Consider the following 72,089-nt stretch of genomic DNA (forward strand, 5'->3'; position numbering starts at 1 on the left):
CGTCTTTATTTGCTTCTTTCGTTGGTGCGTGGATTGGGAGCAGGGTTAGGTTAAATCATTTTCCTTTGAATCTTAGAGAGCACATGCGCTTGTTAATTGGTTTGAAATCAATTATGACAGACTTGAGTTTTCCGTTAACTACAAACCCACATCCAAATTTGTGCTTTTCTTCTTCTCCTGACCAGAAAATTAGGGAATTTTTCATTTGCAGGCTTCCCAATCATGTCTATCTCATTTACTGAATCGCTGTTACGTCCATCTTATATTTTTGAAGCTGTTTTATGGCATGTGTTGCAATTCCGGGCCTGAACCAGCTTAACACGTTCTATGTGCCTAAGAGAATGTCCTTATTTCGTAGCTTGGGTCTAATGGTCTAATGATTAATTAAATGTATAGTTTTAATACTATGTAATAAAATTTTATCTTTAGATTTCCTTCACAGACACCAAAAGTAAATTCTAAAGCAATTAATGAGGGGTTAGATAAACAGCTACCCTCAAATTTTGCTAATGCTAACGAGCCTAAACAACATGATATTTTAGAGATATCAAGTTTTCCACAGTACACACCATCAACTTCTAATATTTCTGATGACTTTTTAAAAAAACTTCTAGTTCTATTAAGGTACGCGTACCAAAAAACAAGCGGAATAAATCACACCTTGTTGATTACGATGTGTCCTTAGATGAATGTTACAATTCAGATGCAGATGCAATAGATTATCGTTTTAAATATACTCACCATTTTTCGAATGAGGACCGTATCTTTATTTGCACAGCTTACTGGGTACTAGCAGATTTCAAAAGGCAAAAGAATTAAATTATTCAATGTGTTAAATCAGAAATACCAAAATGAGTCTAAAAAACTCAAGTAAGACGCAATTATTATCAAAACCATATTATTTTGAAAAAATATCAAAGGGAGCAATCAATACTGCTTTAACAAATACCGGAACATTTAGGGGATACGACCAAGGAGAGCACAAAACTCCCGGCAACACAACTAGTAAAGAAAATATTGAACATGTTAAAGAACATATATGACACAGATGACAACATATTATGATACATCTGTTCGTTGTCCTATTTACAGAAAAGATTTGTACTCAATAAAACCTACCCTTTTTTACCCCTAAAAAGGACCAGTGTTTGATTTGTCAGATATACAAGTCCATCAAAGACGATCAATTATTGAATAAAAATTATTATTGTCATATTAAAAGAAAAGAAAAAAAACACAAGAGAAAGATGCTGATAAAAGGAAAGCGAAATAAATTGAATTCTTTTTGATAATCATGGTTTACAGAGTGTCCTTCAGCTATCAACTTTAAATGTACTATAGCCAAAAATTATGCGTATAAAACCTCTCAATATACAAAGGAGGTAAAGGAAACAAAGGATTTTGTTTCTGCTGGAATGAAAGATACGGCAGAGAGGCACAAATAAAATAGAAACCATTTTTCTTGAATATCTCGAGGTTATTGACAACTTTATAACGCACGTAACTATGCTCTCCGATACCTGTGGTAGACAAAACCGCAATAAACACGTAGCTGTAGCCCTTTTACGTTGTGTTAAAAATCATCCAACTTTTGAGATTATTGAGCAAACATTTTTTAAATCCGGTCATTTATTTATGGAATGCGATTCAATGCATTCAACCATTGAGAGGGCTAAAAACTCTTTTCATGAATAATTAGAAAGAAGTGTTCAAAAGTACAAGATCTCAAAGAACTACTAAAAAAGATTCTTATGAAGTGATGAATTTAAAATAAACCAATTTTTTTATCTTCATGATTTGTAAAAGGAAATAATAAATAACAGAAATATAGACGAAGATAATAGAATAGTAAAGTGGTTTTAAGTAAAATGTTTTAAGTATGAGAAAAAAAAAGCCAGACGGCATTTGTGATAAATATAGTCCTCAATTAGATTTATTCGTTAACTACTAAAGTCAAAAATAATTACATAAGTATTATAAGTGGTTCTATATGACCCATTTTTTTATATAAAGAAAACAATTTTTTTTTGATAATTTTTTTATTTATAAACTAAGATTACACAATGAAGTGCCATAAATGGTTTAAACATAAACTAAAGTTATTCTTTGCATTTTTTCTATACTTCAACACAACATTATAAACATACATGCATTTTACACTCTGCGCAAACATAATTCATTTTTTTGTTTTTCTTTGCTGGACAAAGATGACATCTCTTTTTTTTTTAATTCTTATTGGCTCGAGGAGACTCAGAAACACTTAAACATTTAGTGCCAAGAATATCTAATCCAATAGCTCGAATCTGTGGGGGCACATTAAAGTTTGGAGTTATATAATCTTCTTTTCATGTGTGTAATGTAAAACTTTGGGCTTATTGTTTTAGGAATTTTTCTCGAGGGATATAATTTCCTTATCTATAATAATGTGAGGAGTATTAGCGCGAATGACACCTTTTAAACCAGGCAGAACTGTCACAATATTCTCTTTGAGAGCTTTAGTTCTGTTTGGAGGAATTTTTATCCATTTTGTTTTGTCTTTTTCGTAATCGTAATTTCTTTGCTTTTTTTCTTCCATTGCATCTTTATTTTCAGATTGTTCGGTCTCTTCACTAGAAGTTTGAATTTGGTCTTCATCTGATGGATCCCAGTCGATATAACTGACCGAATCATGACCACTAAAAGTTTCATGGTCGCTATCGCTTTGATCAGTGCCATCGGCCATTTGGATGATTTTGGCTTCTGCGGATATCTCCTCAGCACCCACTAAAACATTTGTTGAAGACCACTCCGACGTTGACGCAACATTTTACGGATTTTCAACCCAAAAATACTCACTTTAAAATAAGGCAGCAATATCTCCGACGGTAAGAGGTTTATTTCGAACAATTTTAAACTAAAAGGAAGAAAATAGATATTATGTTACTTAAAAAAACGACAAAAAACAATTTCGAATAAAATAAATTAGGATATACTAAATTACTAATATAAAATAATATTTACCTTAAACACAATAATTATGTAAAAATTACGTAATTGCTATAAGTAGGTCTAATACACCCAGCTACGTCTATAAAACTCGCTAGTTCCAAATAACATTTATGCACTCTCCACTATCGTATTTCAGACTAAATAAGCTGAGAATAGCCGGAGCCCCAGCCAAAAATTACTTAAGTTGAGGAGAGTGCGTGGTTGTCGAAAGCTCTGTGGGTCTGACATACCCAGATTATAGTAGCTGAGGGTTAAAACAAAATTAGGTTAAAAGTAATAGTGACATTATAACACGTCTATTATTATGAAACAAGCTTTTACTACTTGTAGACTTCTTGTTACTTAATGGAAAAAAAACTAGTTATTTTAAAACTATGTGACACATGTATAATTCCTGAAGAATTAATAGAAAGGTATCGAAATCTCCCTTCTGTAATTCTGTATGGAAAGAAACAGATCCCGAGTCGACTCTGTGTCTGTATCAACAAGAATCTGAAGAAAGTAAGAGTGACTAAACTTTGACTATGATGACAATATTTTATGTTAATTTTTTATATGGTTTTAGTGTTTTATTTATCTTTTAAATAAAAGTTTAGTACTTTTTCTTATTATTAAATTTCATTCACCCATTAGTGCCTGAATTTAATTTATATCAAGTTTTCATGAAAGATAATGATCTGTTATATGATTTGTATAATAAAAAACTTCATTGAATTAAAGTCAAAAAACGGTGTTACATATATGTAACGCTAGGTAGTACTGTGAACAAACTTGACATAATACACATTACAGTCCAAGCATAAGCCTGCATCACATTTTGCACAAATTGTTATGTCACATATCTAAGATGATCTGAAATTCTGTTATTGGAGTTACTAAATTTTGACGAAGCTGGTCTTCCGGTTCCTTTTGGGGGGATTTGAAATTTTTGGAGATAATACTGGGATATATTAAGTCGGAAAGCTGGCTGTGGTAATTGATTATCGTAACTTTTTTTATATAATATTCAGGCATTATTAATTGCTGCATCTAAGAGAAAGCTAAATATACACCACCATCATTTTCGGGATCGGATACCAATTCTATAACATGATATGTTTTAGTCCATTAAATCTGTTCCTTGTATGGAATTATTATACTTCCCAATTAAGTCTCGTCTGGATATGCTGATGTATTTTTGTTCCTTTTTACTATATCTCTTTACCTTACCAAGCGCATTAACACGACAACTTGTAGATGCTATAGTTACTACATTGTTCTCTTTCCATTTTACAAAAATAACCCCATGGTCTTTATCAATAGCTGACACTTTTAAAAAAGACAAGGGGCGTGTAATTGAAATGTGATCTTCACTAAATGTACTTGTGATGTGATATCCTTCTTCACATAAAAATTAAACAAGGTAATACTTGTAAACAGGTTGTCAACAAAAATGTTAGGAATATTCGGGATGAGATATATCTTTAATATTCATGGATGTGAATACTAGTGGAGCAGTGACTTTACCAAATAAATGTTTATACTGCTCATTAGAAGATGGTCCTTTCCCTTGGTAAAGGTCAATATTTACTAAATATCCATCTTTACTATTAAGGGGCCACATCTTGAAGCCGAATGTAATAGGCTTGTCTCTTGAAGCCGAATTTAATAGGCTTGTCTCTAATAATCTGTTTACAACCATGTTTTCCGAATTACTTAATTATTAATTCGTCATAATCGAGATTAGAGACAGGAACAAAATTTCCTATAAATTTTGACTGTAATAGATTTATAAAAGGTCCCACTTTGTATAGCTAGTCACGTTTGTCTAATTTTGTGTTGTCAGCACCGTGGATAAATTAAAAGATTTGTTTGAATCTATCTGGTCTCATGGCATTAAAGATGTATTCCTTAAATCTGCTTCAAAGTCCCAAAAATACTTTAAATCTTTGACTAGTAACCACTTACAATCAGTATTGCTATGAAGCATCTAATATAATCAGCTGATATAGGATCTAGCTGATTTTTGAACAAGGAATAATTTATTGTCTCATTTTCCAATAGTTCAACAATCTCTGAAGCAATAAATTTTTCAAACATGTTGATACAAGTATTTTTTTTAAGCATTCATTACCAAATTTAGGAAACATTCACGACTCCGAAATAACGAGATCTCTATTTACCCAAGTAATATTTTCTCTCAAATTAATTATCTTGGTCCACTTCGTGTACATCTAATGTTAGTATTTCTGTATTCACTAGCCTAACCTTTACATTTAAACAAAGTTAAGACCCAGTCAAGTTATCGATAATACCACCGTCTTGATCCCCAGAATCCTCGTCAGTCAGTTCGGCTGCCTCTGGACGTTCTATGAAAATTTCCTCTATGTCATCAACAAATGCCAGGTCAACGGCCTCTTGTAAAGAAAATCCTCGCTTATAAAGAAGTAAAACTTTAGATTGGTTAAAAAAATTAAACAATAAATACAAAGTTTATTTATAAATAAATTAATGAAAATAAATGGGCAATTACGTGCACATAAAAGCCTAGCTTTACATATATGTAACACCCAACTTTTGATCGGTATAAATCACCCAATATTTAAAAGTATGAGATTGTTTCTAAATTACATCAATATATAAATAAATTACTAACCAAATATAAAAAAAATTGTTATAGTAATTATTCTAAATACAATTTTAATGTACTTAGTTGAATTAAATAACAGGTTCCATTTTATAAAAAAGAATAGTATAAATTTGACACCTTGTTAGCACCAACTACGTTAACTGTACGTGTTAGTAGTTCTACAAAAAAATTCACAATAAATTAAATCTTGCACTAGATATATGTAACTCTAGGCACTAATAGGTTTATGGTCAAAACTTTAGGTACATAAGGGATAACACTTATTAAGTGCAAAAATTTTTTTAAGTTATACTTATATATGCGCGCTCGACGTTGGAAATTTGCATGGGACTGAATCGATGAAATCATTACATATGTAAGATATGAGTAAGAGAGAGACAGAAGATATATTTTCTCTCTCTTTCTCTATCGGGAATAAAAATGTTCCTTTTGTACAAATATTTAATATTATATATTATATATATATACATATATATATATATATATATATATATATATATATATATATATATATATATATATATATATATATATATATATATATATTATATAATATATAATATAATAAATATAATATATATTAATGTTATTATTTACGTGATATGATTTGTATTATTTATTAAATGTTCATACTTATTTTAGGCTTTTGTATTTCAAATAATAATTACAATAAATCACTGTATGACCGAGAACTGTCAATTTTGAAATAGGTTAGTGCCATGTCTAATTGGCAAATTTCTTGCGTGTTTGGTTTATACGCTGGTATATGTGAGTTCGAATCCCAATATGAATTTCCTTTTTTATTTTTGAAATATTTAAAAACCCCACGTTAGTCTTATTAAATATATACAATATACGCAAAAATGCTAAATTTTAAAATAAAATGAAAATTTACAACATAATTCAAGTTGTTGGTTTATTATTTTTATCTTCCACAAACATTTTTTGAAGTTATACTTCTATACGCGCGTTCGACGTTGGAAGTTTTGTGTGTATTCGTATATATTAAGTGAATCGGGAAAATCATTTCATATGTAAGATATAGGTAAGAGAGAGACAGAAGATATATTCTCTCTCTCTTTCTCTCTCTTCTTCTTCATGTGCCTTGTCCGTTCCGAGCGTTGGCAATCAACATGGCTATTCTGACTTTGTTTACGGCAGATCTGAATAGTTCAGCAGATGACAATCTGAACCATTGCCGCAAGTTTTGGAGCCACGAGTGTCTTCTCCTCCCTGGACCCCTTCTGCTGTCTATTTTCCCTTGAACGATCAGCTGTAGTACTCTATATTTATTATGTCTCATAACGTGACCCAAGTATTCCAACTTTCTTTTCTTTATACTTATTCCTACCTCGCTCTCTTTAATTATCCGGCATAGTACCTCTTCGTTGGTCACGTGCTCAGTACAGGATATACGTAATATACGTCGGTAAGCCCACATTTCGAAGGCCTCTACTTTTTTCATCAATGTTGCGGTCATTGTCCACGCCTCCATTCTATATAACAAAACCAGGAATACATAACATTTCAAAAGTCGAATTTTGAGAGGTAGGGTGAGGCTTTTAGAGGTGAAAATTTGCTTCATGCTAGTGAACGATGCTCTTGCCTTTTCTACTCTTATACGTATTTCCTTCGCTTGATCCCAATTTGAGTTAACTGTTGTTCCCAAGTAGATGTACGAATCCACGTGTTCAATTCTTTCATTGTCTAATATCAGTTGCTGTGGTGGTTGTTGGGTTTTGCTTACTAACATCCATTTGGATTTTGTGATATTTAGTCTGAGTCCGTATTTATCTTTCTCTCTCGAGAATAAAAATGTTCCTTTTGTAAACATATTTAATATTTATTAATATTATTTTTTTTTATTAATATTATTATAATGATAAATTAAACATATGCGTAAGTTATGTATATTGTCATTTTTAAATACTTATGAATGTTGCATTTTAATTTGTATTGTATTATAATATTGAATTATGTGGCAGTGTATTCGCTCCGTGCGTGACTGATGTGACATCTACCGCCTTCATCTGACAATTTTGGACCTCCCAATTTGAGGTTAAATATATGTTAAATAGATACGAAATTGAAGTATTTGACAAATAGTTTTTTAATTATAGAAATTGAGAAATTTTTTTGTAATTTTATGTATATATATTAATTATATTTTTTCAGTTTATGTACAAAATAAGTTTAGTATTAAAAACTGGGTTTCTAAAAATTCATGAACTTTATTTTTTCAACCCCAAACGGAAAAGAAAGAGAAAAATCTAGTACTGCCAAACCTAGTTTTTGCATGTGGAGGAGCATGTAATTAAAAACAATAATAGTAAAAATTATGATATAAAAGCTAAAGTCATCTGGCAGGCTGCAGTTAGCTTGAAGCCTTATGAAATATCATTTAAATTTTTCCTATTTGAATTGTATAACAATGAAATTATGTGATATTTACTTTTTCATATTAATAGCACGAATCCATATTTTTCTTTTCTCTAATTTATATGTAATCTTTGGAAACCTATAAAAGCTACATTCACTATTTTTGCTATTATTAGCACAAATAAATACGCATCATGTATTTGCACCCAATTTTGATAAAATTTATACGTAAAAAGATCGCAAAGGTCCAATTTTGTCATATTTCGCCGCTACGCACGCTGGCATCGTTTCAAGCTACCCCTACCATGGTCACGCACGGAGCGAATTGTATTGTATTTTTATATTAATAACAAAATTTACAATTAATTTTAATGCAGAGTATGTGTAAAAAATTTTTTTTTCAACTCCTTTTATACATATATGAAAATAAAAATATATATTTTCATTAAAATATTGATTCAATCCTTTATTTACTTACTATACTCCTATTACAGGTAAAATGTTTATTAGCAAACGATACACCATAATACCTGTATACCTAATTCTTTTTCTCTTTCTGCTATCTCTTACCTATAGCATTACATACGTAATGATTATGCAGATTGACTCCCATATAAATTTGCAACTACGAACGCGTGTATAGAATTATAACTTTTACCGGCAGTCCCACTGGACTGCCACACCCGTTTTTTTTCTGATCGAATATAATATTTATAGCCTATCACTTAGATAGATGACAATAGTTTAAGATGTTATGACCTATTTAAAATACTTAAACTGTTTCTGTTTTTTATAAAATAAAAAAATAATAAATAAATTAATTAATAATAAATTAATTTAAATGCTTAAAATCTCGAAACTACAAAATGTCACATAGTGAGTTTTACCTTTAAAACGACGATATATCCTCAAAATGTCTGTCATTATTTTAGTGATATATCCAAAAATAAAATTACCTTTAAAAATTAACAAAAAACTAATTTTAATAACTATTTAATGATTAATAAGCAGCATCTACAGAAACAGTATCATCATCAAGAAGCACTCCTCCAGCTGGTGGCCCATCTCCTTGTGGTACAGCTGGCAAATTTGAAATTGGTGGTTGAATTGGAATTTGTCCTTGAATAGGTACCGTCTCGTAGATTGGATATTGAAAAATAACTCCCGGATACTGTCCCAAAATAGGACTACCAATCCCTGGGTAGTAACTTCCCCCTATTATGGTTGGATAATTTAACGAACTAGAATAAATCGGTTGATAGTTGTATCTTAAACGAGAATTTCTAAGTAAAGACTGACTTGGAGTACTAATATAGTAAGTCAGTGGGGATCTCTGCTGTCTTCCTGGAGATGATATTGGTTTGCAAATGACTGTTTGCAATGAAGCAATTGCAACGACAAATAAGACCTAAAACAAAAAATAGGTTAATAAGCGACCAAGTTAGGATAGAATATACTAGAAGAACATTTATTACTATGAACTAACTGTTTGGTAATAAAACTTTGTTAAGATGGCTCTAAAATTTTTTTCTTCGTCATTTTACATTATTACATCTATGTTTTGGGATAATATTCGAAAGACAGGGACACATTTTTAATTTTTAACTTTTTGAATTTCAGAATGGAAAATCTTTTAAAATAGATTTTAAGCAATTTTTGGGTTCTTTAAATAATAAACACTTCTAATAATTTCTGATACTATCAACGCCACTTAAGTTGGCGAGGCGCACAAACCCAAAATTGAAGTCCGCTTGGGGTGGATTAGGTGGTTGTCATCAGTCTCCTCCCAGTAGTCAGGTGCGTAACACAAAAGTGAAGTGCGGCTGTTATTTTTCAGATTTCTTATTATTTTGGATAGTTAAGTGTGTTTGTGGCAGTTTCTTTAAATTATGGCGTTAGAAAGTAATAGAAAGACTAATTCTGTTATTAATGGACAATCTCGTGAGATCATATATAATGTGTTATTATTTCAAAAATTTTAAGCTTGAAGCAGATTCCTTGAAAACTGTGAAAGAAACAACAGCTAAAGCAACAGGTAAGTTTGTACAATAAATTAATTTTAATTCGCTATCAAATGAACTGAAAATAATCGAGAGTTTTTAACTTTGCCTTTATATTTTATTAGTCATATCTGCCTAATTCATTTTTTTTAGTTGTATAACGTACTTTTGTGGTTGTATCATATGGCATTCTTCTTTTTCATGTGCCGTGCCGAAAGACATTTTTTAACATACTTAAATTATTACACCTATTAGCACATGAATATATTGTGTACTGTCTTATGGTATGGCAGTAAATATAGACTTTTTTATACTTACATACTTGATAAAATAAATCACTGTAGTTACTTTTACAGGAATTTCCATCAGAACAATCGAAAGGATAACAAGAGAGGCAAAATGTTCTTTGAAAAATACCGACAGAGTCCAATTTGCCAGTCCAGGCAAAAAACGAGTAAGGAGATCAATCATAGATTTGACGGAATACCAAACAAGAGACATTCGCAGAATAATCTACGATTTTTATAAAACAGACAAATGTCGGGTTACGGTAAAAAAATTAAAACAAAAAATTCATAACGATTTGGATATAACAATTTCACAGACATCTCTAAGTCGACTTCTACGCAAAATGCAATTTCGTTGGAGGAGAACCAAAAACAACCGAAAATTACTTATAGAAAAAAGTTAAATACGAGCTTTGAGTATAAAATATCTCAAGCAAATCAAATATTTTCGTACTCAAAATAGGCCAATTGTGTATGTTGACGAAATTTACTTATACAGCGGTCATACTTTTACGAAGAACTGGACTGGCGAATCAACAAAGGGATTATTTTCTATAATTTCTAAAGGTCAACGAATAATAATAGTGCATGCCAGTGGAGACATGGGATTCATTAAGGATGGATTATTAATCTTCAAGTCAGGTACAAAATCAGGGGATTTCCACTCTGAAATGAATGCACATAATTATGGAAAGTGGTTACAAAAACGTTTAATACCTAATTTACCTAACTCGGTACTAGTTTTTGATAACGCATCTTATCATAGTATTCAGTTAGAGCGGGCGCCTACATCAAACTCAAAAAAAATTAAATGATAGAATGTTTAATACACAACAATATTCCATTTATACCCACCGCTTTAAAACCGGAATTATATGAAACCATTAAATATCATAAACCCCGTCATGTAAAATACAAGTTCGACGAAATTTTACGTGAGCATGGCCATATTCCTTTGCGTTTACCTCCGTACCATCCTGACCTAAACCCGATTGAACTTATATGAGCTACAGTCAAATAATGTAAGCCAGAAAAACGTTACATTTAAATTAGCTGACTTACAAGAACTATCTGAGGAAGAGTTCAATAAAATTGATGCAAATGAGTGGAGAAAATGATGTGACCATGTCATTAAGAAGGAAGATGAATACATAGATAGCGAAATAGTGGTTGATAACGCCATGGAAATAGCTCCTAATATTATAAATATTAACAGCGAATCTTCCAGTACAGAGTTTTCTTTTGATGATAAAGATGAAGAAAATTAACCATTAGAAAATTATTTTCAATTACTATTTTTCTACACTTGATACTCGTTTTAGTGTTATAATCAAACCAAAATATCAAAATTAAATAATTACTGTGTTACATTTATTTATACAATACCCTCCATTTAATATGAAAGACAATATCAACGTAATTTTATTTGTTAATTAAATACAGTCATAATTATTATTGTGTTTGTATGTTAAATTAAAGAGATATTATAAACCAGTGGCTTTCTATTTAAATTGACTAAAAAAATAATAACAATTTCATCTTTCTAATGATATATTAAAGCTTGCGAAAAAATATTACTATTTTTTTAATTGTCTAATAATTATTTGAACTATACCGTTACGCCACTGAAACTACTTATCAGAAATAGTAAACCAATAGGAGAATCATGGGGCGTAAACATAATCTATTTCTCAGAGAAGTTCTGCGTAATCCGTCGCCAAGTTAACTGGTGTTTGCTGTACACACATATTGACAATTCAGATATAATACAGTTATAAATTTTAAAATAGAGTTTAAAAGACCATTTACAAAGTTCTTAAATGAATATAAACCCAGTTTAAAAAAATATATCAACTCTTATTAATAGAATCTGATTTTATTTTTTTAGTTTCACGGTTTAAACATTTGGAATACCATACAGTTTAAAGTTTTTGGCAGTTGCCACACATTATCTTATTACAGTAGTAGTGCCACCGCGACAACAAGCGGTAGTTGGAGGTATGATTTTCTTTACAAAATATTTGAAATTTTTTTTCGCTTTTGGATAGTAACAGTGGTAGTTGTTAGTAAAACCGGTGATGCTGGGTGTAGTACCAGATTTACTACACCCTAGTATAGTGTGTGTAGTACTGAGTCTATTTCCAGTTACTTCTTTATATTCCATGTATTTATTACTTCTAAGCCCAGAATGTTATTAAACAACTGCATAGGCATCTTGAAGCAACGTTTGAAGTATAAAGCCGCGCCATTTGGTTCACTACATTAACCCCATATTTGGTTTTATTATAAAAACTTACTGGTTCAATATGTTTTTTTTTTCATCGACAGCAACATCCACTAATTGATGTAACGAACAAAAGCACACGTTTGTACTCTTTCCTTGGTATGTAGTAAGTGATATTTTTTAGTCGCTCTGAAATATATAGGTAACATAAAATTCTATATTTTCACGCTTTACGCTTAGAGGAACTTCCTTTCTGTTGCGGTTTAAAGTACCTACAAGACTTGTTGATTACTTTTGCAATGCCTTGGCCAATTTAATCGAGTTGAAGTATTTATTTGTCGTAAATTTTTGCCCTGTCCTAACAACATGTTCACTAACAAAGTATCTTTATTGCGTAGATAAGTAGTACCACTCTGAGGGTAACCACCCTGAGGTAAGTAAAACACAGTTCGGTTTTAGATGCGGTTTTGGAACTCGAGAGCCGCTCTTTGCAATACAAGTCTTGATTCAAAAATGTCTGGATCAACAGAAAGATGTCTACGCCTGTTTTATCGACTATGAGAAAGCATTCGATACTATCAAATATGACAAACTCATAGAACTATTATATCTTACTGGACTTGACACCCAGAAGGACATCCAGATTATAAAAAATCTATACTGGAATCAAACAGCTCACATAAAGAGTAGACATATGGTGAGTGAAAACGTAACTATTTCGAGAGGGGTTAGACAGGGCTGTATTCTTTCTCCACTGCTTTTCAACCTGTACACGCAACAAATACTTCTAGAAGCGCTGGAAGAGTACAACCAGGGCATTAAGATTAATGGCGTACCAATAAGTAATTTTCGATATGCAGATAATACTGTTATACTGGCCGATAACATCGAAGATTTACAGATGATGCTAAATAGAGTAAATACAACTGGCAACCGATTTGGACTGAAGATCAATAGAAAGAAAACTAAATTTATGGTGATCAGTAAAAAGAACATTCAACATATAGACCTGAATATTGAAGACGAACGTATTGAAAAAGTACTTCTTCTTCTTCAGCCTTAAGTAATTCAACTTTGGACATAGGCCTCCCCCAAATCAATTCAGTGTCTTCTATTTTCCGCCACTTACTTTCAGTTGTGTCCTTCGATCTTCTTAATGTCATTTAAAGAGTACACTGATTTAAATATCTGGGATATACAGTAAATGAATAGTGGGACCCAGACGTAGAGATTAAGATCCGAATTGAAATAGCAAGCTCCAAATTTATCAAAATGAGAAAGCTCTTAAGTAACCGCCACCTAAGCGTTAACCTCCGATGGCACGTACTCTCTACGCTACTTTACGGAGTTGAAGGGTGGACGTTAACAGCAGTAACTATAAAAAAGTTAGCGGCTCTAGAAATGTGACTGTATCGACGCGTACTGAGAATACCTTGGACAGACAGAGTGACCAACACAGGTATTAAGACGAATGGGTAAAGAGGTGGAATTGTTAACAACTGTTAAAAGGAGAAAAGCATCATACCTGGGCCATGTGTTCCGTAATGATAAGTACAGTCTGCTACAGCTTATCGTGGAAGGCAAGATTGAAGGTAGAAGAGGTTTGGCAGAAAGAAGAAATCCTGGCTGAGAAACTTGAGAGAATGGTTTCAAATACCAGAAGCTGCGAACATAATACATGCGGCACAAAACAGATAAACCTATCGTTTGATGGTCGCCAACCTTCAGTAGAAGATGGCACATAAAGAAGAGGGTAACCATTTACAATATATTTTAATTTTACTCAAGCCAGATGCCCAAATTTCATAGCCTTTTCCATCTTATTTGATAATATGTACTCTGCAAACAGACACCTGGATTTAGAAGGTAGAAGCATGGACCCTAATAAAAGAATTAGTAAAAACTCTCTGCCTTAAAAATGTGGATACATAGAAGAATTCTTCAAATACCCTAGCAGTCCATATAACAGGAGTATACTGGAAATCTTTATAAACAACAGGTTATGATGTTTACAGGGAAAAAAACGTAATTACTTCGGTAATGTGATAAGACACAGTAAATATTGCCTCGAGCAAGTTATTCTCTAGGGAAAAGTGGATCCGAACAAGAGAGAGCTGGATAGGAGAAGAAAACTTTGGATGCAAAACCTCGAATTATTCTTCTCTAATTTTGTTACGCATTCATCTTTCTTTTCGTCTCGTTCTATAATGGTAGTAACTAAATTGCCTCGCGAAATATGACTATCGGTTTTGTCTTCTAAAGTAGAAGCAAATGCTTTATCTAACAGTTTGGTCTTGGTAATCGTAATGTTCTGTATACTTTATCTTACGGTATCTAACTTATTAAGATGTCTACGGCTAAGTTCTCTAAAACTTTACCAGTAAGCTAATGGTACAAAACGAGTAACATTTGCTACAAATTTCTGAAGTTTCTTAGTTAACCTCTAGATTGTACCTAACATTTAAGGTTTGTGTACTTTATTTGGAGAGGCATCTCCATAGCGTTTTTCCCATAGACTGAATAAAGTTTGATACCAGGTTCTAGGGTTTTAATAATTGGGTAGTGATACATCTCAAATTGCCCCTCCTACTCAACAGTCAACCTCACCTTTACGTTGGTGAACCCTGTTATCAGAAACGAGGCTCTGATAACCGAGTATCAGCGGAATAACTGTAACAGCTGGAAGTAACTTATTGTAATTCCATTAGAAGTGAGTGATACCGACCCGTCTTCCCAAGGGGTATTAACTGAACTGAGTAATCCGCTTAACCTTGGTTGCTATGGTCAACATCATACATTCTTCTACCCCACCACCTATCTGGCTAGCTTGGTAAGATATGGCCGTAAACTCTAAAAAAAATGAAAAATGTCGATTTTAACAGAGACATGGAAGGTACCCCAGGTAAGTAGGAATTTTATTCTCCAATCCCACACCGAAGCAACGGTCTACCTTAAGGAATCTGGGAAAAGGAAAGGCGATATTGAAGAAGCAGAAGAACAACAAACAACTCCATACAGCAACATGCAGCTTACGTTCCATGGCAAAAGATAAAAAAGACTGCAAACTAGAAGAAGAATTGAGGAAGATGAACTGGTACGTAATGGGACTATCAGAAGTTAAAAGAAAAGGTGAAGGGTATGTGGACTTTGGATTTAGGCAACAAGCTCTATAGACTATAAGCCCATGGGAGATTAGACCAAGCATGAATTACATATAAATTAATACTTAAATATGTAATAACAACTTTTGAAAATATGCCGCCAGTTCTAATCCGTACACAAACTTGGAAGTTTAAATTAAGGATTACGCCTTAGATTTCTCACGGAGTGATTTTCTACGGAGTTGCAAAATAAATATTTTATATACAGATTCAAAACTTTGTGCATGAATGCCACACTATGTCAAGTTACCGAAAATGGGGAAAAAAGTTTTCCGAAAATAAAAAATTGTTCCTGCTCCTGGTACGAATATTTTGTATGGTATTAAGTCGCAGGTAATTATTTTTGTATTACCTACCCAAGTTATTAATACCATACAAAAGTAATTTGCCAAATAAACTTTTACCCCCTTAAGTGAAAAGAATGATATAGATACGGTGAAGTAGGTTTCTTAATCAACAAAAAAAATAACAAACTCAAATAATTCATAGCATGTTTTTAACCCAACACGTATCTTAACAGGACGCATTAAATCTTTGGCAGTTATTTTGACAGCGTTCCAAAGAATATACTAATATTCAAGGAGAAACTATAGCTTTATGATAATATGAATTGAAATGTAAAATGAAAAAGACAGAAAAGATTTGATTTCACGTTCAAAGCGTCTATGTATCTATTGATACGTATTTCGACTTAATAAGTCTCATCAGAATAGTTATTCATAGCCGTTCTTAACGTGAAAAATAATCTTCTCTGTCTTATAAGGAAGCAATAATAACATGGCTTCGTTATGGACGCAATAGCGACATCTGATAGAAAAATCGGTAAGATAGTTTCGAAACAAATTCAGATTTCTGCTTTAATCTGGAGCCTTCTAAAAATTGCAAGGCATGGCCAGACGATGATAAAGATGTTAATAGAGACATGGGGAATCTAAAATTTGCATTCCACGACATGTCTATTTATCTAAGCAGAAATCCTTAACGAATTTTTTTCTCGTACTCATACAGAGTAGATCCGAATAAAATGAAAACGACAGAAAAGATTTGATTTCACGTTCAAAGCGTCTATGTATCTATTGATACGTATTTCGACTTAATAAGTCTCATCAGAATAGTTATTCATAGCCGTTCTTAACGTGAAAAATAATCTTCTTTGTCTTATAAGGAAGCAACAATAACATGGCTTCGTTATGGACGCAATAGCGACATCTGATAGAAAAATCGGTAAGATAGTTTCGAAACAAATTCAGATTTCTGCTTTAATCTGAAGCTTTCTAAAAATTGCAAGGCATGGCCAGACGATGATAAAGATGTTAATAGAGACATGGGGAATCTAAAATTTGCATTCCGCGACATGTCTATTCATCTAAGCAGAAATCCTTAACGAACTTGTTTCTCGTACTCATACAGAGTAGATCCGAATAAAATGAAAAAGACAGAAAAGATTTGATTTCACGTTCAAAGCGTCTATGTATCTATTGATACGTATTTCGACTTAATAAGTCTCATCAGAATAGTTATTCATAGCCGTTCTTAACGTGAAAAATAATCTTCTCTGTCTTATAAGGAAGCAACAATAACATGGCTTCGTTATCGACGCAATAGCGACATCTGATAGAAAAATCGGTAAGATAGTTTCGAAACAAATTCAGATTTCTGCTTTAATCTGGAGCCTTCTAAAAATTGCAAGGCATGGCCAGACGATGATAAAGATGTTAATAGAGACATGGGGAATCTAAAATTTGCATTCCACGACATGTCTATTCATCTAAGCAGAAGTCCTTAACGAATTTGTTTCTCGTACTCATACAGAGTAGATCCGATTAAAATGAAAAAGACAGAAAAGATTTTATTTCACGTTCAAAGCGTCTATGTATCTATTGATACGTATTTCGACTTAATAAGTCTCATCAGAATAGTTATTCATAGCCGTTCTTAATGTGAAAAATAATCTTCTCTGTCTTATAAGGAAGCAACAATAACATGGCTTCGTTATGGACGCAATAGCGACATCTGATAGAAAAATCGGTAAGATAGTTTCGAAACAAATTCAGATTTCTGCTTTAATCTGGAGCCTTCTAAAAATTGCAAGGCATGGCCAGACGATGATAAAGATGTTAATAGAGACATGGGGAATCTAAAATTTGCATTCCACGACATGTCTATTCATCTAAGCAGAAGTCCTTAACGAATTTGTTTCTCGTACTTGTTATGTATGGTTTTCATGTACGGATATACTTGGCAACGTTGCACTTGGCAAACGGAACCTTAAGTGACAGCAGTGACATGACAACCACACATGACAATAGATTTAGGTCATCGACTACATGTGAACTGAATTAAGGTTAAGTTATACAATTCTTATAAAGCTTAATAAATTAATAAAACCTATCGTAAGTAGCTTTATGTTATGTCCAACAGTCCTAAAGAGGAATACATTACATGGTGGCAGCGGAAAAGTGACGATAGGTTAAGTTGTGTTAAAAGCCGGTGCATGTGACAAAAGCCTATAAAAAATATATGTAAGTAAAGGAGCTATACTGTGCTCGAATCAATATGACAGATACTTGTAAAGGCTTAGAACCGTTTAGTTTCCAAGGAAATAATATTTCTCACGAGTGGAAATTTTGGAAGCAAAAGTTCCAGTTATTTTTAACAGCCTCCGGCAAAAGTGAAAAACCAGACCACATAAAAATCGCTATTCTCCTAAATCAGCTGGGAGATGAAGGGCTAAAGATATTCAATACCTTCGAGTATGAAAATGTTGGAGATGATCAGAAGTACAATGTTGTTTTGTGTAAGTTTGATACATACTGCAGCCCTCTTAAGAATTTAATTTATGAACATTTTAAATTCTTTAAAAGAGATCAATTACAAAATGAAAGTATCGATCAGTTTGTAACTGCCTTGAAACAATTGGCATCAACATGTGAGTTTAAAGAAAAGGATACTTTAATTTTGGACAGGATTGTTTTGGGTACACATGATCTACGAATTCAAGAAAAATTATTACAATGTGCTGATTTAAAACTAGCACAAGCTATAGACATCTGTAGGGCTATGGAAAATAGTGCTGTTACTCAACGTGAAATATCCAAAGAAAGTGAAAGTGTTAGTGTTGTGAAGAAAAGAAATGAAGAAAACAGACCTGGATCTACAGGACAGTCAAGGTATGGTTCAAAGTATGAGAAGGAGCAGTCTACAAGCCACAAAGTTACTGACAAAAATACAGGTAACCATTATATTCAGTGTTATAAATGTGGACTTCAGCATATTAGGGGTAAGTGTCCTGCATTTTTCAGATATTGTTCTTTGTGTAACAAAAAAGGACACTACCGTAAATTTTGTCCTGATAATAACAACAAAGTCCATGAAATCAATGATAACGATAGTAGTTGTAGCAATTCTGACACTGATTTAACTGATGAACAGGTACTAGTGTGGACTGTTAATGAAATTAATCCGAACTCTTCAGAATGGTTCCAAAAAATCATTATTAATGGTAAAGAGAGTATTTTAAAAGTTGATACTGGAAGTGAAGTCAATATATTGAACAGTAGTGATTTTAAAAATTTAAATATTGATTATAAAATGCTTGAAAATACTAATAGTTCATTATCTAGCTATACTGGACATGTTATTAATGTTGTTGGTAAAATTTATATACCTTGCTCTTTCAAGAAAATATTTAAAGATTGTCTGTTCTATATTTTAGATAATGATAAACAAAAATCTCTATTAGGCCTAAAGGCAGCAAGAGACTTTCAAATTGTTTGTGATCAGCCTAGTGTTAGTATGATAGATAATGAAACAAATCATATTATAAATAGTTATAAGAGCATTTTTTCAGGTGTAGGAAAGGTCAACAGGTATTTTAATATAACTTTATCTAGTGATGCAGTGCCATTCATAAGTGGGACACGAAAAATTCCACTGGCTATAAGGAGCCAAGTTAAAGATAAACTTGATGATATGGTACGTAAAAACCTTATTGTACCAGTTAGTGAACCCACAGAATGGCAAAATCCTATTGTAGTTGTTCCGAAAAATAAGGGATCTGATATTAGAATATGTATGGATCCTGTGTATCTAAATAAATATGTTAAAAGAGAAAGGTTTCCAATTCCTACTCAAGATAATTTATTTGCTAAGCTTTCAGGGGCTAATTATTTCACATTATTAGATGCGTCATCTGCTTTTCTTCAGTTGCCTTTGAATTATGAAAGTTCACTTTTATGTACTTTTACTACACCTTTTGGTCGTTATAGATATCTGAGATTACCATATGGCCTTACCTGTGCACCTGAAATTTTTCAAAAATATATGTCTGAACTTTTAGATAGTATATCAGGAACAATAACATATTTTGATGATATTTTGGTTTTTGGATGTTCTAAAAATGAACATGATAAAAATTTGAAATGTGTTTTAGAAAAAATTAAACAGAGTGGCTTAACTTTGAATTTAGGAAAATCTAAATTTTGTCAAACAAAAGTGAAATTTTTAGGTCATCAGATTAGTAATATTGGCATTTCACCTGATCATGATAAAACAGAAGCTATTACAAAAATGACACCACCAAGTAATAAAAAAGAATTACAACGTTTTTTGGGAACCATAGTATATCTTGCAAAATTTATACCAAACCTGTCAGAACACACTAGTCCTCTAAGATGTTTACTTTCTAGTAAAAATGAGTGGCATTGGGGACATAATGAACAGGCATGTTTTGATAAACTAAAGAATCTTGTGGCGTCAGCCACTACTTTGCATTATTTTAATCCTGACAAAAAGACCATACTCTCTGTTGATGCCAGCCCATATGGTTTGGGGGCCATGGTCTCGCAAGATGGGTTTCCAATTGAATTTGCATCAGTGTCATTAACTCCAACCCAAAGGAGGTATAACCACATTGAAAAGGAGCTTCTTGGTATAGTGTATGGATGTGAAAGATTTTCATTCTATCTTTATGGCATAGATTTTGAAATAGAGACAGACCACAGACCTCTTTTAGGTTTGTTAAAAAAACCTTTAGATGAAATGTCACCTAGGATCCAAAGACTGGCAATGCAATTAATGAGATATAAATTTTCACTCAAATATGTTCCTGGTAAAAATCTCAAAGTTCCTGACAATTTAAGTAGAGATCCTTTGAATAAAACCATAAATACTAATTTTATAGATGATGAAAATAATTTAAAAGTGTATTCTATTGTAGCAACATCAAAAGAAAATGAAAAAAGATTGCAAAATGCAATTGATACTGACCCATCTTTACAAAAAGTTAAATATTATGTTTTAAATGGGTGGCCTGAGCATAAAAGCTCTGTACCTTCTGAGGTGAAAAAATTCTGGTCTGACAGACATGATATATATTTATTAAAGAATGTATTATTTTATAAAAAAAGGTTAATTATTCCTGAAGAATTGAAGGGTGAATTTCTTGATGTTATACATCAGTCTCATCAGGGTGTAGTATCATGTAAGAAGAAGGCTCAAGAAGCAATTTATTATCCGGGATTGATGAAGGATATAGAAAACATTGTTCTGAACTGTCTGACTTGTCAAATGAGCTATAAGAGCAACAATAGGGAGCCATTAAAATCACATGATGTACCTGAAATACCTTGGCAAAAAATTGGTATTGATTTCATGACAGTAGCCTCACAAGATTTTTTAGTTGTGGTTGATTATTTTTCGAAGTTTGCAATTGTTAATAAACTAATGAACAAAACGGCTAGCAGTGTTGTAACACAATTAAAAAATTTGTTTGCTATTAATGGACTGCCTTGTGAAATATTTTCTGATAATGGTCCTCCATTCAGCTCTCATGAATTTTTAAATTTTGTCCGTATATATAATATTGAAGTAACAACATCAAGTCCACAATATCCTCGTAGCAATGGCATGGTGGAAAGAACAATACAAACAATAAAAAACTTGTTTTTAAAATCTGTACAAACTAAGAAAGATCCATTTCTAGCTGTATTAGATTATAATACAACTCCAAAACAAAATTTACCTGCTCCTTGTGTGTTGCTAACTGGAAGAAATTTCAGAACCAACTTACCAGTCAGTATGGAATTTCTAAAGCCCAGACATTCTAATAAAAGATATTTTACACAATTGAGAGAAAATCAAAGAAAACAAAAACACTATTATGACAAAGGAACAAATAGGTTACCAGAATTAAAATCAGGACAACAAATTTTACTTCAAGAAAAGAAAAGGAAATGGAACCCTGGAGTGGTTATGGCAAAGAAAGGATCAAGGGATTACATGGTTAAAGTAAATGATACTGCTTATAGACGTAATAGACACTATCTTAGACCTGTACGGTCAGAAGCACAGCAACATGCAAATGCAAATTGTGAGCAAGCATATGTGAAAACTAGTCATGAAAATGATATTGTGACTACTGGAAGGACAAGTATGGGAAATATGAGAGCAGTTCTTTGTCCTGATGTACCTGATGATACAAGGGACTGTAAAACAAATAACACTATCAAAGATATTGATGTACCTTCAACATCTAATAGAACATCACCCATCAATGACATTAATGTACCTTCTACATCATACAGTACTTCACCTGGTTTGAAAACCTCCAGAAGTGGTAGAGTCATTCGCCCTCCTGATAGATTTACCTATTGATATATTTGTGAATTATTGTTATGTATGTACTTATGATATATTATGTGAATTAATTTTTGTTTATTTTGTTTTTATTAAAGGGGACGTGTTATGTATGGTTTTCATGTACGGATATACTTGGCAACGTTGCACTTGGCAAACGGAACCTTAAGTGACAGCAGTGACATGACAACCACACATGACAATAGATTTAGGTCATCGACTACATGTGAACTGAATTAAGGTTAAGTTATACAATTCTTATAAAGCTTAATAAATTAATAAAACCTATCGTAAGTAGCTTTATGTTATGTCCAACAGTCCTAAAGAGGAATACATTACAGTACTCATACAGAGTAGATCCGATTAAAATGAAAAAGACAGAAAAGATTTTATTTCACGTTCAAAGCGTCTATGTATCTATTGATACGTATTTCGACTTAATAAGTCTCATCAGAATAGTTATTCATAGCCGTTCTTAATGTGAAAAATAATCTTCTCTGTCTTATAAGGAAGCAACAATAACATGGCTTCGTTATGGACGCAATAGCGACATCTGATAGAAAAATCAGTAAGACAGTTTCGAAACAAATTCAGATTTCTGCTTTAATCTGGAGCCTTCTAAAAATTGCAAGGCATGGCCAGACGATGATAAAGATGTTAATAGAGACATGGGGAATCTAAAATTTGCATTCCACGACATGTCTATTCATCTAAGCAGAAATCCTTAACGAATTTGTTTCTCGTACTCATACAGAGTAGATCCGAATAAAATGAAAAAGACAGAAAAGATTTGATTTCACTCTGTATGAGTACGAGAAACAAATTCGTTAAGGATTTCTGCTTAGATGAATAGACATGTCGTGGAATGCAAATTTTAGATTCCCCATGTCTCTATTAACATCTTTATCATCGTCTGGCCATGCCTTGCAATTTTTAGAAGGCTCCAGATTAAAGCAGAAATCTGAATTTGTTTCGAAACTATCTAACCGATTTTTCTATAAGATGTCGCTATTGCGTCCATAACGAAGCCATGTTATTGTTGCTTCCTTATAAGACAGAGAAGATTATTTTTCAAGTTAAGAACGGCTATGAATAACTATTCTGATGAGACTTATTAAGTCGAAATACGTATCAATAGATACATAGACTTGACTGAATTTGTTTCGAAACTATCTTACCGACTTTATGATAATGTTGATTTTTTTATATAAAAACTAGCTATAGTATACTAGAACTTAGTATTTTAATAGTTTACTAGCGGACCAACTCGACATCGAGTTTTTTAAATGAAATTTTTATTTTGCGAGAAAAATATACAATATATACAATGACCGGAAGTAAAAATATTTTTATCAATAACTCAAAAACTATAAATGATAATTTCGTGAACTTACGTTTTTGAACTCTACGTTGAATTCTCTATTGATTTGACTAATAAAAACGAAACCGGAAGTCGACCTCAAAACCGGAATGCAATTTTTAGTTCATCAAATATCGACATGGATATCATTTAGCAGTTAATTGTGCATGCTGATCACGAATCCGGTGTCAGATTTGCTCTATCTTGACGTTTTATGCGCGTTTCGGGTCACTTTCGGTGTCGGATCGCAACCGGAAGTACATATTTAGATTCATCTCGACGAGACCTTTCGATCCATATATACATTGTGGGGTCTAAAACTTAAAGTAAATTTTAACTTCCGGTCATCTCAAAACCGGAAGTGAATTTTTGTACCAAAAGTATATCTTGACAATCTCATACGTAATACTAATAATATTCCGAAAAAATATTTTAATTATCTAATATGGTTTTTGAGTAAAGTGGTGGACAAGAAAAGGGCTTAGCGTTTTAGTATATAAGATTTTTGTACCAAAAGTATATCTTGACAATCTCATACGTAATATTAATAATATTCCGAAAAAATATTTTAATTATCTAATATGGTTTTTGAGTAAAGTGGTGGACAAGAAAAGGGCTTAGCGTTTTAGTATATAAGATTAAAAATTACGTAAGTTAATATTAAGTAATATCTTTATTTGTTTAGGTTTATTTTATTGAATGGAGCGTTACAACTAATACAACTCTGCAGATGCAACGCTTGAGTGCAATGCAAGTCAGTAATAACAAAATTCGCGAAATGGTGTTATTTCGAGTCTTCTAGCTTATTTTCAGACTCAGTTGGAGTAGTAGAATAACTCTGATTGTCGAGTTGGGATATATTTTACTTTCCCCTCAACCGCTTGAAATTAAAAAAAAACTGATTATATCTGAAGCTTATCTGGTGAACCCGACATTTAAATTTTCGTTATTACATAGTAATTCGTATCATTAACTTTCTAGTTAAAAAAGAATAATATTAGCTATCTACTGGAATTAACACGCTTTGTAACGCATCTATACGTAGGGGAAAATGCGGGTAATACCGCCCACTCTATACAATATGTTAAACATAGAGAAATAGTAACTTTGACAACGTTGAAGTGACGTCACGATACTACCGAGAGAAGCGAGCAACAAGATCGCCAGCCATAAGCACGTTTAGTTGTTTGACAGAGATAAACGTGTTTTGTGTGGTGCCGCTATAATATTTACTTGCTCGAAAATAATTTGTAAGTAACTTATTTTTATACTTAATTTATTGATTTTTTTATTAATTAGTGACCGGTCCTCTTATATATATGGATCGAAACAAATTCTTTCAATATTTTGAGAAATAACGATTAACAATTGTTTTGCTTATAATATGGCGATGGCTGGTAATTTCGCCCAACTTGGGCGGCATTACCCTCCAGTGAGCAGTATTAAACATTAATTTATACATTTTTAATTTAGGATAAAGAATGCCAAAGGCAACGGTGAATTCACGGAAAAAGGCAACTTGGAGTGCAGAACAACTTCAGGAAGTTAGAAACGGAAAGGGAAAAAGGCAAAGTGCAAGAGAGTTTGGTAATATAGGATTTCTATTTTTTAATCCATTTTCTAATGTTCTTTTTTCAGGTATCCCATATTCTACATTAAAAGATAGACTAAATGCCAACAATGCTTGTGCAGCACAACTAGGTCGTAATCCTATATTTTCCAGTGAACAAGAACAGCAAGTGGCTGATCGCTGCATCTATCTGGCGAAGATGTTCTATGGTCTAACGGCCACTGATTTACGAAGAATCGTCTACGAGTTTGGGGTTAAAAATAATATTAAAAACTGCTTCAACGATGACAAAAAAATGGCCGGTAAAGACTGGCTTCAAGCTTTCTTAAAACGGCATCCAAATCTTAGTTTGAGGAAACCCGAGGCAACCAGTTTAGGAAGAATTTCGGGTTTTAATGCTAAAAGTGTAGGCCTTTTTTTCACAAATTTACATATAGTCTTAACAAAATATAACTTTCAAGCCTGCTGTATATTTAATGTCGACGAGACAGGTATTACCACGGTGCAGGTATCATCCAAAATTATAGCCCCACAAGGTGTCTAACAACTGGGAAAAGCTGTAAGTTGGAAGAGAGGTCGAAATATAACTGTGTGCTGCTCAGAAAGTGCATCAGGGATATATATACTACCGATGTTTATCTATCCTAGAATCCGAATATCAGCTTAAACGCAATGGACCGGTAAGTGCCATATATGAATGCTCGGCCAAAGGCTGGATGAATGAAGATTTATTATTGATTTGGCTTAAGCATTTTAATAAACACGTATCGACTTCTAAGGACAACACAGCATTGCTGTTGCTTGATAATCACAGCAGTCATTGTTCTTTATCTGCATATGAATTTTGCCGTGAAAATGGGATCATTATGTTATCGTTTCCGCCCCACACGTCCCATAAGCTACAGCCACTAGATCTGACATTCTTTGGGCCGCTAAAATCTGCCTATTCAAGTGAATGTTGTCTCTATAGGAGACGAAATGTTCACCAAAAAATAACACCATTTGATAAATCGGAAATTTTCAATCGAGCATTCGTTCATGTAGCCACCATGGAAAAAGCTCAAAAAGGCTTTGAAATAAGTGGTATTATTCCATATAGGCGAAATATTTTCACGGACGAAGATTTTTTGCCTTCCACCCTTTCTAACATTCCCGATGTCGAACTACAACTTCCTGAAGCTGATATTACTCCCTATACCTCCAAACCAAATCGAGTACCTTCAAAAGATGCAGTCTTGGAAATAAATGAACCTGATGTTATTCCAAGTATATCAAAAGTCATCGAAGCTCAGGCAGATGTCGCTCCTTCATCATCAAAATCGGAGCTTATAAACGAGAGACAAGGAGATATATCTATTGAACAAATGACACCGTTGTGCGTAGTGAATGAAAATAAATTAAAAAAGAGGGGTAGAAAATTAGGCATTTCAAAGATTTTCACGGCAACTCCAGAAAAAAAAATGGAGCAGAAAGAGGATAGAAAATTACAGAAGAAAGGAAAGCAAAAACTTTCTGCCAAAAACGTCAGCAAAAAGGTAAAACGCGCCACGAGGAAAGTCAAGTTTGACGATAGTTCTTCAAGTGCTTCATCCCACGATGAAATGTAAATTTGCAACGATCACAGTTCCGATAATCCCAACAGCGACATAGAAGAAGAATGCATGTATTGTGGTTAATATGGAAAATCTGAAATGTGGTACAGATGCGGAGTTTGCCATAAATGGGCGCATAAGGAATGCAGTGGTTACGATAATCACAAAACTTTTGTATGCGATAATTGCAAATAGAGTGTATTTTTAAATGTTTTTATATTCGTTTTTTTTATTAAGTAGTTCTTTAAATATGTTTTTTTTTACATATTAATTATATAGATGTTGTTTGTGAGCAAATAATTATTTTGTGTTTGATTTTCATATAATGTAACCCTGGGCGGTATTATACCATCACTGGGCGCAATTACCTGCATGGTCGGATAATTCCGCCCGAGTGTAGGTTTGTGAATATAAATGTAATACTCCGCAAAATAAAATAAATCAATACTTTCAGGCTTAAATAATTAGAAGTCGATAACATGACTGTATTTTGACAGTTAAAATTCTGTTTTAAGCCCTATAGCTTTTGTTTAAATCAACAAATTGCTTAAGTGGGCGGCAATACCCGCACTTCCCTTAACTTTCGGACAATAATGTATTATTTTCCGAGACGTAGACACCAATTAATAATTTCCAGGAGTGTAAAGCTAGTTCATCACAACGTAGCGCACCCTGGGTAATGAAAAATTATCGTTGAGTTATACAAAATAAGATTCTTTTTTTTTTTCGACCCCCATTTGTGTCTTCTTGGAAAGGGGACTCTAAACGGCTTTTCGAAATTATATTTAGTTTTCGTTACATCTTACGTCTTATCCACTTTCTCTATGCTCCTACCTTCACCTCGTTCTTAATCGATTAATGTATTGAAGCGACGCCACGTATAACCTCAATCGAGGCGATTCGGTTAGTCGACATTGCTCCAGTTATGATTAAGCATACTTATCGTTAAAGCGTATTTAGCTTCTATCTGATTATTTTATTGGCGTTTAGACCACCATACTATTATAGTACCTACGTTATATGTAATCAAAGGCCTAACTAGAGTCATGAATAGCCAGTTCATGTCTTTGGGTTTTGTACTTCCTAATTTCTCACATCTTTGCATCTTCGCATCTTTGACAGTTTTTCCATACAGAGCGGGCATCCAGATGTAATCTAGATTCCATCTCCTTGTGAAACTAACTACAGTAAGCTAAACGAATGATATTTGTGAACGTCCTGCAACCACTTGCCTCCTCATGTTATTAAATGCACCCACACCAAGCCTGGTGATTAGTTAAAATCTTGGTCAATTTACCAGCTGCCACAATGAAGTGGGTGGATAATAATAAATTATACCTCATATTTGATGCTTAAGAGCAAGCTTTCTTCAGGTCGACTGTCTGGAAACAAGTAACCGAACACTGAATGTATCCTAAAAAGTTTTCTTAAAATTTTCTAAAATCTACTATTACACACACGCAACTATTACACCAAACTTAGTAGTCCTACATATTTTCTTAACTTGTGTGTAACACAGATACGGAAAATATATGTCCATGATGAAAAAAAATCTTAAGTTTTATAATATACTTCTCTAGGACTGAACAAATTCCCTTCGTTGGCTCAGTGAAGATGTTCGTTCTGTTGTAATGGAAACACCAAATAATAGTAGCAGAGTTTATTGTTGAGACGTACACTATGGGTGTAGACCCGGGATTACTTTGAGTAGAGACTGATGAAGTTGATCGTTGAAGACTATATGTTCGTTGAGTGAATATTGATTGAATGCTTCTCTAGTCAAGAGATATTAGTTTTATATAAATTCTATTTGGGTCAATATTTTTCGCGTACCTAGCGTGATATGTGTATTTAATTTATGTAAATTGTTTAACTTTGTCAGTACTTTTGACTGATGTCCAAATTATTATTTATAATTGACCAAATGTGTATGTAACCTAATTAACTACGTGTGTGTATTTAATAACAAATAGATTCATTCGGTCTACTGGGTGATAAAATTATACTGTCCAATTTCGGATATGAATTATGAAGATTTGATATTGGACATACTGCGGAATCGGGCAATCTGGCCCAAGTGTCAATACTCAAAGTTTACATATAAGTATTACATAACATAGTAAAATTCAAACATGATAAATTATAAATAGTTTAAGAATAATCAAAATCTTCCAACCGTACCCTAGCTATCAATGTCCGACTCTATCTCTAGATTAAAATTAGGGCAATTGGATGAAAATGTGGAAAGTGGGATGTCAACTTGGGAAGTCGACCGTACATTGTTGTGCCGATTACTAACTAATACAGGTACTTCCTGTTCGTTAGTCTGAGTTTGTGGATTCCCTGAATGACATAGTCGTGCAACAGGACGGTACTTCCATAACGTGAGTATCCCAATTATTACCATTATAGTAATGATCCAGGTGGCCACAAAATAATGCCAATTAGATTCGTGAATCGATCGCCACTGCGTATGCGTCATTTCTTGTTCCAGACTCTCCTCCTCAAGTAACACATGACGTAGCTCTCCTCCTGGTATGTCAAGGTAGGTGTTTAGAGGCGTGTTAAACTTGCGGGGTGTCCTCGCCACCAGTTGGGCCACGGGAGTGATTGGCGACTTCAGGTAACTCGTCACTGCTCTGTCCACCCCACTGCTAGTGGGGAGTAATGTAATATTTTTCGTTTGGGCGATACATTTGGGTGAAAGCTTCAGAAATGTGACTCGTTCCAGTACTCTTTCGCTCCGATTTCCATCGCAAATAATGGATATGTGTATCGTGACTGGCGTGATAACTAGCCAGAGGTTGGGAGTACCCATCTTACTCCATTGAGCTGTCTGTATTGTCCTGGCTACCACTGGACATGTGCTATTCTTAGATCGCTCATAAATTTCTTCTAGTATGCAGTTTGGTTGGGTATCCATGTTTCTTATAGCCGTTGGTGAGCACGCTATCTGCGCCTTTGTCAACAGTAAGCACCTTTCTCTATCTTCCGTGGTCAATTCGAAGTAGTGCAGTGTGTTATAATCTACGACCAGTAGATTCCTTGGGGCGACAAATGTGCGCAACACCGACCCCTCAACGTTAAGTGGTATGGCCGTGACTTTGAGCATGCTGTACTTATTTTTCCCTGTCACTATGAAGTAGCCGATGACTGTTATATATCTGTCGTCATGACTGACTTCTGTTTCTATAATGGGTTGTCGTCGTATTTCGACCCCTTGAGGCAGTATCTGCCCTGCTTTCCCTATTAATTTGGTTATTTCACCCGGTTTCACTATATCAATGAAGTGTCCGTGGTTATAGTGAAGGTTTAATATTCCCTCGTAAAATTGAGTATATTCGTTTATGAAGTCCATAACTTGTAATGCTATCGTTTGTATTCGTAACGTGCTATATTCGGTTTCTAGTTTTTGTGCTTTGTCTTCTACTTCGTTAAGTCCTTTAGATATTTCTTGTAGACCTGTGATTAGTGCTTTGTTAAACTTGTTCATTTGCTCGTTTATCCTGTTCTCTGTGTGATTGATTGATGTTATTGTTTCTAACATTATCTTCGCCTGGTGCTGTGATCCCTTTATTAGCTCCTTTTGGTTATTATCTAATGCTTCAATGTTACTGTAGGCTTCGTCATTGACTCCAAATACTGAGGTTAATATTGTTCCTAATATTTCTCTTCTTTCCCTTCCTTTTATTTCTACTGTCAGCCCCTCGCTTACTGACTCCGCCTTTCTTTGTCCTTCCTCCAATTTCTCTATTATATCCTTACAATTCACGATTTTTATCTCATGACACAGTTCTCGTACGCCTTGTATCATATTTCCTATTAGTTGGTGCTCTGTTCGAATTCTTCCTTTTTCGAGTAACACCTTTATTCGAAATGTTCCCCGGTCTATGACGACCTCTCCAAGGTCTTCTGTGAAAAATCATGGTACCGGATTATATATTTTATACGGTTCTGCCTTTATGGGTTTTAACATCGTTAAAAACATTATAGCTACTAGTATTTTCTTCCATCTTAGTGCTGCTGCCTTTTTCGGCTTTTCCTGTTTCTCTTCTTCCAGTCGTATTAGCTTATGTATGGGTCTTTTAGTCAGTTTCCCGTTTGCCTTTCTCACTGTTACTACTCTGGTTAATCCCTCCGCTCCAGGGTGTGTTTCTGTTACCCTCGATAATGGCCATCTGCCTGGAGGTGTATCCTCTTCTTTAATTATAACTATTTCTTCTTCTTTTATGTTAGGGTGCGCCTTATGCCATCTATTTCTCTGTTGTAATTGGTGCAGGTATTCCTGTTTCCAAATTTTCCAGAAGTCTCTTTTTATTTTCTCCACTAATCTCCACCTCGTCGGCATCTTCAAATAAGTCGTAAGCTCTTCTTCCCGATTTGGTGATATAATTTCTCTCCCTATAAGGAAGTGAGCTGGTGTCAGGGCTATTTTCCCTTCAGGGTCTTCTGATGACCCACATAATGGTCTCGAGTTCATACATGCTTCTATTTGTGCCAGCACCGTACTCAATTCTTCATATGTTAGAACTGTTTCCCCGATGATTCTTTTCAAGTGATATTTCATTATTCGCACTGCGCTCTCCCATAATCCTCCGAAATGTGGTGCATATGCAGGTATGACATGCCACTGGGTACCTAGTGCCCGTAATCCTTGTTTTATCTCGTCATCTATTTTTTGATTTTCTTTTTTCAACAAATTTGCTGTTCCTACGAATGTGGTTCCGTTATCGCTGTATACGTTGTTGCACTGTCCTCTGCGTGCCGTAAATCTCTTGAACGCTGCGATGAATGCATCCGTAGACATATCGCTTACTACCTCAAGGTGTACTGCCTTCGTTGACAGACACACAAATACTGAGATGTAGCCCTTATAGCTCCTCTGTCCTCTGCCTCTCGTGGTACTTATTTTTATTGGCCCGGCATAATCTATCCCTGTGTTAGTAAAGGGATGACTCGGGTTCACTCTGTCTTTCGGTAGATTTCCCATTAATTGTTGTGCTGCTTGGCTTTTATACCTCCTGCACCTTAAACATTTTGCTAGATGATCTTTCACGGTTCTTCTGCCGTTGATTATCCAGTATTTCCTTTTTATGTACTGTAGTGTTTGTTGTAATCCGCTATGTAGATTTCTTGCGTGACTATCTGTTATAAGTAACTTTGTTAATGCACTATCCTTTGGCAAAATTATCGGATGTTTTTCTCCGTACTTTAGATTCGTGTGTCTCAGTCTTCCGGTGACTCTTAGAATTCCTTGTCTATCCAGGAATGGTACCAATGACGCTAATTTATTTTTCTTGTCTAATTGCTGTTTCTTCTCCAGCTTATTTATTTCTGGTTTGAAGTAAGCGTGCTGTGTGTGCTTTATCACCTTTAATAGCGTTTCCTCTAATTCTTGGACTGTAAGCTGACTTTGTCCATTGTCCTTCTTTTTTCTGCATTTGTCTGCAAATCTCCTACAATATGAAAGTACTCTTCTCATTCTTTCTAAATTTGAGAATCTCTCGCATATGTCCTCCTTTATCGTTGTCGTGTGCACCGTTATTTTCGTTTTGACTTTCTCCTCATTTGTCTCTGGTATTTCTTCTGATTCCTGAGTTAAAGTTTTGTTACTCGTCAGCCAAGTTGGTCCCTTCCACCATAGCTCTGCTTCTAATAATTCTGATGCGGTACTTCCACGTGAGAGGATGTCCGCTGGATTTTCCTTTGTATCTACCTTATGCCAATTTTTCGGTCCTATAACGCGTCTTATTTCCTCTACTCTGTTGGCGACGAACATTTTCCACCTTTTTGATGATCCCCTTATCCAAGCCAGGGTTATCGTTGAGTCCGACCATGCATATACCTCAATGTTTTCCCTGTTCAATGCTTGTAGGGTTTTCTTCATTAAATTTGCTAGTAGTACCGCGGCACACAGCTCGAGCCTCGGTAACGTCGTTTTCCCTTTCAATGGTGCGACTTTCGATTTTGCTATCATTAGATTCGTTTTAATTTCTGGGCCTAATACCCTTGAGTAGATTACCGCTCCATATCCTTTCATAGACGCATCTGCAAATCCATGCAGTTCTACTCTGTTTATCTTGCTTAAGTTGTTCCACCTGGGCAATGTTATTTTCTCCAGATTTACTAATTGCGCCTGGTATGTATTCCACCTGCTTTGTTGGTTGCTAGTTAATTCTTTATCCCAACTGGTCTTTTGCTCCCATAATTCCTGTATGAACATTTTCGCCTGAATTACTACAGGTGCTATCCATCCCAGTGGGTCGTATAGTTTTGCTACTTCTGACAGTACGTGTCTTTTCGTTATTTTCTTTGCCGTCGTTATCCCTATTTTGAATGTGATTATATCCCCTTTAGGTGACCAGTGTATTCCTAACGTTTTCCGTACTTCTTCTTGTTTGAATGCCTTCGAGTCTACGTTCCTCATATCCTCCGGTACGTTCTCCATTATTTTTTCTTCGTTGCTCAACCATTTTCTAAGAGTGAAACCTCCTTTTCTGAACAGTTGTATTAATTCCTTTTGGGCTGTTTCTGCTTCCTGCACTGTCTCAGCTCCTCCTAGTATATCGTCTACATACATGTTTTCTTTTACAATTTTCGATGTCAACGGGAACCTCGCTCCTTCGTCTTCTTGTAATTGTTGTATTGTTCTTAACGCTAAAAAGGGTGCTGCGGCCGTGCCGTATGTCACCGTCGTTAAGTTATACTCTTGTATGTGGTCCTTTGTGTCCTTTCTTCACAAAATTTTTTGATTTTTTGGTCTTCTTCTGCCATTCTGATTTGTCTAAACATTTTTTCCAGATCCGCTGAGTATGCTACCTTATTGGATCTCCATCGTAATAGTATATTTGTCAAGTCTTGTTGTAATTTCGGCCCTGTGTGCATAATATCATTCAGGCTTACTGCCGATGAGCTTTTGCTTGATGCATCAAACACGGCTCTTATTTTCGTTGTAGTACTGTCCTCTTTTCTCACTGGATGATGAGGTAAGTAGTACCCATCTCCCTGGTTTTCTGCTATTACCATGTGACCTTGGTTTTCATAATCTTCCATGAATTGTCTGTAATTCGCTTCTAACTGTTTGTCTTTTGCAAACTTCCTTTCTAGTTGCATCAATCTGGCGAATGCTTGCTGTTTAGATTCTTCTAACTTTGCGACGTCTTCCCTAAACGGAATTTTTACTTCGTATCTCCCTTCTTCATTCCTTTTTACAGTCTGTCGATACAGTTCTTCACATTCTTGTTCTTCCACTGAGAAACTTGTATCCTGATTTACTTCTTCTAATTCCCAGAAGTTCTTTATTTGTACGTCCATTTCTTGTCTTGATATCATACAGCATACTTCTGCTTTTATATTCTCCCTTTCTCGTGCTATTCCCGAAACTATCCATCCTAGTTTGGTGTTTTGACTCAGGAGTCCATTACTTATTCTGTGCATCCCTTCTGTCAATATGTAACTGTATTCTTTTACTCCTAGTAGTAAGTCTATCTTCCCTACCTTGTAATATCTTGGATCTGCCAGTATTGCATTTTTCTCGTTATAGTCCGGTAGAATTATATCCTTTTCCGGTAAATTCCTTGTTATCTTCGGTAGTACTAGTGCTTCTATTTCCATCTCGAAGTCACTTTCGTAATGAGTTTCGATTAAAAGTTTCATACTCCAGTTGGCTGTTTTTTCTCCTGACGAGCCTATCCCGGATATGGTCGCCTGTATGGGCTTCCTTGTTGTTCCTAGCGTCGTCGCAGCTTGTTCCGTTATAAATGCGCATTGTGACCCTTGGTCGATTAGTGCTCTCATTATGTGTGAATCTCCTTTCGCATCTCTTATGCGTACCACAGCTGTCGCTAGTAATGCTTCACCTTCCTTATGGCTTGCACAGTTTACTGAATTCTGCCCTCTTTGCTGGTCGTTGCTATTCCTAGGCCCATTGGTATCTTGTGTATTTTCTCGCCTTCCGTTATTTTGTTCTCTGGCGTTGTATGGATTATTATTTCCTCCTCTGTACCTATCAGCTTGGTACCCGTTTCTTCTATTGTTTGAATCTCTTCCATTTCTTTCTTGTGTTTGTTCTCGTTTCGTTTCATTGGAGTTTCTTTTGTTGCTTGTGTTTCCTTTTTCATAATGCAACATATGGTGGTGGTCTCCGCCACAGTGTCTGCACCTATATTGTGAATAACATTGTTTTTCTTTTTTATGTGCTAGGCAGTTTGTACACAATCCTTTTTCTTTTATCATCCTGTTCCGGTCTCTTACATTGAGTTCCTGAAATTCTCTGCAGTTCGGTACTCCGTGATCTCCGTTGCATATCACGCAATGTGTTCTTGGTTTCCTAAGAGATCCTCCTTGCTTCTCTTGTCTTTTTTCTGACTCCAGCAGTTCCAGTGTCTGAAATCTTCGCTGTAAGAATGTTTGTGTCGATTTGTACGTCGGTATCTCTCTACTGTCTCCAATGTGGTTTTCGTACAGCCTCCTAGTTTTATTGTCCCATTTCGTTATGATAATTCGGGCTATCAATGGGCTCCACGCTTCCGTGTCTGTTCCTAACCCTCCTATGGCTTCCAGACTTTCGTGGAAGGTGTCATGTAGTGATTTCAATGCTCTAGCAGAAGATTCCTTTACTTCCTGCGCTAGTAGCATCCTGTCTATTAATTTAAACAATATCATCCTTGGGTTCTCATACCTATCTTTTAGCATGTTCCAGGCCACTTCGTAGTTGGCCTCGGATATGTTTAAGTGTTGTATCATTCTGTTGGCTTCCCCTCTTACTTGAGTTTTTAGGTACTGCATTTTTTCTGCGTTTGATAACTGGTCGTTTTCATGTATTACTTTAGTAAACAGATCGTGGAAAGTTCTCCACGTTTCATATCTGCCTTCATACACAGGGATTTTTACCTGCGGCAATGTCACACCGTCCCTCCTCTGTGTGCTTTCTGGCCGTTGCATTTCTGGCCTTATTTTCTTTAAAACTTCCCTGACTTTCCTCTTTAGATGATTTATTCTCTCTACTTCTCCAATATCTGTAGCGTCCAGTTCCTCATTTACTGCTGCTTCAATCATTAGTGTATTCACCTTTTCCATGTATTCTCTTAACTCTGACTGCAATTCTTCATCCTCCTGCAAGTCTTGTTCATTTTCTGGCCGTAATAATTCCTCGATTCTTTGTTTTCTTATCTGTATCTCCTTTACTTTCGGTGCTTTTCCTCTTTTCAGCACCCTTCCATATTCTTCCAACAGGGTTTTCCCCTCAATGTATGTCTTAAATACCTGATCATAGTATTTTGTTTCAAAATATTTTTCTTTCGTTATACCCCCTTCTAGCAGCTTTTCGTGGTTATTTAAAAATTTTGCCCAATATTCTTCTAATTTTTCCTGTCTATCCCGGATGTATTGTTGATTTTTCCGAGATTGGGAATCCTTTTTTGTATTTGAAACGAGTTTCACTATTTCTGTTCCTATTTCCGCTTGCTTAACGTATAGACTCTCCATGATTATTTTAAAAATTTTTACATTCAGCGGTAAATATATTAGACAATACTAAATGTACGTTATGTATTAAATAAGTATACCTGTATTATAACACTTTCTTTTCTATCGGAATGTGCAATTTAGCGAAATATGAGTTTGACCTTGCCTGCTGTGCTATTCTTTGCATTGAGGTAGGTCAAGATGTAATCCACACACTCTTATAATGATATATATACATATATATATATATATATATATATATATATATATATATATATATATATATATATATATATATATATATATATATATATATATATATATATATATATATATATATTGTTATCAAAATAAATGAAATTATTTGCTACGTAATTATTTTAATTTTTCGAAATAAAATATTTAATTGTAATTAAAAGCAAGCTATATGTATGAACGTTTCTTTTTTCAAATTGTCATACAAAATTACTGTTTAGTTAATTATAGTTGTGAATGACGTTTATTTTTGTTTTATCAATTCTCTGTATTATTTAAATGGTATGCATTCTAAAGTACATTATTATACGATTGATAGAGTGGAGATTGTTGTTCTAAATTGTTAAATTGTAATAAAAAAAAACTTGTTAAATTGTAAGATTGTAAAAGTTGGAAGATTTTGTAATTATTCAAAAACTTACGGTTTTTTGTGTTCTTAGACGTTGAGGATCCCTCGCTTCTGGTGGGTTCTGCAATCGGTCCTGTCCTTTGGCTGCTCTGCGGCTCTAGTATGGCTCTCGGCTTTGGTACTGCTCTCGGCTCTAGTATGGCTCTCGGCTTTGGTACTGCTCTCGGCTCTAGTATGGCTCTCGGCTTTGGTACTGCTCTCGGCTCTAGTCTGGCTCTCGGCTTTGGTACTGCTCTCGGCTCTGGTACCGCTCTCGGCTCTAGTATGGCTCTCGGCTTTGGTACCGCTCTCGGCTCTAGTACCGCTCTCGGCTCTAGTATGGCTCTCGGCTTTGGTACCGCTCTCGGCTCTAGTATGGCTCTCGGCTTTGGTACCGCTCTCGGCTCTAGTACCGTTCTCGGCTCTAGTATGGCTCTCGGCTTTGGTACTGCTCTCGGCTCTGGTACTGCTCTCGGCTCTAGTATGGCTCTTGGCTTTGGTACTGCTCTCGTTCTCCCGGGTCTAGTGGTCTCTCTCTGCTACTGAGGGTGTTGCTGGCGTGGACTGTATAGGCTCTCTCAAACTTCCTTGAAGTATTCTGTTTCTCGATAGGACCATGAACAAATTCCCTTCGTTGGCTCAGTGAAGATGTTCGTTCTGTTGTAATGGAAACACCAAATAATAGTAGCAGAGTTTATTGTTGAGACGTACACTATGGGTGTAGACCCGGGATTACTTTGAGTAGAGACTGATGAAGTTGATCGTTGAAGACTATATGTTCGTTGAGTGAATATTGATTGAATGCTTCTCTAGTCAAGAGATATTAGTTTTATATAAATTCTATTTGGGTCAATATTTTTCGCGTACCTAGCGTGATATGTGTATTTAATTTATGTAAATTGTTTAACTTTGTCAGTACTTTTGACTGATGTCCAAATTATTATTTATAATTGACCAAATGTGTATGTAACCTAATTAACTACGTGTGTGTATTTAATAACAAATAGATTCATTCGGTCTACTGGGTGATAAAATTATACTGTCCAATTTCGGATATGAATTATGAAGATTTGATATTGGACAAGGACCAAATAACCGAATAGTCCTTATCACTTTCAAAGGACAATACTTTTTAGGATAGGATAACTAAAACTTTAAGAAGTACTTAATCGTAAAAACATCATTATAAAAAATATACATAAACGTATTTTTATTAATAAAGGTTAAGTCAGTAATAAAATAAAAAGAGAAAAACTATGAATACTTTAAATAAAACTAAAAATTCAGCTTACAACACTCACAAAATATACTATAGCTGGATTTCAAAGAAAACTTCTGCCATCGCCATAGCTTTATCTGAAGTCGATGACACCGTCTTAAATCACAATCGTATCTATAACATAGGTAAAATAAGTAACCATACAAAGTCCCACGCTTAAAGAGGGTTTTTTTATAGATAGCATGTTGTCGGACACAATCTTTCAAGTGGCTATGGAAAAGTTCACAACATAAGTCAGAAAATTGAGTTACGTACTATACTAAGGTCCTTTCTTGGCACCAATTTTGTTTATTTTGTACATTGCAGTTATGCCCGACATGTAACCCAAGACTAAGCAATAGCAACCAAAACTTGCGAACAAATAAACAAAACAATAATGTAGCAATAGAAAAAGAGTTCTACAAAGGTTAAAAAAAAACATGAAAATGGGAAAATTGACGAAAAGCAAAAAGGAAAGTCAAAATCATTTAATGGATGGATAGATGACCAGTTTTAATAATTTTTCCCATCTCGGAATACGACGCTTCACTGACAGATACTGGTAAGTTGTAATTAGAATCTGTTGTCAGTAAATAAATATCCATTTATATCTATATTAGTTAAAAAAGTCGCAAAAATAAAAGTTGTATGTAGACATCATGTGTATTTGACTACAATAAAGCCAAGAAAAGGGTTGATGTCAGTGATTTTTATATAAAAATATATATATATATATATATATATATATATATATATATATATATATATATATATATATATTAATAAAATTTTGTATATTGTATAAATCTTTAGGTTTAATTTATATTCACATTTTTTCAGTGTAGAAGCGTCACTTGGTAAAGTTTCCCCACAACCGTTTTTTAAAACAGTATAGTTTGGTATAATTATTATCTATACTATAGCTGGATTTCAAAGAAAATTTCTGCCATCGTCATAGCTTTATCTGAAGTCGATGACACCGTCTTAAATCACAATCCTATGTATAACATAGGTAAAATAAGTAACTATACAAAGTCCCACGCTTAAAGGTGGTTTTTTTATAGATAGCATGTTGTCGGACACAATCTTTCAAGTGACTATGGGAAAGTTCACAATATAAGTGAGGAAATTGAGTTATGTACTATACTAAGGTCCTTTCTTGGCACCAATTTTGTTTATTTTGTACATTGCAGTTATGCCCGACATGTAATCCAAGACTAGGCAATAGCAACCAAAACTTTGAACAAACCCCAACAGCTGTTTTCGAAACCCATGGAAAAACAGAAAAAGCGAACAAATAAACAAAACAATATTGGAGCAATGGAAAAAGAGTTCTACAAGGTTTAAAAAAACATGAAAATGGGACAATTGACGGAAAGCAAAAAGGGAAAGTCAAAATCATTTAATGGATGGATAGATGACCAGTTTTAATAATTTTTCCCATCTCGGAATACGACGCTTCACTGACAGATACTGGTAAGTTGTAATTAGAATCTGTTGTCAGTAAATAAATATCCATTTATATCTATATTAGTTAAAAAAATCGCAAAAATAAAAGTTGTATGTAGACATCATGTGTATTTGACTACAATAAAGCCAAGAAAAGGGTTGATGTCAGTGATTATTATATAAAAAAATATATATATATATTAATAAAATTATGTATATTGTATAAATCTCTAGGTTTAATTTATATTCACATTTTTTCAGTGTAGAAGCGTCACTTGGTAAAGTTTCCCCACAACCGTTTTTTAAAACAGTATAATTTGGTATATTCTCTATAAAAAAAAATAAAAAAAAAGTGTATTAAGATTGAACAATAATGGAGTTGGCTGAGTTGGGCCTTTCTTGCCTAAAGTTTCATTAAAAACTCTTAAATTACAAGTGTTTTATTTTTTTGGAGCTGTATTTGCTTACCAAATGTGTTCTCATCATTCAAAGGTCACTGCAAGAAACCTTTTCAGGGAGATACATCCACCAAGAAGTTTTTAAAGTAAGGCTTGAAATAGAAAGAATTTCAACGCTGTAAACAAGTAGAGAAGTTAAAAGGCTACATACAGTTAATTTAAGTGCACATTATATCACTATTATGTGTTCTATTTGTTTTTTACTTTTCAGTAGTTACAGTTACAGTCAAAGTAACATTTAAGGTCCTTTTTTATATCACTGTTGTTAATTCTTAGATTGTATTTATTAAACTGTCACCTGAAAAATCAGGTATTACTGATTTTAGAAGACAATTGACTAACCTCAATAGCACCATGTAATAAACCAACAATCGGAAACTCCCCTGAAAGATAATGCATACTATTGTAAAACCTGAAGGGCATGCCAGAAAAAAGAAAAACGTGTGCACCAGTTGCTAAAAATATGCTTTACAAATCTGTCGCTGAAAGTCATAAGCTGACATGTCAAAATTATCAGGTTTTCACCAGAGCAAAAAGAAAAAGTATAAGCATTTTATTAATTCACATTTTATTTTTGTATCATTGCTACTAGTGTTTAATATCAATTAATAACTACTTAATTGAATTATTATATCAGTGTTTAAGAGGTATTTTGTTTTCCTGATTTATATTGAATTCTTTGACATGTCATGTAATGACAAATAATATCACCGCTCCTAACCGTAAATTTTATAACAAGTCATAAGATGACAAGTCGTACTATTAGCCAGTACACTAACGGAAAAAACCTTACCTGGCGGGTTTAATAAGACTAAGGGTACATAAAACAGTATTTATTTATTTTACAAAATTTTAGTCTTCATCGGTTTCACTATTATTTTCTGGTCCACCAATTCGACGTAGGCTACTTGTTTTTAGATTAGTATAGAAACCATGGTAAACAGGATCCAATAGCGGCAGTATGCTTAGTAAGTCTTTCTTCTTTAGTGGGTTAATGGAAACTGGTCCATTATGTGCCAAAGGAACAGTGACTTCACTTGTAAAGTGAATATTTTAATGAAATGACATCTGAATGTTTTGTATACCGAATCCACCTAATATTTAACCAGTGTATTTTGTCTTCAACTGTGTCAGATGTTTTTTTAATATAAATGTATTTAGTTAACGATAAAAAAGAAAAGAAGTCATTATTCTTCATCTCAATTACACGAGCAGGTATCTTGCCACGCACTGTCCGTACAAACTGAAACCAGTCATGTGGAATTGAAATTCTGATGTCACTTGGTTTCTTTGCTTTTTCAATACGAGCGTGATCCGCATCGCTTTCTAGATGTGTATGACCGGGCTCTTAAAACTTTTGGTCAATGATTTCCAAGGACGAATGTTTCTTTAATGTTATTAACATCATGATAAAACAATTTATATTTCGGTTCTGGGCAAAACATGTGTCACTGTATGTTGTTAAATGTGTAATACTGTTTGGTATATTTTCTTGTATATGTTTATTTAAACAAGGAGCCATATCATCTGATCCTCTACCGAATACTGCTTCATGCCACATGTAGCAGTAGGTCATACCATTTGTTGTATCCCGAACCATTTCATTGAGTGTCCACAGTTGACGTTTGTAATATATTTCATTTGTTGTCAGATCAGGTGTAGGCAAACACTTTTGCAAATCAAACACAATAACTCTTTCATTGGTATTTTCCATTGCCGCTTTTTTGTCTCCTTTTTTTGAATGATATGCTACTTAATATGCAGTTTCGTGTTCTAACTTATTCTTTTCAATATTCATACGTTCATCTCCATTTGAATTTTCTAATTGCGTTATGAAGATAACACACTTCTTACGAGTGTCAATTGTACCCTGTTGTTTTAAATACAAAACAATACAATCGATGAGAAGCTGGCTTTTCACCTTTTGATTTTTTCACGTCTTCATGTTACCCACACATTTTGCGTATATTTAGCGTATGCGATAGGTAATATTTATTTGTATGTCGACGTGAATAGTGGCTTTTAAACCTAGGAAAACTTTTAAAATTGTTTTAGTATATCATGTCTTTCTTCTAAATATTCACTACGTGGGGGATGTTTGCCCCTTCCTGTCATTGGAAAAATGCCAGTTTTTAAAGCTTTTTTCTTTTGAACAATAACATTGCATTTACCTCTTGTTATACCGTAAACATTTAAAAAAAAATTTACATACTTTTGTTCTACTCTCATTAAAAGTCAGTACATACGTAACTGTAATAACAAGATTATTGAAACGCGTAATATCTGTAACTCTCTTTTTCTGCATGTTTTTTTCTCGCATATCGTAACTCCATCCATCAACCTTTGGTCTTGACAAACATTATCACCCAACTTGTAGAATTCTTCATGAATTCGCTCTTGCATCTCTACACTTATTTTGTTGTGACAGTTTATTCGACAACATTTTTGTCTAAAGACACAAATTTTTTAACCGCATGCACAATTTCTTTTCTTGATATGTACTCTAGTCCCAACATTTTCTTTTTTATGCACTTTCTCTTACCCCCTGCATAATGTGTTTTCTGTGGAATTGTATATGTTCTTAAATCAGTAAGAGTTTTATTATGCATATCTTTCTTAAGCTTCTTCTAGCCATTTCTTCTGTTAGAATACATAGCTGAGCTACTGCTTCAACTTTCAGTATCCGGTATGTAGTCATCTGAACTATGTGTAAATAAATCCTCATTATATAAATTATTTTCCTGTGGTACTGATTGTCAAGAAGCTAATGCCAAATCTGAAAGAATTTTCATTGCAGATGTACTTGCACGATTGTTATTACAAATATCCTCACTGACATTAAAATTGATAGAAGTAACAATATTGTGTAAAGTTGAAGAAGTTTAGGGAGTATTTTCTGAAGGCTGATTCATATCAGTATCTGCAATCATAAATTGTGATACTGATTGCAAAGAAGGTAAGGCCGAATCTGAAAGAATTTCCATTGCAGATGTACTTGCACCTGTTGCACTTGTTGTAAATCCCCGACATGTCACCTTTTGACCTGCACTGCTCACACACTATAAAGTTGTATCATATTGTGCCACAAAACATGTGACTTTCTCCGAACCCATCAAAAATAACTAATGTCAATAAATGCCCAGGCTCTTTCTCATTCTATGGTTCAATGTAGAGATGTCATGTTTTGCCATGATGTGGAAATTAACTACATCTATTCAGGGAACGCATAACCTCAAATTGAGATTTTAGGACATGTCAGCTTATGGCTTTTACCCACAGTAAATATACTGGGACAAGTATATAGTGGCACAAAATGTACAAATCGAGTCTATCATAGCTTAGTATCTTTTTATTGCAGAAAATCAAAATCACATGCTCTCGGGTGCTTACGTCGCACACAAAAGTAGATGAGATACAAGTACCAAAGTGCATGTAATGCATAGAGATTAAAAAGATCAAATTCGCTAACGCTCTCAACGTGTTAACGCACTGGCTACCTATTCTCCAAAATCAACTTAAATCAAAGCCAAATCCATCCACCAGATCTTAAAAAAAAAACATGCTCTTAGGTTCTTAGGAAGAACTACAAAAATTGGAGTCAAGTTAAGTAATTTTGTAACAAAATATTATATTTTTTTAAAAAGTACAAGATAAGTAATAATTAAGTATTAATATTAGCATTATTTTAAAAAAAGTTAGTATTTTAAAATATTATAAATTTTATTAAATAATACGTATTTGTCTTAAAAAGGACTATTAATGAATACTTTTCTTTATAATTTCTTGCTATGCATTTAATATCATGCCTACTTTTGTTTTTATATGACTTTTATGCACCACGGTCAAAAGCTATTAAATTTATATGAGATTTCATATCCAGACCAAGCAAATAAAAATGATAATTTAGCTCTTAGTACTTTATGAAAAGTTGAGTTTTTATTTGTATTTTATAGTTCTAATTTAGTTGTTTTTGCTCTAATATGGAAATATACGTTGGGCGTTTACATAGTAAAAAAATAATCTATTATTTCACTTAATTATAATTATTATATATTTTTTAACCCATTAGCGCCTACAGTCACCATAAGGACCCAGCTGTAAAGGTATTGTTTAACACAATAAAATTATAATAAAACAGGCAACCAACATTACATTTACCGCATGTATACTTTATTTAGACTTGTCTGAACCAGCGTTGATGAATACTCATCAGTGTTTTATTAGATTTCACAAGCTAAGGAAGTTAGAAAATCGTGTTATAGTAAAAAGTGTTTGATAATGGACATCCGATTTATGTAAGTATATTTTCAGTACCTTTTTTTTTGGGAATTTTACTTATTTTAAAAGATCTTAAAATATAACGTAGTGTGCATATTTTTGTATCAAAATTACAAGGGCCAGTAAAAATTCATGTAAATATTGCTGTACCCATATGGACCCACTAGGCGGTTACGTAGTCAAAACATCTTTTTATAATTTCAGTGGAATTGCACTACAGACAGCTTTAGATATCGCATATGAAGAAGATGATGTAACAGACATTTTTATTGAGCCACCTGAATCAAATTACCTTACGGATGAGGATTTAGGTGACGAAGACGAAGGTGGTGACCCGGATAACTTGAATCCTCCTCAACTTCGTGCAGGTGCGGAAGTTGTATTTGCAGATTCTGAACGTCTAGGAGGTGTACAATCAGACCTAGAAGCAAGCTATGATAAGGATTTTCAGAACGTAAATAGTTCTTATGAAATAAAAACTAATACAAATCCCCGAATGGTAATTGATCTGCCAGAACCTACAACTTATATTGACGGAGACCTTCATTATACGCCGCGCAACTTTCCAAAAGGGGATTACAGTAAATATTCAGAGATGAGTTGTGTGCAACTGTTTAAATTATTTATTACTGATGAGTTGCTAGAAATGATAGTGTCTGAAACAACAAAATATGCTCTACTGATTAATCAACCGAACCCTAACGTGACACTTGCTGAATTGAAAGTATTTATGGCAATTCTCTTAGTAAGCGGATATAATAAGCTATCATCTAAAAGAAGCTACTGGGAGAGAAGCCCTGACATGCAAAATATTCTGGTGTCTGATGCCATGAGACGTGACAGGTTTTTACAAATTTGTCGTTTACTTCATTTTGCAGACAATAATAATATAGATAAAATGACAAAATGTACAAACTAAGATCACTTACAGATATGTTAAAAAAATCGTTCATAGAGCATTTTGTCCCAGAAGAAAATATAGCTTATGATGAATCGATGATATGCTACTTTGGGCATCATGAATGCAAACAGTTTGTCAGAGGAAAGCCTGTAAGCTTTGGATATAAGGTGTGGTGTATGAATACACCTAGAGGATATTTGATAAACTATGAAGTATATCAGGGAAAAAATCCTAGATCTAATGAAGAATATCAAAAATATTTCGGAAAAGCAGCTCCCATGGTACAGATGATCGAAGAATTGGGTGACACTGAGATACAAGTTTTTCGTTGATAATTTATTTATCAGTACAAACTTGTTAAGTACTCTAAAAGCTAATGGGTACGAGGTTAAAGGTACTGTGAGGGATAATAGAATTCCTAGAAATTGTCTACTTGTTTCCAAAAAGACACGAGAAAAAGAGGGCACGAGGGGACTATTGTTCAACATTGAATAATGAGACTGGTATTCAATATGTTCGCTGGAGGGACAACAAAGTTGTATCAGCTGCAAGCACATGTTTTGGTGTTTAGCCGGTCAAAAATGGGGAAAGATATTCCAAAAAGGATAGCAAGACAATACAAGTACCTAGGCCATATCTTTTTTCGCAGTATAATAACAGCATGGGAGGAACTGATCTCATGGACAGTAATATATCTTGGTAATAAATAAAGAGCAATATTTATATCAATGAAAATATATGGGTAATTTTTTTTTCAGTTACCGAGCCGGCATACGTTCCAAAAAATGGTACTGGCCAATATTAACGTACCTCATAGACGCAGCTCTTCAAAATGCTTGGACGATATGTAGGAAATCCGGAACGAATATTAGTCTCTTAGAGTTTAGAAGAAGTATTTGTCAGGAAAAAGTATTTTTATACAAAACTCGAAACTAAAAAATGTTTACGATTCATTCAATTTTTAGACCTACTTAACGACATGTAAAGTCCCCGCTAAAAGAACTGGAAAAATAGGTAGAGCAGCAAGAAGTGATTTTCGAGTGTCTGACTCCGTCAGGTTTGACTGCAAGGATCTGTACCTGAGGGCAAAAGAAAGAGGTGCGCCATGCGAGTTTGCAGTTCAAAAGAGCGTACAATGTGTGAAAAATGCATACAAATTGGACAAATTAATGAATTGTTTTAATATTTGATCTTGCCAAACGCCTAGTGTTCCCATATGGGACCACCTTTTTTTCCAAAAAAAAAGAATTTTTTTTATTTCGGCTTAAATTTAACAAAAATAAGTTGTTTTTACGTAGTTTTAAATAAAATTATTGCATATAAAAAGAATTTTCTTTTCTTGGCGCTAATGGGTTAAATTATTAAATTATAACTTTATTTATAACTATAAAAACGTTTAAATTACCCAGATGTGATTCGTTTAGTTTGGATGTCATAACTCGAGTCTCACAATTTTGTATAAATATATCCGGAAGGTGGTTTATAACTGTAACTCGAGTACGCACCTGCTAAAAAAGTTGTCCACAATTCAGGAAAAAATTTGGAACAAAAACCAGGTTTTAAAATCACTTTTTTTATCAACCTTATACCCTGACTACTTTTCAAATAGTCCAGGAAAGAAAAATATTCTGATTTGTTTTTTTTGCACAATTTTCTTAAAAAGACCCCTTTTAACAAATTTGCCTGTTTTCATGTCCAAAAATGCGTTAAAAATTGTTTAAACAATTTTTTTTAATCAATTGCTAAAATCGGTTTTTTGTCCCAAACAGGAACAAAGTTTTTTTGGATTCACTTTGTACAAAAAGGTTCTTAACAGGTTGACTGAGTTACCGGTCCCCTGGGACCGGTGTTCATTAGTATTAAAGTGCGAGTGTGAAAACTGCAAACTTTTAAAAATTGCGAAAGGCATATCTAGGTTAATATTCGTTTGTTTTAAATACTAAAAACAGCATTATACTTATCTTAAACTTCGAAACATTAAAAAAAAAAAAATGTACCGGGATATGGGGTCGGGTAACGCAATTACGCAACGTTGACATTACAATTTGTTACTCGGGTACGAAATCGGTCCTATAAGACCAGCGCATATTTATATATGCATGCTTGCGCAGTCGTTTAGTACCATTTACTATCTTTGTAGTTCAATAGCGTGAGTGTTTACATCCGTATTTTATCGACATATTTCATGAAATGTCATCTCAAACAGCTGATACAAACAAACCGAAAACTGTAAAGCGTAACGAACCAAAAACTGTGCAGCGTACTTCAGTTAAAAATATAAAATATAACGAAGATAACCCAAGTGCTGTTAATGCGCGCCAAAGTCCAACTGATTCAAGAGATCATGTGCTGCCAGATTTGCCAAATATTGACAGTGAAAATGAACGGGACAATTCTTTTGATTCGGACGATTTTGTAATGAACAAAAACTATGTTCTTTCTTGAGATGAATCGTACAGTGATGTAAGTGGGAATAATCTATTTGATGATAATAATGAGACAGAAATTAAAAGCGAAAAAATGTCATAATCTGAAAATGATGATGAAAACGAGTGGCATGATATAGATGAGAGTGACAATAAAACTGGTGAGTTGAAACAATATCAAGATATACCTATATTACATTTTAACGTTAACGAAATAAAAATTCCTATGGAAGCTTACAAGTTATTTGTAACCAGTTATTTTGTACAGAATATTGTTATTGAAACAAATAGATTTGCTCTATAAATATTGTTAAATATTAATCGATCAAAATCACGTATACGGTCCTGGGTTTACTGTGATATAGCCGAATGTTTTTTTTTTAATATGTATAGTTAGGGAATTAGTTTATGGTCCCGCAATAAATTTATATTGGCCGAAAGATCCCATGTTCAGGAATGAATTTATTACGAATAAAATAAAACAAGACAGGTTCCTTTTACTGATGCGTTGCATTCATTGTTGCAATAATAAGCAATGTAATAAAGGTGATCGCCTCTATAAATAAGGTGAAGTTTTAAAAGTATTAAACAAAAATTTTCAAGCTGCATTAACTTCAAGACGGATTTTGGTAGTCGAGGAAAGTATAGTAACTTATTAAAGAAGGATATACTAATAACACAATCGTTTATTGTGGTAAAAATACTACTAATGCAAATACTCGGAGTGAGCAGATCGTGTATGATCTTCTTGATTATGTTGAATTCGAAAATATATAATTTATTGTGGAACCCTGTGGTCTAACATAAGTGGTATTCCCAAAACGGTACCTAAAAAAAGTCAAAAGGTAGAAATTTGAGGTATTCAGAACAACTCCTGAAGTATTATAAAATGAATGGACAAACGGTTAGTTCTCATGTTAAGTACTGATCCAACCCATACAACTAACTTAGAACCAACCGAAAAGCGAAACTGACAACGTGAGCTTGTTTTGAAACCAAAAGCAATTATTGATTACAATCAAGCAAAAAAAGGAGTAGAATTTAGTGATCAGATAAGTTCTTATCATTTCATTTTAAGAAAAAGTTTAAAATGGTACCGTAAACTAGTGTTTGAATTTTTGCTTGAAACAGTTATTGTAAATGCCTGGATTTTATCTGGATTTTATAACAAGATTAGTTCTTCCACAAAATTATCTGTAATGGAATTTAAAAGACACCACTTCTCCCATAAGAGACGTAGTATAAAGTAACATACTTTTGTTAAACCGTCAGGAAGTGAAAAGAAATGGAGAAGACAATGCCAAGGATGCTATCATAAATTAAGAGAAACACATTCACAAGCAAGTAATATGGTGAGAATAGTAACAAGTCATTGCAATGAATGTCCTGAACAATCAGGGATGTGCTTATCTTGCTTTAAAAGTATTTATGAAAAATATTTTATTTTTCTGAAACTTTGTTGTTTTTTAACATATCGATAGTATTAGATTTTTGTTTCGATACAGGGCAGCGACAAGCCGCTTGTACGTATTTCGACCTCTTTAGGTCTCTTCAGAGCGGTATAGCCACTGCTCTGAATCAAAATAAAAATCTTTCCCTTCCTAGACAATAGTTATCAAAATAACTGTATACGGACGTAACTACGCCATATATTATATTATTGTTTTTTGTTTAATATTTAAGAACCTATTATTTAGTTTACACATTTTTTTGTTTTCAAATATCATTTATACTAATAAAATATTAAAAGGTCTTCTGTCATTTAATCTTTTAATCTAACTCTGTAAAAAATAGTAGGTTTTCCTGATACTTTAAAACATTCTTAACGGGAAACCTGATCAAAAACGGATAAAATGGTAAGTTTTTAAATGTTTTTACTTTTATTAATTGATCTTACAACTCCTATAATTTATAATATAGAACTGTAAAAATATAAAAACTAATTACGTCATTACCGGTCCCCGACGGTCGGTAACTCATCGTTTCGCGACAAGCTAGCGGTCCTGCAGTACCGGTAATGCACAGTTCAGTGGTTTACATATTTTGGAAAGAGAGTAAGTTTGCCGTTAACATAATCCTGCGCAATGTAGTCCGCAATATTACTTTAAACCTTATTTTTTAATTTTTAATCAAGAGCATGCTCAATGATGGCCCGGGCGCGGTGTTTCTATATACCGCATCTTTCTCACACTCATGCTGAGTATACATATAGCTGGCGCGTATATTTGAAAGGTTAGTACATTTTTTTACTCTTGCTCTAAATTTAAAAGTTTTCATTTCTTGAATCTTTAATTTTGCGACGTTAAATTTAAACTATTTTTATTATTGCAACGGAACTAATTTTAGTTATGCAATTTCTGCAATTTAAAATAATATATTATAAACTAAAATGCTTAAGGAGATTTTTAATCAATATTCGAATAATATTTCTGACCTTTTCTCTTTTATAAATTAAATAGTTTGTAACTCGAACACGGCACATCTTGTAGAAAGGTTAATAAGAACTTTTTTTGTTCAAAATGGGCCAAAAACTCCAACAAAACTTTATCCGGAACGAAGAGATTTTTGCAATTTGTTAAAAAAAAAATTTAAAACAATTTTTGACGCACTTTTGGATCTGGAAATTGCAAATTTCTTAAGAGAGTCCTTTTTGGGTAAGATTGTGCAAAAGCATCCAAATCAGAATATTTTGGCAAGTGCATGCGCAGTGGCTTCCTGGACTAAAATATCGACACTTTAAAACATTCTTAACAGGAAACCTGATCAAAAAACGGATGACAATGGTAATCTTTAAATGTTTTTGCTTTTAATAGTTGATCTTAAAACTCGTATAATTAATAATATAGAACTGTAAAAATATTAAAACTAGTTACGTCATTACCGGTGGTCGGCGGTCGGTAACTCATCGTTTTCGCGCCAAGTTACCGGTCCTCCGGTACCGGTAATGCACGGTTCAGTGGTTTACATATTTTGGAAAGAAAGTCAACCTGTTAATAGCTTGTCTCTAAGTTTCGCCGTTAACAAAATCCTGGGGCAATTTAGTTCATAATATTACTTTAAACCTTATTTTTTTTAAAGGAAAAAGACAGTTAAAATTTGATTTCACGTACAGTGCGTCTGTGTATCCGCCTTATTTGTATTTCGCCCAAATAGGGTTCATCAGAGACGGATATTCACAGTCGCCCTGAACGTGAAAATAAATCTTTTCTGTCTTAGGAAGAAACTCTAATATGGCTTCGTATAGACGCAAATAGCGACATCTGATATTAAAATCAGTAAACTAATTTTCGAAACCAAATTTAGATTTTTGCTTTAATCTGTGCCTTCTAAGAATTGCAAGGCAAAACAGACGTTAATAAAGATGTTATTAGATTATTTTTTTTTAAATTTTAAATCAAGAGCATGGTCAATGATGACCCGAGCGCGATGTTTCTATATATCGCATCTTTCTCACACTCATGCTGAGTATACATATAGCTGGCGCGTATATTTGAAGGATAAGTACATTTTACTCTTGCATTAGGTATCTAAATTTAAAAGTAGGTATTCATTTCTTTAATCTCCTATTTTGCCACGTTAAATTTAAACTATTTTTATTATTGCAACGAAACTAATTTTAATTATGCAATTTTTGCAATTTAAATTAATGTTATAAACTAAAATGTTTCAGGATTTTTTAAATCAATATTTGAATAATATTTCTGACCTTTTTTCTTTTATAGATTAAATCGTTTGTAACTCTAAAACGGCACATCTTGTAGAAAAGTTCTTTTTTTTATTACTATTTAAATGGGAATAACCCACAATTAAAGGTTAAAATACGTTTATTGACGTTTCAATTTCCACGTTGGAAATCGTTCTCGATTGTGGAAAAAATTGTGGCTTATTCCCATTTAAATAGTAATTAATTTAAAATCCCACAAGAAATAATTTTTGACGCACTTTTGGATCTGGCAACTTGCAAATTTGTTAAAAGGGTCCTTTTTGAGTAAGATTGTGCAAAAACATCCAAATCAGAATATTTTTCCTAGCGGATGCACAGTGGCTTCCTGGACTAAAAGTATTAAGTTTTATTGTTTGTATATAAATTAAAAAAAAAAGTTATTTCTGCAATAGTCCAAGATATGATGGTTTTCTGCTTAGAATTCTTTTTATATGCATGAATTTGATTGAGATTTTAACAGTAGTTAAAATAAATCAAACATCAAAGTCTATCCTATTCCAATATAGGTTTTACCACTGGAGGTTGTTACCTCCCCAACTCTAGGGTGGAAAATTTTTATTAAAAAAAACTATGGTAATCGCTACAGTTATGAATTTTAAGAGGAAAAAGGTTTTTTAGAGTTTTCTAGAAAAAAGTCAATATTTTTGAGTTATTGGTGACTTAAAGTTTACAAATTATATATCAACAAAGCATGTTTTTAAAAGATTTTTCGCGAATAACTTCAAAACTTTAGATTTGATCCGGAAAACTGTTTGGATGTAAAATGAAGCTTATAAAACAAATACATTCATTTTTTTATTATTACCATAAACTTAATATTAACAAAGTTATGGCTGTTGGAAAGTAGACTTTTATTCATCGAATACAAAATTCCAAACATATGATGTTGAATACCGGTAAGTTTTTTTATGGAAAACTTATAGAAACTTTTTTAAAAACCTTCAAAATGACCATTGGTAATAGTAACTTGCATGAAAATTACATTTGCATGAAAAAATAAGTTATAACTAAAATAAAGTCCGCTTATGTTTTTTGTGGCGCAGAAATTAACAAACTTACCCCTACCAAAACCAACCTCGTTGAAACTACTCATTTACAATTTACTGTACAACGATTTTTTTCGATATTAAATTTAGGAGCTAATTAATGAAAACGTTATCATTTGAAAAGTGTATTTTATTCGTTACAATGATCCAAAATTATGGTTAAGTGGAGACATTTCTAACCAAATTTGTTAGACATTCCTAACTAAATCTGTCCTCTGCAGTTAAACGTTCGGCAAAGGGTTTCGTTATATCCAAGAATTCTATCGGGTCCTCGGATATTGCTTTGATCGGTTTATTCTAATTAGTATTGGATTAACTAACAGGGAAATTCCAATGTCACATTTGGTGATATTGAATATAATATACCAAAAATGTTATTTTATTAGGAAATACTGAAAGGTTATAAGAAAAAAACATGGACTACTAAAGGCATCTGGAAAAAAAGTCAAAATTAGTTTATAATATTTTATATCAAAAAGTATATAAAGAGCTTGCAAAAGTTTGTTTGTCATAATGCTTTTTACGGGAAAGTTGCATTTTTCTATTTTTTGGAAATAAGCTATAAATTTACTTTTAAATATGTTTGTTTTAACGTTTTAATTTCCACTTCGTAAATCGTTCTCAAAATACAAAACCCTAATAAGTTAAATAAATTTTGTTTTTGTTACATGGTGAAAATTTTTTTTAATAATTTTATTTTGTCTTATTTATTTATATTGACAATTCAGACATATATTACACATCTTAGAGTAAATGACTTAAATACGATATTGTCAATATTTTTGTGTTGCGTTCCCGTGGCAACTTTATTGGAAAACACAGTTCATTCGATTACATGAAATCACACTAACAAGTGTGATTTGACTTTAAAAAGAGAACCACATGCAATGATGACAGTCAAATTCTCTTGTTAGTGATCCCATGGTAAGTCTAAATCCCATGTTAAAAAACACATTGAGATCTGAAAATGAAAAAGACAGTAAAGATTTGATTTCACGCACAAAGCGTCTATGTATCTGCTAATACGTATTTCGACTTAATAAGTCTCATCAGAACAGTTATTCATAGGCGTTCTCAACGTGAAAAATAAATCTTTTCTGTCTTAAGAAGCAACAATAAAATGGCTTCGCAACGAAGTATTCCGAACCTACTGAAGTTGATTTCGGATTTGTACAGCCGTGGCACAACTATCTTGTAGACTTTGTAAGAGGATAAAGCGATCATCACGGCCACTAGTTTTTCGTTGGGGACCGGTTCCAGGTTGTCTCAGGTTGTCTATAGTAGAAACCCTCAATTTAGAAGAGTGATATCATAGTTTAAACGCCGAATATCCTCAAATTTAAATGTACACAGCGGCCCTCGAAAACTGCCTATTTTCTCGAGTGCAATTTGCGTTTCCTCATAAGAAATTACAGAATATATAAAGTAGTATATTTATTTGTGCTTCTCTATAGTAGACTTGACCAGAAGTTGTACAGTGTAGCCAATTCTTGTTCACAAGTAGTAATTATGGTCATTCAAAACCTATATTCTTCCACGCAGCGATTATTACTGTCATAAAAATACAAAAAAACCTGATTTTTTCAATATTAAAAATTAAGCACAAAATTGTAATGAAATAAATTTTATTTATATGTTCCGTTTCGTTACATATTTAAATTTATAAAATAAAAATTGATATTTTAAAACAATATTTTTCAATCGTTTGGCAACTTTGGAATTAGCGACGGAACTCCGTTTCAATTCAGATCCACAGAAACCCGTAAAACTACTTTTTGTCGAGCGAGTGCCCATCAACAATAGTTCATTACATTGGCGTTTCTGAGGGTAGGGTATTTTATGCGATAAGTTTGTGTTATTGATAAAACGTGTTATTGATAATACGAGTGTTATAGTTTGTCGTTTTATAGTAAATTTTTAGTTATATTCTGTGATTATTTGGTTTGAGTTTTATTGGAGTTAAACGAAAAACCGAGTTGTTCCAAGAGAAGACTGCAAAATTCTGATGTTGATTATTAATTATAATTATAAATTAAATGTTAGCCAAGTGGTCGACATTTGTAGCAGTTTAACAAAAGTATCCGTTAGCTGTATTTATCGTGTACTTAAAAATACATCGGAAAATAAAAAGCAAGAAAAAGGTAAAACTAGAGGTAGGAAAAGCATTGTTTTGGATGACGAGACAAGGAATATTATACGTCGAAAAATTCATTCATTTTATTTTCGGAGTGAAATTCCAACACTGAAAAATATTTCTCAAGAGCTCGAAAACGATGACTTCTTACCCAAGATATCTCGTAGAGTCTTAACCAGGACCATGCGTGAAATGAACTTTCGATATGTAAAACTCAACAGAAAAAGTATGCTATTAGAAAAAAATAAAATTATTGTGCGGAGAAGAAAATATTTAGAAGAAATACGCAAAATTCGCAGCACTGGACGCAAAATATGTTATTTGGATGACACCAGGATTAACCAAGGTTGGAAAAGGTCATACAGTTGGAAAAGTTTGGCAAGATTTAAATGTCAAAAGTAAACGTGAAGCATTTATCGAAGGCTGATATACAGGATTAAAAGCTCCATCAGGAAAGGGACGGCGTTTAATTGTCACCCATATAGGAAGTGATACAGGGTTTCTTGATGATGGTTTTCTTCAATTTGAGACGAAAAAAACAGGTGATTATTAAAGAAATTGAAAGAGGGGATTCAAGAATGGCTTACCGAAAAGGGGATTGCATACGAAGAATCAATGCTCAAAATTTAGCTACTTGACATTGCACGGTTAAGGAAAATTGAATATCTTAAATATGCTGTAGATGAAACTGCAAAAGATTATGGTGTCAAAGTTCTGCGTCTACCACCTTATCATTGAGAACTTAATCCCATTGAACTTATCTGGGAGCAAGTGAAAGGAGAAGTAGCATGCAATAACAAAACGTTCAAATTAAACGAAATTAAGAAACTTTTGATTCAAGCAATTCTTCATGTAACTACAGAGAAATGGGCTAAATGTATAGGCCACATAATTAAAGAAGAACATCGTATGTGGGAACTTGACACTCTTATCAAAGTTTTACTAGAGCCAATTAAAATTACACCAGGTGGTGAAGATAATTTCAGCGAAAGCAGCACTGCATCTTCAGGTTTAGACAGCGAATAATATTTTCTAATAGTTTAATAAGAACATCAGCATAAAAAAACCAAAAACAAAAAAAAACGAGAAGAACATAGTAAGTGTGTATAGTGTTTGTGTTTAAACACATCAAACATTATTTTTATTTTGTTTTTATAGAATTTTATTTTGTTTTATAGGATTTTATTTTGTTTTGTTTTATACTGTTTAAGTGTTTTGTTCATTTTATTTAATTAGACAATATGGCTCTTGGCGAACACCCATTTAAAAAAAGTATCGCGCCACAAGACATACCTCTGGGGTGGTGTGGAAACTGTCTTAAAATTTGTTTCAAAAAAATTTCATTGTGTAACTCTTTAAGGACGGGTCACGTCAAAAGACGTTTTAGCGTCACTTCCGCGACAGCCGGTTGGTATCAGTAAACTTTCTGCAAAATTACTTCTTTTTTATAGCTTTTTGTTTGTGGCATTCTGTATTTTTAGGAGAATGTAGGGAATGAGCCACAAAATATTTATTCATATGTTTATTTATTGACGTTTCGATCTCTATATCCAGAGACCGTTTTCAATTATACAAATGATAGTACTATTTATTTTCTATGGCTTTTCGCTTGTCGTTCTGTATTTTTAGAAATAATGTTGGGAATAAGCCACAATATATTTATTCAAATGTTTAATTTACGGGACGTTTCGATCTCTATAAAGAGACTGTTTTCAAACATACAAATGACAGATATATTTATTGACGTTTCGATCTCTATTCCGTTTTTAAAGATAGAAAAAAAAAAGAAAATAAACAATATAAGATTATAAAAATATCTAATAATAAACAAATAAAATAAATATAACTATCATTTATATCTTTGTAAGATTATAAAATATCTAATAATAAACAAATAAAATAAATATAACTATCATTTATATCTTGAAAGCGGTCTTTGGATATAGAGATCGAAACGTCAGTAAAAACTTGTAAATAAATATATTGTGGCCTATTTCGAACATTAATATTTAAAAAATAAAATATAATTAACGTTAAAATAAAAGTAAGTGTACATCACTGGATTTCCAAACGGCTTTCCGCATTTCTGGGCCTTTAAACGATGACTCACTCTCTCAAATAGTGAAATTATACTTTAGTGTAAGTTTTGGTTGGCAAAAACCGTGTAAAATACGATTCACAGTACTATTGAATATTTGATACTATTGAATAAGTTATCGCACACTTTTTCTGTCTTAAAGCAAGGCAACAACAGCAGTCGCTGTTTCGGCATTTACAACCATAATTCTTGAGATTAAATCAACGTAATTTAACTTTATATTCTGTTTGACATTTGATTCGACTTGACAGTTCAGTTTACTAACATCAACAAAAACAAAAGTATAAAACAATATAATTCCAACTGTTACCTTTGCACTTTTAAAAGAATGGTGTATTCTTTATTTCTGAGTTTTTATGCATTTTTATTCGAATAAGCACTTAATTTTTTTTAAGAAATTACTTAAAACGGTTTGTTAAGGTTGCGTTTACGTTAATATAATAATAAAAGATTAATAAAGAGAATTAAAATTTTAATTTTTTACAATTTTAATTTTAAAAATGGTCTGTTTTTCGTGTCGGTGAGTGTATATACACAATTAACATTACCAATAATAAGATATACTTAAAACCAAAAACAAAAATAGATATATATTAAGGTATTCTAAACAGCGTATCTTATTTAATATCGCTCTAGTAACGCTTGCTTTAACTACACTTTTAAAAGTTGTTCTTAGTTTAGACTCTTAAATGAAATAAAAATTACAGAAAACAATTTCGGCCGATTATTAACGTGAATGGATTAGTTCTAATTCTAAATTATACAATTATTGTAAGAACCTTTACTTAATATTATTTTCAAGCTATTTTCTGGTAGCATCTTGATACAATTTACTATTTTTACAGGGAGTAAGCCACAATTTTACTTTAAAATATGCTTATTTGGACGCTTCGAGTTCCACTTCAATCGTTCTTAAAATACAAATTTCCAAAAAAAAATCAAAACGTCAAAAGTATTTTATGCATAAGTTTTGTAATAAAATAATTTAAAATATTTGCACCGAAATTATTGACTTATGCAAATTTGCATAAGATTTAAAAACATTTCCATTTAATTAAAATATTCCGATCAGCGCTTAATCTGCAAATCTGTTTGTCAAGGTTGTCGAGATGTACAAAAGTATTTAAACTAAGAGTTGTCGTCATTACGGGATTATAGTAAAGAAAAAAAACTTACCGTATTTACATTTAAGAACATTTCAAAGGCTTTTCAAAAACAGTTAAACCAAACTGGTATAGATGCTTAATAAACTCTTATATATTGTCAACAAATGCCCCACCCAAAACTGTTCACAAAATTAATTTAGTATAAGAGCTAACTCATGACGAATAAAAAATAAATTGTAGTGTAAATTTATTTATAGTTATTTTTAAAATACTATACCTATACATGAAATACCATAAAATAAGCTGGATAAATACCATTAAAATCATTTTGCTAAATAAAATGAGCTAGTGGTCAACTAAATTTAAATAACCATTTTTTTAATGTCCTGCTTTTCTTATGGGGGACTACCCTTATATTGGGAAAAAAAGATAATCCAGCTAAAGTTTGGATTTGTTTATTTGTGTGTTTATCTTACAGAGCACCTTTGCTTAGCATTATGATTTATTTCTCCTCCTCTTTAACCCAGCGTTACATGCGCTATGAGCGAATCCCTCTCCAAATTTATTTATAAGCAATTCTTATTGTCTGAGTTAATATGATAACCGTAACCATAAAGGAATGCATTTGACACTATTCATAATAGGAGATGACAACGTTTTAGAATATTTCAGATGGTCATTATGGTGTGATATTTGATTTAAGTGACAGCCCTCTTTAGGTGAGGGTACTCCTCACTATACATACGATCACTTTTTTGTAATTTCAAAGAAAATTATTATTATTGTTAGGTTAGAAAGCCATTGTCATTTTTAATTTGTATCTTTTAGTCAAATAAATCTGCGCCAAGATTCAAGTGAGCATTTGGGAATTCGAGATAAAGCAGAGCCTCTAGAAATAAAACGCGAATCTAGTAAATGTGCCTCTTATCCCAAAAAGAAAGGGCCAAAAAACTGAGACAAAGTACTAAAATCCAAATTTTAACAACCCGAATTGTAAGGAACTCCCGTTATTTCTATCCGTTATTTCTAAACTTTTGATTTACATTATTTGATTACTTTGTGTTATTGACTTAATAAAAGTATTTTAATTTACTGGACTTTTTATTATATGTAAGTATAAAACATTGCAATTTCATGCATGCTGACATTCATTCTTCCTTGAAATAAGTGAAATTGATGTAGGTGAGGGTGACGCTCATACGCGTATAACTACGTTACAATACAAGACGCGTGGAACGGGGAGTTATTTTAATTTTTAAAATCAAGTAGTGTTACAATAGTGTTAGTCCAGGGTAAAAAGGTTTTTGTCGTGAAACTTAAAAAGCCAGGAAACTGAAAGGTTTTTTTTATGTTTAATACTCATTCAAACATATTCTAAGCATTTTCTGCTTGAGATTTATTGTTACTTTTTATTTATATACAAATAAGTGTAAAAAATGTACTTTTTGGCGTTTTTATTTTATCATTAAAAAACCTAAGGTTATAAAACTTTATTACCATAACCATCCTTTAGAAAATTCAAAAAGCTTTGTAATGACAATCTGTAAAAATTATACGTACTTGTTTAGATAAATGCAAAAAGTAGCAAAATTTTGAAAAAATTAATTTATGTATTGTAGCATGCAGAAAATTCCTTAAAACTATCTTATATTCAAATAATAAATTTTCTATTACGCCCCTGCTTAGTATAAAATATGGCCGAGTCCTTGTGTTTATATTCTAAATTCTAGTTACCGCTGAAAGTTAAAATATATCATATATTACATTTTAAAAAGCTGAGAATGATTCAAGGTCAAATGCCTTGTTTAACCAAAATTTTGGGCTGTTTCTTGGTATAGACGGGTGAGTGGGGACGCGAAGAGATAAGCGGTGCGATACAGATCAATCAAAGGTCGAAAGTTAGGTTTGAAATGTAGGCGACAATAAGCAGACATATTTAATTTAGTCGGAGGGAACCGGCAAATTTGTTCGAAAAAAAAGTGATTTATACTCCAAGTAATGTTTCACTTCAGATCAGAGTACTTACTGTTTTTTGTTGTGTACCATATCTCATATGAGAGATTTGTAAGATGACGTTTTGCAACAATTTTGAAGGATAACAACATGTTCCAGTTTCCTGTTTTCGAAGAAGCCCAGTCGAAGTTTGCGTCTAGACCCAATTTGAACGTCAATGTCCTAAGAAGCGTTTCAGAACATAATTCGCAGTGTGCGATGTTTTTTGTTCGAGTGGCAGAAATTTAAGTAAGTCCAGTTTCCACCCCTAGAAGTTTTAGTGCATTTTAGTGAAATCAAGGTAACTTTTTTTGTTTTAAACTTTCAAAGTAAAAATAGACCTTTTTTAATAATAATAATTGCTTTAATTAAGATTTAAGAATTTGTAATAATTAAAAATATATGTCTTAGGGCGTGGTTAGCTGTCATTTTAATTGTTCTGTTTTAAAATTTTATGTTGACATATGACAGCTAGTTTTATTATTTTTGACATTAGTTTGTTTAGTTTCTAGAAGGTTAACCTCTATAGACGGTTTCACTTAGAAAGTTAATTCTTTGTTTGTAACAATTTTTTGTAAGTTTTGTAGCACCTCCCACTTGTAAACAGAGTTTGAAAACAGATAGGACGTGTAAGTTTTTCTTGGTTATTTTGGTATAAATTATTGTAACTATTCATATAGTATTTTTGTGTCATTTATATTTTGTGTTTGTGTTGAGACAACAATAAATGTTTAATTTATTTCTCTAAATCAATTAGTTTATTTCCTTTTTTAGAAAAGTCTCCTAACCCCTTTTGTGTTTCTTTTTTAGGAAAGAAGAGCCCTTTTCTTTCATCCAACAGGAGGTGCCCTCGAAGCGGCGTTCATTTTAAATAGCTAGAGGTCGTTCTTGTTTGTTTTGTGTTACTCATCTGTCTAGGAGATTCATGTAAGTATCTTACTTTTTGTGTTTCATTTTTGTAGTTGCCCCAATCCGACCCCTTGCCATTCAACTTATCCACGACCCCAGCTCTCCAAATAAACCCTGAGTGCCGTTCGCATAAGTATCGTTTATTTTGCTTGCCCTATCTCCACGCTTAATAACTTCTGTCCCAATTTTCAACCCCTTATAGCAATACCCCATGTGGTAGGCAAAATATTTCGTTGCGGTATAACTACTACAAAAATTATTCAAAAGCTTTGAAACTTTCCTCAAAGTTGAGGCTTAATAAAAAATAATAATTTAAAAGCGATTCATTGAATTGTTTAAATTTTATTCTATTTGTTTATCCTAGAAAGCTGTTTTGCAATAACGTCAGAAAAAATGAAGTAGAATAATTTTTCTAATTCTAGAGTCTTTTTCTTTAAAAATAGTAAAAAAAATTTAAGAAAAAAATATTTACTATCGAAAAATAATTTTACAAAAATATACTAATTTTTCACTAAATATAATAACTTTTTTGTTATTTTTCGTAAAATAATTATTTTAACATATTTTAAAAGCTTAAATTTTTTAAAATTAAAACAAGTACAAAAAATGACCTATCTCAATTAGAACCAAAGTTAGCCAAATATTTTGATAAATTTACCGCTTATTTATTAATATTAATAAAGGGACGTAATTCTGAATATTTAAAGTTTACATAAATAAATTTTGGTATAATTTACACTTTACGAGAGTGGTCGGTAAAGCTTTAAAAATGAAGTACAGCTGACTTACAGCTAAAGTACAAAAACAAAAGAAAATTTAATTTCAAAGTTCAAAATCGGTGTACGTAAATAAAATCTCGGCTTCCAACGGAACAAATTTTAAAGATGCTTTATTATTGTTATAAATAAATTATTTGATTTATACTCCAGTCGTCAGAGACTACTATCACCTAACTTCCCTCTAAAACCATCCTCGTTTTTATTTTAGAGATTATTTTAAACAACAATGTTTATTAGCACTTTTTCTGTAAAATATATCGTTCTCTCAGAAACAACGCTTGAAACGACCGGCGATTTTAAATGACAGCTACGCGCGCAAAATCGATTTTAAATAAAGTTTGTAAAAGTCGACGGTAGAATTCGATATCTTTAAATCAGAGAGTTCTATCGACAAAAATCAAAAAGCATTTTAAAGATGAAGACTGCAAATTGTAAAAATTGAATATAAATTCTGGATTCTTCACCTCAAAAACGCTTTTTTATTTATGTCGATAGGTCACACAATCGAATTATTACCGTCGACTGTTACAAATTTTATTTAAAATTGATTTTGCGAGCATTAGCGTAACCTATCGACATAAATAAAAAAGCGTTTTTAAGGTAAGGAATCCAGATATTATATTCACTTTTTACAATTTGCACTATTCATCTTTAAAATGCTTTTTTATTTTTGTCGATAGGACTGTCTGATCAAAAGATATCAAATTTTAATCTTCGAATTGATACAAATCTTATTTAAAATTGATTTTGCGCGCATAGCTGACATTCAAAATCGCTTGTCCGTTCAAACGTTGTTTCTGAGAGAACGGTTCATTTAAAAAAAAAAATGGTAATAAACATTATTGTTTAAAATTATCTCGGCAACATATTTTATTTAAAATAGTTTTTTTACGGTATACAGATTCTTGGTAAATTCATTTTTTCCGTTTTTCCCCCTACGAAAGAGAAGGTTGTAGAGTTTTGGCCAATGGTTGTGTAGGGCGATTGTATGCACTGACAATGGAATATAGAGAAATATCGGGTTTGTGAATTTTGATTAGGCCATATATTCGAGACTTGATGAGTTCTCTAGTTTAAAACAAGCCCTCATCCAGAACGGTTACCGCGAAAATCACATCAATAGGAGCATCCATAGACATCAATTATTCACTCAATCTTAACCCAAAGACTTAGACCCTCATCATACGAAAGATTTTCTTCCTTACATCAAAGGTGTTACTGACAAATTCTCCAAAAATTCTAGAATCAAGAGGAATAAAGGCAATATTTTCCCCCTAACAAAAACTTTCATCTCTTGTCTGATCAATCAAAGACCATATTCCAAATGAACAACACGGAGTTTATCAAATTCCTTGTGCAGACTGCCCCCGATCCTATATAGGCCAACCAAATAGGTAGAATCTAAAATAAGATTTATGAACATTCCATTTCTGTTTGCAATTCCGACTCAGTTTCAGCTCTAGATCAATACCATCTTCATACAGGTCACAATATTGATTTTGAAAACTGCAGAATCATAGCCACCATCCGCTTCTATAAACCAAGAATTATCGGAGAAGCCATAGAAACCGAAAAAGGGGCAAATTGTCTAAATAAAAGAGATGACGGCATACGGTTACCTTCGACTTGGAGATCTCTCATAAAGAAAATACCATCCGCTTCACCTGTCAATCAAAATCCTACTGTCAGAAATGATCACGCCAACCCCCGCGCCAATCCCCGCGTCAATCCACGCGCCAATCCAAGCGCCAATCCCCACACTAATCCCCACGCCAACCTCCACCAAAACCACGTCACCATCGACGATATGAATGACCCGTCCTCCATTCCCAGCACCAGTAATGTATTGAGTAGTGATTAGTGTAATAGTGTCTGGGAACTCGGGAGACTAAGACCTCGGAAGCCCTAAAGAAAATATCGAAGAGGATGTCGAAAGCTTGGCGCAATGATAATCGACGCGGTTTAACCCGAAGACTGTTTAGTTTAATATTAATTCCTGTAATAACATTAATCTTAGCTCTAACTTTAATTGTACTAACAGCGAAAACTGTTCAGAACACACACATATAACATAACATATACGGTAGAAAAATTGATACGTGAACATAGATACGAAGTGCTTAGATTGCCACTGTGTCACGCAGATTTTAATGTTATCGAATTAGTATGGGCAGATTGCAAGATTTACTATATTTTGACAAAGATAATATAGAGATGAACATATTTTAAGTATGTGGAAGTAAGCAAGTCAAAAATTAGCGATATCGCCTGGACAAAGTGTGTAAATCATACTAACAAATTAATTGCACAGTGGTTTATTAGAGAAGAGAATATGTGTAATATTAATATCAAACCTGTAATAACTAACAATTGAAGATAACAGTTCAGAATCTGAAAGTGATGAAAATGAAGTATAAGAAACGAAAAAGATGCGTTCAAAATCTTGCAACAATAATATTTGAGCTAAATAATGTAGCATTCTTTAAATTATGTTACTGTTTAATATTACAGTATTGTTTATTTAATTATATTTTTTTATAAATTGTTTTTTATTTATTAATCACTAATGATATTAAAAGAATTTATTAAGCTACTTTAAATGTAGCTATAATTTTGCTACAAAATTTTAAAGCAAAACTAACATTTTGCATTTTATTTATTTGATAATGTCAAATTTTACAATATAATCCGTGATCGGAACAGTAGCCACTTTCTGTCACCTGATGTTGCTTAAAGTTTTCCGACTTATTTCGTATGCTTTAAATGATGACGCACAGATAAAGAACCATGGACTCAACTGTACTTAGGGTTTGTTGAGCTTCTCCATTTCTGAATAGTCTGTTAACCCTTTCACTCCTGATTTGTTTTTATTTTAAAATTTGAGGTATTGTCTGCAGTTTGTTGTTCTGGAGCATTTAAAAGAACTAAGAATGTATTTAAAAAATTTTATTTTTTATTTTTTTTTGTGGTAAAAAATGCATGACATTATATATCCCAACAGTATTTTTGTATGGGATATATAACCCCAACAGTATACATAAACGATAAATGTTTATACATAATAAGGGGTAAAACACTCGCTACAATAAATTTGGTACGTTTATCTTTCTTATGTTGTGTACACCTTATACACCTCAAGCGACTGGATTTTCCTAGTATAGGTAAATGGTCGCCAACATTACTCATCACTGTGGCTGACATGATTCGACGGCCAACATGTTTGGTTTTTTTTTTCTTCTTTGGAGTCCTTGTCGGCCAGTACTGATAAGAATCTCAGCTAAGTCAACCAGATAATTTAGAAAATGTATTTTCTTATTTCTGGTATGTAACTCAATATATACCTAGAATATATGAATTGTATACTGCCATCATAGGAACTTTGTAGTAAACCTTCTTCCACCATTTTTGGGATTTACTATTGACATCGTACACAGATGTCATTTGATCACATCTATCTACACTTTCCATGTAACGGTTATAGAACTTAATCGAAGACAAAAAATGTAGTCTTTTGTACCATCTGTCAGTTGTTTTCTTCACATAGTTATTTCTTCTGGCTTATGGCAGTCAGTTGGTACAATAAACTCTTCTGTGTCCCGCCATCGTATAGCTAATGCTCCAGTTTAATTATCTTTTACTTGCGATTCTCCTCGATTTAGCTTGCCATGAAATTTGAGTATATTTTTTCGGGTACTCATGCATGTACCTACAGCAGGAAACATAATGGTATTCATAAGATGAACTGTTGTAAAAAATCTGTCGAAGAAAATTACAACATTTTCATTAGAGATTGTTAAAGGGCCATCTTATTATCATTGTTGCCTGCATACACATTTATATCGTAAACATAGCCAGTTTCCGAATCGCATCTTGTCCATAAAAAAGTAAAGTTCGTGTAACCTTCTGGCTAGGGTCTAGTGTTAGGGTTTTCAGGTCGCGCAAGCGCCCCTAACATGACTTAACGACTACTTTCGTAGCTGGGACCGACGGCTTTACGTGCCCTCCGAAGCACGGTGGTAGCTCAGTTAAATTAGAAATTGAATCTTGTCCATAACTTTATGCCACGTTTTATGGGTTTAAAGGGCATATACTGTTTCAATGTAGATCGCCCTTTGAATTTTGCCATAGACTCATCAATTGCTTGATAGGTAAAATCACTTCTAGCTCTCATAAAACTTGTCTTCAAGCAGGAAATAACATCATCTACATAATAAGTTTTATTTGCTGTGGCAGGTTTATTAAGTTCGGCAAAATACAATTTTGACAATAGTAGTTGGCACCTATCCCTTGATATTGTACAAAGAATATAATCGTTTCCAAGCGATTTATTATTAGACGAGTACATTGCGAAAGAAGGAACTCTATTATAATGCACAACTAACGTAACACCAGTAAGTAGCATCATTTCTTTTTGGCACGTTTTGACAAAAGTTTTCTTCTTTTTCTCTTCTAAAACTTTAAACCTACGGTTTGTACACTGGGCCATATACATAAACAAACTTTTATCAAAATACTGTTAGAAAACAGTCTAATGTAGAACTGCCTCGATTTAATTGATCTGTAATAACTGGAGCTGTTCTGGCTGGTAGATCATATCTCGGAATAATATTTTCTGCATTAACATCAGTCCAAACAGCGGAAAATTCTATACTAGTTCGCGGCAAAGGTTGAATAACCTCGTCTGCATCTTGCATATCTTCATCATCGTCAGAGGATTGCTGATCTTAAATTTAAGCTGCGTTCTCAGTTCCATTACCTATATTCACTTCACTCTCAAGTGAACTTGCCTCACTTAGTTCATCTGATGACAAAATGAAGTCCTTATCCACCATACAATAATCACTACTATAGTCTATACTTTCAATTTCATCAATGTTATTAGCATAGTAATCAAGTTCATCTTGGGTAAGTTTCTGTTTATGTCGATCCATGCTAAAAAAAGAATGTTGTTTATACCTGTCAGGATAATATTTCCCAGTAAAAACACCTGTCAAGATATATAATCCCATTCAAAATTTATTGCCCATTACGATAAATTTCGAACTGAGCAGAAATATTAAATTATGTACTCACCTATCTTTTATAATTCACAATCAGCAACCAAAATTGTCCTTATTCCAACAGAAATATGTAATCAACTCAGTTTTATATGATAGTACTCACAACGTGTTCACATAACACTAAATTTTAGGTTAAAATTTGATGCTGATTGGATACTCGATTTCACGTTATAAAAAATGCCATAGTATACTGAAATATCCCGTCACAACGCAGTTTTAAGCCAGCTTAAAACATTCAGAATGTTTCAAACATGTATTGGGATATATATATATATATATATATATATATATATATATATATATATATATATATATATAATTATATATATATATATATATATATACATATATATATATATACATATATATATACATATATATATATATATATATATATATATATATATATATATGTATATATATATATATATATATCCCGACAGGAGTAAAAGGATTAAACATATTCCGAGAATATCTCTTTTCGTGGCTTGTCTACGTTGATTCTTAAAAATATAAGTATAAAGCTCAATTTTTTAAAAGATTGTTAACACTGCTACATTTTTCTATCCACTTTAAAACTCTGGTGTTTTTCTATAAACTGTACAAATTTTAGTTAAATAACAAAAACCAATACCTATCTGTTTATATTAATGTTATGTTTATTTTTATGGAAGTTAAAGATTAATTAATTATTTAAAAGGCACAATTATTATATCAAGATAATTTCAACTTATAAATAATTAATTTAAATAAAACGCTATTTAATGAGGCCAATAAAGATTATTATCACTCAGAGCGCTAATGAACTGATTACAACCGATAAAACATCACTAAAAGTGTATATTAAACTCATTTAAGTAGCATATTAAATAAACGGTTCTACAGTTTATTAACGACATTTAGGATGCTTTTCACGAACATCAGCTTCTGGACTAAAACGTTACACCCAAAACTAGATCTTGACATTCAACTTCTTCCTAGCACTTTGCAAATATTTATTAAATCCAACGGTTTTTGCTTAACCGAATATAATCATATTTATTAAAATTATAATAACAACGAACATATTATTATTCACGCCCAATTGAGAATGTAATTTACATATTATTGTTACGATATAATCTGTTTTGTTTAACTTAATACCAGATTATAAACAAACCACTTATGATTTATTCATCTTGTCTAGGTGCAGAGAAACACAAAAAACTGACGGATCAAAGCGTAATTTAAATACGGTAGATACCTTCTTACGATTTATTACAAACTGGAATTTAAAAAGTATATAAATTAAAAACTATACTAAATTTTATTTATTATAGTATAAGTATAAACATTAGCACGTGTAGGCCTCTAACAGGACCGCATTTATGATTATATTTTCGTTTAGCCAGAAGTATTATCCTGTAAAATACGAAATCTATATTTTAAATTTTGCAAAAATGTGAGACAAAGAACCTGATTGTTTTCAGTTGATATCCGACAATAGGAACCATTTATACAGGACGAAAACAACCAAGAAATTATATTTTTATGTCAAAAACGCCCAAAAAATTTTATATACAGGATGTTCTCAAAAAATAGTTATAAATAAAGTTGTATTTATAATTTTTTTTATAGTTGTTTGTCCGATTCCAAAAAGGTTAAATATTGCAAAACGGTTAGTTTTTTGGAATAAAAATACAAAGTGAATCATAATTCGTTTGAGTTCGGCGTAAATTATGGCAGAGATCGAGATCTCGGCCACTTTTAAACATTATTATGATGAACTGAATAATATGTTACTATCATTAATGTTTATAACAAGTGGTTTAAAATGTGTTTCAATTATATTTTTCAGCCGCCACATTATCTTTTCTATTTGGTGTTGAAGCTGGTGTATTTTCCTGTACTATCATTTTAATATTTGTCCAGATGAGTTCTATTGGTTTTAAACCACAGTGATACAGACAAGGTCTCAACACCAGTGTATTCTGGTATGGTATATTTTTTTATCATTGAAAGAAGTTGTACTTTAAGCATATCTTGATCAAATTTTATATTTTTGGAACGGAGCCAATCCTGGATATTGCTTTTTTAGATTCACTTGTTCTTGTTGATATTTTCTCTATTTTACGAGAATGGTATGGAGCGTTCTCAAGAACAATGATATATTTGTCTTCTAAAAAAATTGAAAAATTAAAAGATTGATCTGTTTTTGGATCTGATAATCTTTTCATGATAATCACCAGACTCTTTCGACTCAAATGTCCAGAGGGGATTTGGAACAAACCCATTCTCGCTGCTAATGTGACAAATAATCTTTCAAATATAAAGTCGTTTACCTTTTCCTAAAAATTTAAAGTATTTGTAAGTTTTGAGATTTGAAATATGTGGAAAGTAATAAATTGCTTGACGGATTTTTTAATCCTGTTGTTAATTTATCCAAAAAAGGAGACTGTTTAGGAGATTTTACTGTGGTGTCTACCCATATTTTAGATTTTGTATGTCCAACGTTCAACCATAACTAATTTGGCGCTTCTCTTCTCTATAAGTGGTAAACTTCTGTTGTGGTCATCCTGCCACGATGTTATTTTATGTCTTCTAGAAAAAATCCACGTTTCGTCTCAAAATACAACTTCTTGTGGATATGTACTATTTCTGTTTTTCGTGTATTTACCTAAGAAACCCGCTCGTTGCGATGCGATAGAAAGTTATTTTAATTAAAGCTCTCCGATAATTGTCTTTTTTAAATTTAAAACCCATATCTTTTAATATTCTACTTAAGAATATTTTACTTGTAGAAAAAATTTCTTTAGCCTGCAGCTTATTGATAAACGCTTCACGGGTTACATTTTTCTCTTAACAGATATTTATTTTAATATTGTTCTGAAGCTATTTTCTTGTGGCATGTTAAAGTAAATACTATTTAAATGAGAATAAGCGACAATTAAAGGTTAAAGTACGTTTATTGACGTTTCAATTTCCACTTCGGAAATCGTTCTCAAAATACAAACATTAGTATATTAAACAAATTTTGATTTTTTGATACTTGGTGAGAAATTCTTCTAATAATTTAATTTTATCTGACTCATTTATATTGACAATTTAGACATACATTATACATTTTAAAGTAGACAACTTTAAAATGATATTGCCAATATTGTTGAGTTGCGTTCCTGGGACGACTTTACTTGTAAGGTAGTTCATTCGATTACATGAAATCAACTTTAACTTGAGAATATCCATCAGAAAAAATCATAGCATGCAATTCGTCTTTAAAAAGACAAACACATGCCGTGATGACAGTAAAAATCTCCTGTTAGTGAGATTTTATATGTTTGTTATTTATAAAACATAAATGATATATCCTCTATATGTTACCGTCTTACTAATACTGGTATTTTCCTTTTAATAATTTCCTCTTTTAATATGGGTAACCAGATCCTACTACATTCTGCCGAGGAATTTGCGACACAATTGGTCTTATTTAGCATAATTACAGCCGCTTTTTTGATTTTTTTCTTTTTACCATCCGTTTCGTTTAGGACTATATTTGAATCATTCCATTGAACCCTATGTTCATTATCCCATGCATGTTTACATATTTGAGATCTATCAAATTCTCTATTTTTAATATAAGATTGATGTTCACTTATTCTAACATTTAATGGCCTTGATGTTTCACCTAGATAAAACTGGTCGCATTCACAAGGTACTTTATAAATGCAATTCTTTGTCCTTTCTTATTCATTGTTAGGTTTGGTTTTAGACAAAATAGATCTCAATGTGTTTGTTGTTTTAAATGTTGTTGAAATGTTGAATTTATTTCCTATCCTTTTAAGTTTTTCTGATAATCCTTTTGTGTATGGTATTGTTATTTTCCTCGTATTATTTCTTGTGTATGCTGTAAGATCTCGATCTAAGTTGTTCTGTTCTATTCGGTCGATTATTGAAAATTCCTTATTAATAAACGATAAAGGATAATCATTTTTTAATAAAACAGATGTTAACAAATGTTTTTCCTCCAAGAACGGATTTTCGTTAGAACAAGTAACTTTGGCTCTATCGTATAAGGATTTAATAATTCCCTTTTTAATATTAATATTGTGATTTGATTTGAAATTTAAAGATCTGTTGGTATGTGTTGGTTTTCTATACACCTGAGTCTCATACCCAATATCGTTCTTAGAGATTAAAACATCCAGGAAAGTTAGTGTGTTATTATATTCCTTTTCCATGGTAAATGTTAGTGTCTTTTCTTTATCGTTTATATCATTCAGGAATGTGTCTAACAACTCTGATCCATGAGGCCATATTGAGAATACATCATCTACATATCTCTGCTATACTGTGGGTTTTAAATTTTGTTTAGAAAAATAATATTTGTTTCAAAATCTTCCATAAATATATCGGCTAATAATGGAGATAAACCAGAGCCCATTGCCAGGCCAAAATTTTGTTTATAGAATTCATTATTTAGTTGAAAATATGTATTATCAGTACATAATGTTAATATGACTTTATTATAGTAAAGAAAAAATTAGAGAGTGATGATACATTGGTAACTAGAACAATACTAAACATATCAGCTATAATAGAGTTATTAACATTATGTACTATGGGGTTTTAACGGTCCCCCATTCCTTTTTGCTAATTGAAAGTACTCGATTTTTAAAACTAGTTCTTATGCTTGTGAGGTAAGAGTTTTTCCGGGTGTAATCTAAAAAAATTCAATAAAATAATTTCTTTTTGTCATTTCTTTTTTATTTGCAGAAACTTCAAGAAAACTATTCCTTAACTTTGTGAATGAGGTTAATTTTGTATCTAAATAAATGGCAAAATAAAATTCACTTGCCATAAAATTTCAAACCTCAATATAAAATTAATTGTAAAAATAACTGTTTGTGTAATATAGATAACTTCTAAAAATGCAAAGACAGGACAAAAAAAAATAGAAAAAAATCCGTCAAACTGACAGCCACAAGTATACAAACAAGAAACATTTCAAATTATACTTAAAATCTGAAAACGTTCCCAAGCGTCTTTTTTGGATATATCTCGTTTGTATATACTGAGTCTGGAGCGTTCATAAAAATAGCATGTGTCTTTACTTAATTACAGGCGGTAGCTGGTCTGTCTTTAGTATCATGCGTGGAAAAAAATAATGCTAGATAAAAAGTATGTGTTTCATCTTGAAAGGTATTATTGACGCACCGATAAGGAACCATGGACTCAACTGTAAGTAAAGGACAATTCAAACAATAAGAGATGCACTTCATAGATTTATTGATCCAAGATTCAAGATTCAGTTCAGATTCAGATTCAAGATTTATTTAACTACGTTTACAAATTTTACATTGTGTGTAGCAAGTCAGTTATACGTATAAGTAAAAAAGATAATATATAAAATAAAATAACATAAAATAAAACATAAATTATATTCACTAACAGAGTAAAAGGCAAATCTCAAAAGTTATTTTTTCAGACTTACTTTAAATTTATTCATCGAAAGATGTTTTAAATCCTTAGGTAGGACATTGTATATATTATAGTCAATT

At 32.7% G+C, this 72,089-nt stretch overlaps 1 protein-coding gene across 1 annotated transcript; it reads right to left on the reverse strand.

Annotated features, from left to right (window-relative positions):
• Positions 1-8,973: 8,973 nt before the first annotated feature.
• On the reverse strand, positions 8,974-57,969 carry LOC140434631 (uncharacterized). The gene is made up of 2 exons (XM_072523037.1): positions 57,883-57,969; positions 8,974-9,404 (listed from the first exon to the last, which is right to left on the reverse strand). The coding sequence occupies exons 1-2, from the start codon at positions 57,901-57,903 to the stop codon at positions 8,997-8,999; spliced, it is 429 nt and encodes a 142-aa protein (XP_072379138.1). The 5' UTR covers positions 57,904-57,969; the 3' UTR covers positions 8,974-8,996.
• Between the last annotated feature and the right edge of the window lie 14,120 nt (positions 57,970-72,089).

The sequence above is a fragment of the Diabrotica undecimpunctata genome, chromosome 2, assembly GCF_040954645.1.
Source record: "Diabrotica undecimpunctata isolate CICGRU chromosome 2, icDiaUnde3, whole genome shotgun sequence".
Taxonomy (NCBI): domain Eukaryota; kingdom Metazoa; phylum Arthropoda; class Insecta; order Coleoptera; family Chrysomelidae; genus Diabrotica; species Diabrotica undecimpunctata.

Excerpts from the sequence above, each read along its gene's own strand:
- LOC140434631 (XM_072523037.1), bottom strand. The coding sequence starts at position 57,903 with ATGTTCTTAAATGTAAATACG. Across the intron at positions 9,405-57,882 it reads TGTTCTTAAATGTAAATACG|GTCTTATTTGTCGTTGCAAT; the intron begins GTAAGTTTTTTT and ends TTTTTGTTTTAG.